The sequence below is a fragment of the Budorcas taxicolor genome, chromosome 14 (genome assembly GCF_023091745.1).
Source record: "Budorcas taxicolor isolate Tak-1 chromosome 14, Takin1.1, whole genome shotgun sequence".
Lineage (NCBI taxonomy): Eukaryota > Metazoa > Chordata > Mammalia > Artiodactyla > Bovidae > Budorcas > Budorcas taxicolor.
The window spans coordinates 76,478,167-76,550,255 of NC_068923.1; the positions used below are offsets into that span (position 1 = coordinate 76,478,167).

The following is a 72,089-nucleotide window of genomic DNA, read 5'->3' on the forward strand; positions in this document are numbered from 1 at the left end:
AATGCAAGTTCAAACAATGAGATAACACTACTCACCTATTAAAATGGCCAAAATCCAGAACAGTGACATCAAATGCTGACAAGGATGTAGAGCAGTAGGAACTGCCATTCACTGCTGGTGAGAATGCAGAATGATACAGTCATCGTGAAAGACAGTTTTGTGGTTTCCCACCAGGACTTCCCTGGCGGCTCAGACGGTAAAGTATCTGCCTATAGTGTGGGAGACCCGGGTTCAATCCCTGGGTCGGGAAGATCTCCTGGAGAAGGCAATGGCAACCCACTCCAGTATTCTTGCCTGGAAAATCCCATGGATGGAGGAGCCTGGTAGGCTGCAGTCCCTGGGGTCACAAAGAGTGGGACACGACTAAGCGACTTCACTTTCACTTTCACAACACTAAACATACTCTGACCATATGATCCAGCAGTGGCACTCCTTGGTGTTTGCTCAAAGGAGTTGAAGACTAATGTGCACACAAAAACCTGCATGTGGATGTTTATAGCAGCATTACTCATAATTGCCCAAACTTGGATGCAACCAAGATGTCCTATGGTAGGTGAATGGGTGTATCACAGTTTTGTGGTACATCCAGACAATGGCATATTACTCAATCCTTAAAACAACAACAGCAGCAAAACAACAAATCAAGGAGGAATCTTAAATGCAAATTACTAAGTGAAACAAGCCAATGTGAACAGCTGCTATTTTATGATTCCAACTATATGGCATTCTGGAAAAGAGAAAATTATGGAGTCAGTAAAATGACGAGTGGTTACCAAGGGTTAGGGGGAGAGACGAACAGGTGGACAAGAGAATTTTAGGGCAGTGAAATTACCTTGTATGACACTATAATGATGGATATATGTTATAATTTGTTGTTGTTGTTGTTTAGTTGCTAAGTCATATCTGACTCTTTTGTGACCCATGAATTGTAGCCTGCCAGTCTCCTCTCTCCTTGGGATTTCCCAGGTTAGAATACTGGAGTGGGTTGCTATTCTTCTCCAGGGGATATTCCCGACCCAGGGATTGCACCCAGATTGCGATTGCACCCAATTGCCAATTGCATTGGCAAGCAGATTCTTTACTGTCGAGCCAGCAGAGAAGCCCATATGTCATCACACATTTGTCCAAACCTGTAGAATGTACAATACTCAGAGTGAACCTAAAGGTAAATGTTGAACTTTGGGTGATAATGACTGTAAATGTATTTTAAGAAAATACCACTCAATTTTATTAATTTTAACAAATATCCCACTCTGTGGGAGATGTCAAAAATAGGGGAAGCTATGCATAAGTGGGTGCTAGAACTATATGAAGCTCTGTACCTTCCTCTCAATTTTGTTATGAATCTAAAATAAATCCTACAATACTGGAGACTGCAATGGAGACTTAAAGCTTAAGATAGTAAAATAGTGCCAAGTTACAATCTTTGCTATAATCTTTCCTATTTTCCCCATTAAAGTTACATGAAAAACTTTTTCAAAATTAAGAATCAATCATTTGCAAGAGGTATTTCCACTAACTACAGTACAGAGGGAACTAAATCAAGAAACTTTATCATGAATACTTTATCCTCAAGAAAGAAGAGCAAAATTGGTAGGAAGAAGTTAAGCCTTCACACTGTTATTCAATCAGAATCTCCAGATCCCAGGAGAAGGCACAGGAGAATTACAGAGAACCAGGGAGGCAGGGGTGGCTGGCTACAGAATGTGATGGATAGACCCCTGGCATAAGGAGCTGCAGATAAAGCATTGTGGGGAAGCACCCTGACAGCCCACAGTATTCAAGACTGCAGTTTTTTCATTTATCACAGCTGATTAAAGACAAACCCCAGATAGCCTCTGATTCTTGACAACATAAATTCCCTTCCTTGCAGATAACTGGACAATGGGTCAGGGGAAGATCTTGTCATGGCGGCTGCTCCACAAGTGATAAATGTAAATGTCTGCTGGATTCCAGCGTTTGGGTAGGTGAGTGTGTTCCTGTACTCTCCTACAACTTTAGATCTATCTATCTTTTCAAGAGGATGGCAAAGAGAAGCAGAGGACATTTCACCTGCTGGTTGGCCAACTCTAAGACTGGAAGGAGTTTGTCTTGTTGAACTGTAATAGGAAAAACAATCACCACCTCAACACAAGATTGAAAAAAACTCTATAGTGCAAGGAAATAGAGAGCTATCTGAAGACTCCAAAGAAGAGCATACAACTGAAGATGGGAAAATAAGACTTTATTATGGGAAAAGAAGAATTTAGAAAATGTCTCTCTGTACTTAATGGAAGGCAGGAGAGATAGTGTCTATTTATTGATCATCAGTAAATTAAAAATATAAGGCAACTAAAATTTCACTGTGGAATTAAAAATGCCATTGGAGGCAAAAAAGCAAAACTGACTCTGCTGATGGTCAAATAAGTAATTCGTAGGATGAATATGAGGTTTTGTTTTTCAGGGAACATTTCTCACTTCTCCATGGACAGCGCTCACAGCTCAGATTTCTCAAAACACAATCTGCTTACCTTTATGAGCCCTTACTTCGCTGTGCTTCTCTGTAATTGCATTTGGTGTTTGGGTCTGTCCCTTGACCGTGTGTTGCTTCAGGGAGGGAGTATGACTCATGCATTTCTATCCCTCCAAAGCAGCATAATCTCTGATCAGTGGGCCCTAGTTAAGGGTCTGGTGAAGGTATGAAATGAGAGCTCACCGAAGACCTCGGATTCTTATTGGTTTATATTTTCATTTTTTTAATCAGCATGTGAAAAACCCAGTCTATGATCAAAGTATCACAGAACACCGTTTAGAGATTGGGATGTCAGGATAGAGTTAAAAGGTATGGACTGAAAAACAAGTTTTTTTTTTTTTAAAGAAAAACAAGGTTAAAACAGTATTACAAAAGAATAAGGATGGCATCAAGTGAATAGTAAATTAAAAAGTAGTGAGACTATTAGAGTGACTAAGAATTGAGAAAATGGTACTTTCCTAAAGTCATTCTAGGAGTCAATAGATTAGTTGAGAATACATAAAATACCTCTTATCACAAGAGCAGAGGCCCTTACTCTCACTTCTTTTCCCTCTCTATGCCTTTTTTCTTTCACATTTCCTCTTAAAAAAAAAAAAAATCCTTACCATGCTTTGGATTTGCCAATGATATCTACAGACATTACAATGCGAGCCATTGTAACAGATAAAACCTAAATTTCAGTGGCTTAAAAAAGAAAAGGTATCCTTCGATAAAGTCCTATAGGATCAAGGCTGGCTTTTAAAGGTTTTCAGGGACTCAGACTGCTTTTATCTTATGGTTCCCCTCCTCTAAAGCCTTGGAATCCTCTCTATTTCAGCTGGCAAATAGTGATCCATTAATGGATTGAACAGAAGTTAAAACAAGGAGGTTTTTACGGACCAAAGCCACAAGAGGAGAACATGGCTTTGGATATGTCCTATTAGTGCTCAGTCACATGTATGTGTGCTAAGTCACCTTTAGTCATGTCCAATTCTTTGCGACCTTATAGGCTGTAGCCCCCCAGACTCCTCTGTCCAAAGGATTCTCCAGGCAAGAATACTGGAGTGGGTTACCATGCCCTCCTCCAGGGAATCTTCCCAACTCAGGGATCAAACCTCCACTGGCAGGTCTTCTGCACTGGCAGGCAGGTTCTTTACTGCTTGTGCCACCTGAGAAGCCATATATATTCATTTAATCTTCAATACCATTTAATGAGTTGTGTTTTTATTACCACTACTTTATTGACAGTAATATTAAGACTTTGCATATAAGAGTCTGCATATAACTTCTATGCAGAGTACATCATGAGAAACGCTGGGCTGGAAGAAGCACAAGCTGGAATCAAAATTGCCGGGAGGGAGAAATATCAATAACCTCAGATATGCAGATGACACCACCCTTATGGCAGAAAGGGAAGAGGAACTAAAAAGCCTCTTGATGAAAGTGAAAAAGGAGAGTGAAAAAGTTGGCTTAAAGCTCAACATTCAGAAAACGAAGATCATGGCATCTGGTCCCATCACTTCACGGGAAATAGATGGGGAAACAGTAGAAACAGTGTCAGACTTTTTGGGCTCCAAAATCACTGCAGATGGTGATTGCAGCCATGAAATTAAAAGATGCTTACTCCTTGGAAGAAAAGTTATGACCAACCTAGATAACATATTCAAAAGCAGAGGCATTACTTTGCCAACAAAGGTCCGTCTAGTCAAGGCTATGGTTTTTCCAGTAGTCATGCATGGATGTGAGAGTTGGACTGTGAAGAAAGCTGAAAGCCAGAGAATTGATGCTTTTGAACTGTGGTGTTGGAGAAGACTCTTGAGAGTCCCTTGGACTGCAAGGAGATCCAACCAGTCCATTCTGAAGGAGATCAGTCCTAGGTGTTCTTTGGAAGGAATGATGCTAAAGCTGAAACTCCAATATTTTGGCCACCTCATGAGAAGAGTTGACTCATTGGAAAAGACTCTGATGCTGGGAGGGATTGGGGGCAGGAGGAGAAGGGGACGACCGAGGATGAGATGGCTGGATGGCATCACCGACTCGATGGATGTGAGTTTGAGTGAACTCCAGGAGTTGGTGATGGACAGGGAGGCCTGGCGTGCTGCGATTCATGGGGACATGATTAAGCGACTGAACTGAACTGAACTGAATATCAAGACACAGAAAGTTAAGCAACTTGACTGAGCCAACAGGGTTGAGCACTGAAGAAAGTAAAACAAGTCAGACTACTAGTGAAAGTTTCTAGTAAATGTCCTAGCGTTCAAGTTCATAGGTTCTATTTGTTTTCAATTATCCTTGCCATATGTTATTCCTATTCCTCAAAGTATTTATCACTTGGGGCTTCCATGACATTCCCTATTCTTGCTTCCCTGCAACCTCATTACACTTTATTCCATGAACACATTGATCTGAGTTTGTAAAACCTAATAGTTACTGTCCTCTCACCAAAAAAGCAGGAGGCATAAATCTAATTTAGCTGTTTCCTAAGGTAAATCCACAACTTATTTATGCAGCAAAATCCCTAAACTTCCTCTAAAACAAAGGGCATATATTCTATCTATATATATACTTGAGATATTAAACAACCTCACTTTTTTTGATGGAGTGAGGTTTATGAGCAATCTGTTTCATCCCACGGATAGAACCCAGGTCATGGCAGTGAAAGCCTGGAATCCTAACCATTAGGCCACTAGGGAACTCCCATCAATTTCCTTTTAGGAAATATTTTTTAAACTTAGTATCTTCTGTCTTTCTGGTGCTGAAATCTGGTATAAAACTGGAGACAAGAATTTCTTTTAAAGAAAGTTTTTGAAATATTAGTCATTTTAAGTGAGTCACTCCCTAAAAGAATTTGCTTGGGAGTCAAAGAAAGGTGACTTTAATATCCCAGAAACAAAACTCTGATCAATTTGTTCATCCATTCTGTCCACTATTAATCTGTTCCGACGGGAAAATTAAAAACACTGAAATTGAACTGGTCAGTAGAAAATCCTCTTTCTCGTTTATATTTTACTGTCAGCTGGAACTTCAGGCCGAACGTTACTTGTAGAACACTCTTGTGGCACACTGAACCCATCATACAGAACAGACAAGGTGCTCCGAAGCACCAGGCGCTGAAAGAGTGAGGAAACATTTTACGTGACGGTTACTGATAAATTCAATCCTCTGGGGAACTTGAGGCTGAACTCCTGGAAGGCTCTTTTGTCAGCTGTGCTTAAAGCAGGGCCCTAGTATGTTCTCAGCGGAGAAGGCAATGGCACCCCACTCCAGTACTCTTGCCTGGAAAATCCCATGGACGGAGGAGCCTGGTAGGCTGCAGTCCATGGGGTCGCTAAGAGTCGGAAACGACTGAGCGACTTCACTTTCACTTTTCACTTTCACGCATTGGAGAAGGAAATGGCAACCCACTCCCGTGTTCTTGCCTGGAGAATCTCAGGAATGGGGGAGCCTGGTGGGCTACCGTCTCTGGGGTCTTACAGAGTCGGACATGACTGAAGTGACTTAGCAGCAGCAGCAGCAGTATGTGCTCAGGGGCTTTCCTTGTAGGTCAGTTGGTAAAGAATCTGCCTACAATGCAGAAGACCAGTCGGGAAGATCCCCCGGAGAAGGAAACGGCAACCCACTCCAGTATTCTTGCCTGGAGAATCCCCTGAACAGAGGAGCCTGGCAGGCTACGATTCATGCGTCACAAAAGAGTTGGACACGACTTAGCGACCAAACCACCACAGTAGGTGCTCAATGAAGTGATGTTGGAAAAGTAAACCAGGCCAAGATGGAGCTCACACATGGGTAGCAAGAAGAGTTCTGAGTTCTAGAAACTCTCAATGACTTTTGCAATTGGTTTGATAGGTCATCCAGGTACTAATCTTTTCTAAGTTCTAACAATTACCTAAAGGAAGACGGATCAAAGACATTTCACACAGTGAATGCATGTCTTTGAACTTCCTGAAGTTGACTGGGTGGAGGCCCTACCGTTTTAGGTTGGCACGTTAACGCGGCACCTGCAATTTCCGCCCTTCTCTTTCCTCTCTTCCTGGCTCCGGGTCCCTGTTCTTCGCCCCGCCCGCGGCCCACCGCCCGCTGGGTCAACCCGGGCCCTGGGAATAACGCGTCCCCCTGTCAGGAGGAAACAGGTAATCATCACGTTTTAAACCACGGAAGCATGAGGTCTCTAAGTGAAAGCTTTATTTTGGACAGAAAAAATTCAACCTACGAAAAATGAGGGAATACAGTCAAACCTCTTTGCCTCCTGTCATGTTACGGCCTCCAGGGTCCCCTCAAAGCCTCCACCTAAGGACGCCGTCTTTCCCTCTCAGAGGCTGAAGGCCTTTGAGAGCCTCTTCCCAGGCCTCACCTCCCGCCAGCTCCGCCTGCCACACCTCACTCCCACTTGGTGCCCACCCATTGTCCCCTCGCAGCTGTCACTGCGCACTGATGCCCCAGCCCCGATTGGAAAAACCAACTGGTGGCTCAGCCCACGTACTGGGACCGGACGCCTCCCTCTGTCCCGAGCCTTAAAAGGCCTCCGGCCGCAGTCCCTGAGGCAGCAGGTAAAGGGGCGGCAGCGGAAAGGAAAAAGGGAGGGGCCGCGCGCCCCGATCGCCCCGCCCGGCGTGTGTCGGGGGAAGCTGGGGGGCTAGCACGCCACATCGACCCCACCCCCAAGTCCAGATCATAATGCCCGCGCCGTGGAGCCGCTCTCGTAATCTAGCCCCGCGGATGGCCCCGGGGGGCAGTTACCGCCGCGAAGCACGGAGGGCGGGGCGGGCCGGGCCAGGCGGATGGGAGGGGGTGGGGGGGAGAGTGTGAAAGGTCCCGGATGTTGCCGAACGGGCGCCCCTTCTTGAGGGAGTAACTGGCGCAGGCGCAGAAGGGTCGCACGAACCCTAAGTGGGGGTGGGGAAAAATTGCCTCCCGGCTGGTTTTGGGGGAGCGAGCCGGAAAAGGGTTGCGGGAGATCCGTGGGGAAGGAGGGAAACGGTGGGGATACTGGTGACCAGAAGAAGAAAAGAAGGGCTTTCTGTACGGGCACCCTCAGGACAGTAGAGAAGTTGGAAACCGAGAGGGCTAGGGAGGAGAGTTGGGAGCGGAGGGGACGCGCGCGCTCCTCCACTCGCCCTCCAGCGCGGGCGGGCAGGACGGCCGCGCGCTGGGGAGCGGCGGTTGCTCTGGGCCCCCAGAGCTGTGGGCACCAATCAACGGTTGCCATAGCAGCGTTTGACGTCATCGTGCGTGTGGTGCCCCTGCTGCCGGGGCTGGTGATTGGAGGAAACCCCGTGTCTGCGGAGCGGCTGTAGCCTGTGAGCAGCGAGATCCAGGGACAGAGTCTCAGCCTCGCCGCTGCCGCCCAGAGACTGCTGAGCCCCATCCGTCCGTCGCCACCTACTCCGGACACAGGTAAGGGACTCGGCCTCCACCGCCGCCGCCACCTCGCGCCGTTTCTTCCTGTCCCAGGCGAAGCATCCGAAAGCGCGGGAGCAGTCCCCGCTCCGCATCCCCTCAAGCCCCGCTCGCCCGCGGTTGGGAGCGGCGCTGGGCTGAGGCGGAGTCTCCTCAGGCGGAGACGGGCGGCGGCTTCTCTTCCGCTGGGTTCTGGCGGGCGGCTCGCGGCCGCCTCCGGCTGCTTGCTTCCGGATCGACGCCTCGGCCCGGAGGGGCGCCCGGTCTGATCCGGTCCCCGGGGGTTGCGGGGGTGGGAAGGGCGCCCGCACGCCAGGTTTCCCCCAGGGACCCGCCCGGTCGCCGGTCTCCCGAGGGTGACCGAGGCAGCGCCGGCCGCGATCCGTTCTTTTTCGCGCCCCCCGCACCCCGCCCCACCCCCCCGCAGCCCCCTCCTCCGCGCCGCCCTGCTGCCCGCTTCCGCCCGAGAGAGAATGACTCGGCGGCCGCGGGCATTGCAGTGGCGCAGGTGAGCCGCCCCCTCCCCGCCGCCCCCCGTCCCCTCCCCCCGCCTCTCCCGCCCTCTCGGCGGCGCAGCCTCGGCGCCCCGCGCTGCGGAGGCACCCAGCCCTCCTCCCCCACCCGGGCGGCGGCGGCGCGGCGGCGGGAGGGTCGGCCCTGGCCACGGGGCTGCGAGCCAAGGCGGCCCGGAAGCGCCTGCCAGGTGGAGCGGGGCGAGGCCGTGCTTCGGTCGAGCCGGCCCCGGGGTGGGGCTCGCCTGAGACCTCGAGCCGAATTTCCCGGGTTCCGCGGGGGGGGGCGGGGAGAACTTGAATATTCCGGCGGAGTGGGGGGGATGGAGCTGGCTTTCTGTCTCCGCGTGGAGGAGGGGGGTTTCGGAGCCCAGGTAGGGGAGAGCGATGAGGGTAGGGAAGACGGGGGACCACGGGGCTCGCTCGTCCTCCCGGGGGTGCGGGGACCTGGTAGACCTGAGGGTTCCTGCGCGCGCGTGTGTCGACCGGGGTGGGTGAGCCAGCGCGTAACAGCCGGCGGCGGCCGGGCTCGCCTGGGTGTGGCTCGCCCCCTCCCCCACCGGCTGCAGCTGTCGGGCCCCCGGAGACTAAAGGAGCACCCGCGGCGGCCGGTGGCGGCCGGACGCCGACGGGACAGTGGGGTGTGTCCGCGGCCGGCCGCTCGTGGTTCCGCTTCTGCGGGCGGGCGGCCCCGGCGTCCGTGCCCCCGCGGCGGGCGGGCGGCTCCCCATTCCCCGCGCAGGCGGGGGCTCGCGTCTCCTCCCCGCGCCCCCGCCCCCACCCCACCCCGGGCCCCGGTGCGGGAATTAACACTGGGCTGTAGGTTGGGCTCCTTGACACAGATCCGCCATGACAAAGAGGGAGACGCGGGGACTCGCGCGGAGGCACCAGCCTGGGCGGAGCCAAGGAGGGGGGTTGCGGCTGGCGCGGACGGAAGGGTTTGCCCTTTAAAGTCACAGGCGGCCCGTTGTCGTTTCACCCACCTCGAAGTCTTCCGCCGGTGAAGGGTTAAATGGGTGCGGCGACTCCTGGGAGCGCTGCTTATTCTTTGAGAAAACTAGTCCACTTCCCCTCTTTACCGAGGGGTTTGGGAGAGGAACCTTTATACTGGTTGTAGATAATTTTCTTGAGAAGTAGCATTAGCCGGAGGGCATTTTTTAAATTCTAGGGGGGAGAATTGGTAATTGCAAGTAACGGCTAGGAAGGTTATGCGACAATAGATTTTGGGTTTGACATTGAAAACAGTATACTTGCTATTAAGGCTAGCTAGTTACTTGTTTAAATCAAAGGATTGGTTCCGATTTGGTTTTTTAAAAAGAAATGTTTTGTGGGATTTCCCTGGGAAGGTAAAGAAAGGGAGTCCGTTCCCATAGTGAGTGACAGTGACTCCTCTGTTCATCGTAAGTCATGTACCCTTTGGGACCACTGTAGGGGCTAGTATCTTCCTGTGCTGCTTTAGGATCTTTCAGAAGGATGTCTTAAGGAATAGAATAAGGGGGAAATTGAAAAGTCCAGAGCTTTAAAATGAGAAAGAATTAGGAAGTCTTGATAAGGGCAGCTTGAGTGATAATGTATTCAATTAATTTTTGACTACTGGAAACAAGCAGTAAGTCTGCATTTAAACTGAACAGTGACATCAGAAGCATTTAGCATTTGAACAGTGACTGGGAAGCATTTAGCATCTACATTTTAGTGCTCAAAGATGGTAAGAATTGAAGTTCCAGGACTCACGGTTGTTTTTTTTTTTTTTTTAAAGCCTATGTGCATGTAACAAGGTACAGATGAATGAAGCCTTATTAGGGTTAGTTATTGATCCTTGGTGGTGGTTTTACAGTCACAGTATTAAAATAAGCAATATGGTCATTTGTTCCAGGAAATTGGCATGCTGATCAACTGTTGCAAAGATCAGTGGACTTGGGGTGGAAGTGTTATTAGCTAAAATTTAAACACTTGACAAGAGCAGATACTAACAGTAATAGAACATGAATTACATTAAAACTGACAGGAGTCGTGATTCTGAAAATATGGTCGTATTCTTCATAGATGGTGTTTTCACTAAAGAAAAGCTGTTTGATTTTTGATTACACAGTGATATTTGAAACTAGAGTTGAGATTTTGACCAAGTAAGATAAGGATTGGTTTTTAAGGCAGCCTTTTTGGTCAAGTGTGCTTCAACTTTATGTGAAATTAAGGATCTTGTGAACAAAGATGAGATAATGTAATGTTAGTTTTGCTAAACTGATTTTAATGGCTTTAAATGTACACTATGCTCATTGAGTATGCCACTTTTTTTTTTCTTATTCTGAGCATCTTTTTGTGAAGTTCCATTGAATTCCACAGGTAGAGAATCTTCCATCGGTAATTAAGTTTGAAGTGTTAACATGTTTACAAAGGCTATGATTTTTAGTCTGTTTTACTGGAAAAAATATCTAAATGCTACTTTTTTTCCCCTGCAGAACATCCAGTCATGGATAAAAACGAGCTGGTACAGAAGGCCAAACTGGCCGAGCAGGCTGAGCGATATGATGACATGGCAGCCTGCATGAAGTCTGTAACTGAGCAAGGAGCTGAATTATCCAATGAGGAGAGGAATCTTCTCTCAGTTGCTTATAAAAATGTTGTAGGAGCCCGTAGGTCATCTTGGAGGGTCGTCTCCAGTATTGAGCAAAAGACGGAAGGTGCTGAGAAAAAACAGCAGATGGCTCGAGAATACAGAGAGAAAATAGAAACCGAGCTAAGAGATATCTGCAATGATGTACTGGTGAGAAACCGTTCAGTCTAGTGTCACTGTAATACAGAGTTTCGTAACAATTATCAGTTCCATTACTCTCATCTTTTTCTTTCTTTGGTTTCTCTTTTCCTTTTAAAAATGGGGTGTTCTAGATTTCCAAGTGTTTCAGAGTGTCATTACTGAAATGTTAGAACAATTGTGGTTAGATTTGTATAAAATGAATTCTGTAATGATTATCAGTCAGCTCAAATAGATTGGTAGTATATTTTGTTCTAATTGAAAAGGTAAAGTAATCGAATTATCATTTCAGTTGTGGTTAGAATATTTGTAGTAGTTCTAGAGCTGATTTTCTTAAAAGTATATAGATGCAGACATTTCACCTCTCTTGCTTTATGTGAGATGTAGCAGACATGGTAGACCTAGTAGCCTTCCCTGGGTTAGCCACTGAAATGTTAATATAACGAGTCAGCCGTGCAGAAAACTGGCTTGACAGTTGCTTTTGCCTTTCTGCATTTAAGTGTTGGAAGTCAACTTTGAACGTGACAACCACATTAAAAGATTATGAAAAACTCAAAGCTTGATTTTCCAGGTTCAGTCAAGAAGCACTTTAAGAATTCAGTGTCTACTCCGTTGAAGCACTGCTTCTCTAAATAGCTTAAAAGACTTGAACATTACATTTTGGTTAACTTTTAAATTTTCTTACAAATAGCGACTTTCTGTGCCAAAAGAGTTGAAATATAAGGATAAGTTGGTGGACAGTGCAGCCGTTTAGCATATAACAGCCTGTGTACACTAACACTTTCATATTTTAATGAACAGGGAGTTCGTGGAATAATGTTTAATGTGGGTTTAACTAAATGATTACTCTTACACTGCAGATGGGTACTCTTACATACACATGAGTCTCTGTTTGACAGGGCTCTGGTATATATAGAGAGGCTGAATCCCACTTTCTCTGAAAATCCAACTGCATTTCTTAGTATTTGAATCTTGTTCATGGAAGAAGTACTATAACAAGCAATACAAAATTATTTCTGATGGGGGTTTGGAGTTTTTGTTAAAATTATAATGGTATTATGATTCCTTTACAGTAGTCTAACGCTGATGGAATAGCTTCAGTTCCTAAATTATGAGTATTTTTCTCAAATGATAATTTACTTTAGACTGTCTTTTTAAAGAAGAATAACGTTTTCTATCTTAATGTGGGCTACAGTCTTCTCATGTGGTATCTATCTTGTGGGTAGTTTGTTTTTGATTGCTTACTTGAAATCTTTATATTGATAGCTATCATTCATTACTAAAATGAGAAGGGAGTTCCATGCTTTTATTGAGACTCAGTGACAAATGCTTATCTTATGCTTTGCTAATGTGATAGGAATATTTAAAATTTGGAAATACCGTGTTTCCCTATAACTAAAAAAATGCTATTGGACTTTTCCCCACCTTCCTTGCTCTGTTTACTGGTAAGAACCTGAGTGTGTTATTTAATTTTGTTCACTCTAATGTTTCTCCCCCCGTTATTATATCTGGTAGATTAAATAATTAAGAGTTATTTCCTTTAAGACAAAAGTCAGTTTTAGGAATAAAAGGGGATGTGGTAACATTCATCCTCTACTAACAGCTTATTTGCAATTCCAGGTAGGTATTTGTATGTTTTCCACACAAAAAGTATAAAAGCTCCCATCGTGAGACTTTTCCTGGGAAAAGACTGTAGCAGTTTCAGCTTTGCTTTCCTTATCAAGGAAAAACAATACTGCATTGGATCAGTGGGTGAGAATATCTGGATTAATCTCTGAATAGCTTTTCCTGTTGAAATGATTATTAAGGGAGTTTGATGCTGGTTGCTGATCACTGTGTTCTCCTTCAGAATAGCACACTGGCTTCGTACCAAATCTAAATGAAATTTCCAGTTTGAAAGTATAAATGAAATTTCCACTTTGAAAGTATAGATAAATGAAAGTTTAATTCCTTTATTATGTAAAAGGCTCAGAGAATTCTAAAGCTTTTGCTCCCAACCTTAGTCTTTTCAGAAGTGAAGCTCCATTAGTGATCTTTGCATGGCTCATCCCTGCTAATATATAGTAGATATTCAAATTATTTGTTAAGTAAATGAGCTTTTGGCTTCTTTTGAAAAAGAGGTGAAACTAGGTCAGCAGTACGGCTAATTTTCCAAAGCCTTTTCTGTTTCAGCTTGGGGAAACTTGGATATTTAGAGATACTGTGATTCTTTACAGGCAGGCTTCTTTTCCGGATCATCTTTCTTCACACAGGTCCTGTTGACTCGGGAAACATCTTGCATAAAATTCCTTTTTTCCTGTTAAGTAAAATGGAAGAATAAAATATAGCAGAACTGTTGCTTCTAGAGAAAAAATGATTTGACCTGATTTGCTTGATAATTAGTGAACGTGTGCCTAATTATATCTCAATATCTTATATAATAAAAATGTAACCAGTTGTAATTTTTGTTGCTCTAGTTTTCTTCTTTGACTTTTAATTTGAGAAAAATAAGCAGATAATTGCTTTTCAGAATTGATATTATTGGCTGATAGCATCATTAATGAACCAGACTTCATTGTTCTATACTGCCTAATATTTATTGTCTTCCTATTAGTAGGAACTAACCTCCATGGTTCAAAGTTTCTCTGAAGAGCTCTACTCTTATTTGGTTATGTGTACTTATCAAATGTTTGTTTAATTTATACTATTTACTCAGCAGTGAAAGAGCAGGGACCATGTTACTTTATACAGAAGTTTTAGAGCATTACTGAAGAACATGGTCACTGGCCTTATTCTTCACAACATGAACTTCTCTTTATGCGAAATTATGGTTCTTCTCTTCCTTGTGTTGTTAAATTTGAAATTACAGTATGTGAACTAATGCAGTCAGCCTTTTCTAGCAGATCTTAGACCAAATGTTCTTGTGTCAGTGGGGGAAGGGGTTGATACCTCTTCTGTCTAAAGTCACAAGGAGCCAAAAATTAGGTGGTTTTATCTTGAACCTGATGAAATGTAAAATGAAATGAGCATATGCATACTAGGTTGTACCTAATTCAAACTCAATAATATAGTGGCCTAAAAGAGCAGGTTTTGAGTCGTAACTAGTGTTACCTTTAAATGGCCGGGTGGCCTGAAGATACTCATCAAAGAAAACTGAGCTCAGTTAAATGGGAATAATACCTACTCCATAGGACTGCTGTGGAGAAGATCAGATAGAGCTCTTGGTGCCCTGATTATCTCAGTTTGGGGCTTCTCTGTAAAGCAGTGAGAGTGGTACAAACCTGCCTATAAGTTAATAGCGGTCTCTCTAACTTGGAAATCTAAGAATGAAATTTAAAGGATCCAAGAAACCTTAAAAATTCTCTTTCAAGGACAGAGACCCATACTGGCCAACAAGTTTTCAAAGGTTTCATTTTAAGAATTGAAAGCCACTGGAATAAGTTAAAGAATGGCTTCCTTATTAGGACATGAATTAGTAGAATTGTGAGTCTGTCATTTATAACAGTTGGCAACAGTATTTGTTGTGTGATTCAGTTAACTTGACTGAGTTCCATTTTGTTATGCTTCTCTACATTTTTAAGGTGGTGTTGCTGGGCACTGGTTTTTATCTCCATAGAACTGCCATTAAGCAGGAGCAAGCTGGGAAGTGCCTTGGGCTTTAAAAACTGCATTGGACAGTCTTTTGGTAATAAAATTCAGCAGTCTTTTTAAGAGTTTTCTTGATAACGGTTAACTATTGTACCTGGTGAGGTAGTTTGTAAATTGGGGAAGTCTGAGGTGTATGAAATGGAAAGGAAAGAAACAATGGAAAGATAGGTGTTTACTATTTGGTGGGAAGGGGAAGAATAACAGCTTGGTCAAGAGCAACAGGTTACTTATCCTTTTTCAGCCTAGCAATACTTTATATTTAATATAAGAATGAAGTCTTTCCTGCTGTTCTAGAAAGAGAAACAGATGACCTGGAGAAGTTTAGTGATTAGATGAGCTGTGAAGATAGTTAAAAGTGAGCTAAGAAATAGATTACAGAATTAAAAATTGAAATTCAAGCAGAAAAACCTAAGAAAAATCTTAGAAGTATAGGAGGAACATGTACACTTATGATGAACTCTTTGACTCTTCTGATCTGCCCAAGAAAGAGGAAGAAATTGTATTCAGCCCCAGGGACGCATTTGAATTAGAGAGGTAGGGAGGTAAAGGTACCCTAGAGTATCTTTAGAGTTTACCAAGAGTAATTTTGCTTTTCAGTTTTTCTTCTAAAAACACCCAATTTGGGGACTTCTCTGGTGGTCCAATGGTTAAGACTCCACACTTCAAATGCAGGAGTGAAGGTTCACGCTCTTGTTGGGGAAGTAAGATCCCACGTTTTGCAGGGTGTGGCCAAAAATTAAATGCCCATTTTTTTACTCATAAAAAAACCTTACGGTAACATCTCAGTGGTACAGTAGAAGATCCTAGTTAATTGGTTAATTGAAAAGTAGTTCAAATTGTGTTCCTACGTATTCTAAACATTTTCAGTTAAAACAAATGTGTGTGTTCATTTGCCCATTTCTAGTGTGGAGCTAAGACCTTTTTGAATGTACATAGACCTGCTGCTAAAAGAGACGCAACCTTTATAAAATGTAATTTGAGTTTACATAGTAGAGTAAGAACTCAGAAGCTAAAAGAAAGTAATCAGAATTTTTCTAATCTTTCAATTGTTTGGATAACCCAAGTGATTAACATGTGTGTGTGTCTCCTTTCAAAACATGCAGTGTAATTGCATTAGAAATGCTTCTTTTCATACTTAAATTTGATAACAAAAATAGCATAGCATTTTAAGTAATTATATCCAAGTATAATGGCGTAGCTTGGGGAACAAATACAGGACTCAATAATGGTATAACTGCTGATAGAAACTAAAGGGGGTTTCAGAGAGTAGCTGAAAAATGTATCTGAAGTATTTAGCCCAAAGATAAAACGACATGGGCATTATTGGTGTTTGCCTAGGAAGGAAACAGGCCTGGCCTAAAGCCAGTCTGTTAAGTGAGGTTTGGTTAATCCAGCAAATTAAGTGATGGTTCATTCTATCAGAGCATTAGGTAGAAACAGTTGCTTTATTCAAAAGCCTTTTGCAGTAATTTTGCAGGAGATGAGATTAGGAAGAGAGAGAGGGTGCTGGTTAGAGCATGAAGGGGTCAGTTATGTTATAAATTAATGAATTTGGGACTTAATGGCCTCGCAGAAACTTTACCCAAAGGAAATGATGCCGGATTTTGCCTCTTCGAAGACATGCAAAACAAAGTTGTGCTTTTATAAAGAAAATCAGAGCTAACTATGTCCTGCTAACATCAGAAGCAGATTTTCAGTACCCTCCATCATAGTTTATAATCATTTAAGTATCAGCTTTGGGTTTTTGGAATTGGGGCTTCAATCTGTGAAAGACTGGTTCCCCCCTGCCATGAATATAATTTGCTGTTGACTAGTCTCTCAGTTGTGTCCAACTGTTTTTCGACCCATGGACTGTACAGCCCGGCAGACTCCTTTGTTGGATTTCTCAGGCAAGAATACTGGAGTGGGTTGCTGTTTCCTCCTCAAGTGGATCTTCCCAACCCAAGGATTCAACCCGCATCTCCTGCATTGCAAGAGGAAGTCAAAATTATGGGTGTTCTGATGTCAGCTAAGCTCAGAAAAACTTAATGTAGTCCACTGAAATGCTAATAGGCCTTAGAATTTTTTTTTTTTTTAATTCCTGAGATAATCCCTATTGTGATTTCATCCTGATATCCGGCTCTCTTTATTACGGTTTTGCATTGAGCTCTTCAGGGAATTTTTTTTCTTTTTTTGGTATTTGTTTACTGGGTTGTCTCAGGTCTTAGTTGTGTCATGTAGGATCTGTGTTGCAGTTGCAGGATATGTCGTCGTGGCGTGTGGGCTCCTGTCCAGCAGTGGTGTGCGGGCTTCAGAGTGTGGAGCTTAGTTGTCAGTTGACACGTGGGCTCTTAGTTCCCTGACCAGGTATCGAACCAGCTTCCCTTGCATTGGGAGACAGATTCTTGAGCACTGAACCTCTGCTGTCAGCTTCAGTGTGCTGCAATCAGGAGCTCCTCCTCTTTTTGAAACTACCTATTCTTTCTAACCTCTTAATTTTTAGCACATTTTCTAGACTTTTAACAATGACATCTTAGACTCAACTTTGAGTTCTTTTTCTAACTGTAAGTTAATTGCTGTGTTGGCTGCATCATTGGTTCTCAACTGTTCACATTCATGTTGATACTCATTTGTATGGTCCATTTCCTGTGGGTAGTACCCAGGATTATTTGCCACTCCCATTCTACTAGTAGTAGTTCTATCCCTTACTCTCCCTAAGTTACAAACTTTACATTGCTAGTGGTGGTCATTCACTTGGACTTGTTACCTTTACTGTTCTTTTCCCAGTTCTGTGCTGCATACAGATAGCGCTTACTCTTATCTTTTTATAAAGCAAATGCTTTCCTTCTGTGCCTTTGGCTCTTGTTTGGTCTTCTTGTCCCTGATACAAGCCATTGCCAATTTCCATCTTATGGCCTGAGGGTTTCTTTACTCTGATTGGTACAAAAGTAATTGCGGTTTCAGACAGTGAATTTTAAATAACTATAACTAGGCTCATATACATCTTTATTAATCAAAATAGGAACCATTACAGTCAACACATTTTTGCCAACAGAGGAAAGTTTTTGTTTATTCCTGTAGCATAAAAATCTATGCTTCATTATTCGATGAACTCTTGGAAAGCATTTTCTGCCTCCTGCTGGTTGTGGAAATGTTTTGCCTGCAAAAAGTTGTCAAGATGCTTTGAAGAAATGATAGTTGGTGAGAGTTCAGGTGAATATGGTGGACGAGGCAAGATGTTGTAGTCATAGCCCAGCTTGTTCAACTTTTGAAGTGCTGGTTGTGTGACATGGAGTTGGTCGGGTGTTACTGTAGAGAAGAATTGGGCCCATTCTATTGATCAGTGCCGGCTGCAGGCGTGGCAGTTTTTGATGCATCTCATCGATTTCCTGAGCAGACTTCTCAGATACAACGGTTTTGCCGAAATTCAGAGAGCTATAGTGTATGACACCAGCAGCAGACCACCAAACAGTGACCATGACCTTTTTTGGTGCGAATTTGTTTTTGGGAGGTGCTTTGGAGCTTTTTCTTGGTCTAGCCACTGATCTAGTCGTGACTGGTTGTCATAAAATCCACTTTTTGTTGCACGTCACAATCAGATTGGAAAATGATTCATTTAGAATAAGAGAAGAAAACACTTCAAAACAACGATTTTTTGATTTTCAGTCAGCTCAGGAGGCACCCACTTACTGAGCTTTTTCACCTTTCCAATTCGCTTCAGATATCGAATGACTGTAGAATGGTGGATGTTGAGTTCTTTAGCAACTTCCTGTGTAGTTGTAAGGGGATCAGCTTCAAACGGCTGGCCATTACCCTCCTCGTCTTCAAGGCTCTCACCTCCTTTGTAAAATTTCTTGAGCCACCAGTGCACTGTACCTTTGTTAGCAGTTTCTGGGCCAAATTCGTTGTTGTGAGTTGTCTCTGCTTCTTTACCACCCATTTTGAACTTGAATTTAAAAATCGCTGTAATTTGCTTTTTGTCTAACATTTCTGCAGTCTAAAATAAATAGCAATAGTAATGTCATTAGCAAAGAAACAAAGCAAGAAAGGCACATGAAAATAATGTATAACATAACCACATTTACTTTAAGAATGTATTTCAATACCAAAGTTCCAACAACTCAAAGCTGCAACTACTTTTGCAGCAATCTAATAACTTTCTTTAATCGTGATGTCTGAGTTGTTTTTGAGTTTAGGATTGGCTCTATTCCCTTATTCCCCTTAAAAACAGGACTGTTGACATTCGTATTTAATTTGTAAAACACACTATAGGAATATGATATGCTTAATATTTAGATGGCACAAGTTTGAATTTGGCTTGGGAAAAACGGCATGCTTAGCCAACTGACATTCTTATCAGTTACCATTGTACTAAGTACATTTCTTTGCAGCAGGTTGTTCTCCATTTTATTCTCTAGTGAGCATTTCCCTATAATAATGAAAAACTTGTATCTGTAAAAATTGCTATGCAATTGCAGTTTGTCATTGATGACAGTTTTACATTTTCTGTTAACGTATAACATAAGTAGTAGTGTGCTATAAAATAGTTTTATATCTTGGCAGATTTCACTAATTATATTCTGTTGACATTCTTTTGCTATAGTATGGGTCTTGGGGACAGCAGAGCATGGATGAATATAGGTGACTTGTTAGCAGTGTGGCCCTGTTGATGACACACATTCACATTTGTTTTTATTGGAATAGATTAGTAAAAGAGTTCAGCATATAATCTTTTTCTTAGTTTCTCACAATGGAATTTGTGAGCTTTCTTCTGTTCTCCTCCAAATAAAAATATGGTTATAACAGATGACAAAGAACATAAAGATAATCCAAATGTTAATTTATAGAGTGAAGTAACTCAAGCTAAGACTTTGTCCAGTAGGTTGACTTGTATGCATGTTCGTTCTTTTAAAACCAGGAGTCCCAGGAATGCCCAATTTTTGTAGTACAGGGATTGACTTGAATTGCTTAATGAGTTGGACAACATTAGAGAAGTTAGACATGTTTTTAGTGGAAGTTAACTTCTGTCTTGCAAACAAGTTGGGGGATCTGGGAGTTCTTTCAAATTAACAGTATTACCAAGGAACCCAGTGGTGAGTTGAATGTTTCTCATCCAGGTGATTAAATATAAATGTGTTTCTGAGATAGACCCGCTTCTCTTGAATCAACATTCAAGACTTGTGAATTGTCAGATCATAATTATTTTTTCTTCTTAAAACATACATTAAAACATACATTCTTGCCCAGAATTTCAAAGGAACACTTGAACCACATTCAACCCGGGGGCACTTGGTAAAAATCTTACTCAAAACACATTACCTTCAAAATGTTATTCTGGGAAATGGACAGTTGAGGACATTGATTTATGTAGGTGAGTTGTAGTATACTTAGAACAAGCAAGTTCTCAAGTCAGTAATTTGATGAGTATTTTTCTGCTAGATGTTTATGACATCAGAAGAATCATGCTCTTGTAATGACCTTTTCTTTCAGTTTCCTCTTTGATCGTTTCCACCATTAAGTCCATTATCATCAGACTTAATTGGATCATAGGGATAAGACTTGAAGAATAATCTTGTGTAACATTTCTAAAAATGTAAACTGCTGCTTTACTTTAAAAGGGTGACATAACCTAGCACAGTCTACGTAGACTTTGGTGGTTTGAATTTTCTTTGATTCATATTTTTATGACCTTGGGCAAGTGTTTCATCTCTGTGATTCTTGTTTCCACATATTCAAAATGGAAATGATAATAGTAGCATCTACCTGTAGAGTATTTTATGTAGAGTTAGTACACCCCTGTGTTGATATTAAATAGCAAATATACTGCTTACCTTCTTTGGTATCACTTCTGTGCTGCTTTGATATCACTGCATTGAGGGTTAGTTTATTGGATATTAAATTTAGGAGAATGTTGAAAAGTTTAATATTTATTACCTGCTATTTTATAAGCTGTGTGCTATAAAGAAAAACATAATAAATATAAAAAGTTTCTACTCAACACTATCCAATAGTGGGATGTTGCTGTATAACACAGGGAGCCCAGCCTGCACTCTGATGACCTAGGGGGTGGGATGGGGGAGGGGAGGGAGGCCCACTAGGGAGGGGGAGATATATGTATGGTTATGGCTGATTGACATTGCCCTACAGCAGAAACCAACTAATGTTGTAAAAAGTAAAATTAAAAAATAATACTAACGGGGAAAAAAGCCTCTGTTCATAGAAATCTCAGCAACCTAGAGGGGAAAGTGCTATGTTGGTCAAATTCAGAAGAACTGGTCTTCAGCCTTCTATTTAAAAAGTGGCTGATAAAATCTGGTCCACTAGGGAGCTGTACATAATATACAACGTGCATGTGCAAGTTTTTAAAACACTATAAAAAATGAGTTTGTTTTTTTTTAAACAAAACATCCTTCATGATGGAAATACTGGGAAATGGAGCTTTGATGGGTGAGAAACTTCAGCCCAGGTCAACAGTAATGCCAGCTCTGAAAAGGGCTCTGGGGAAGGGGAGAAGGAAAACCCCCTAGTGTCAGTTTTAGCAGTTACCAGTCAATACTCGGTAAGTTCTTTTTGGTATGTTTCACCATCTTAATTTTTAGGAGGTACATTTTGAATCTTGGCTTTATCAAATTTCTTGTTAATATGCTAAAACTTATATGGTGCAGATTTACCAGTTCTTACTAATGGAAAATGCATTCAGTTAAGTGGCTGGTCAGAGTCCTGTATGATTCCATCCTTGAAGTTAAGCAACTCTGCCCATTTATAGCAGTGTGACCTTATTCATAAAACACCTAAAATATTACTTTGTGCCAGCATTGCACAGAAAGTCAAAAAGTGTACAAATACCAACGAAATCAGTTCATGTATGCGCGTGTGTGTGTGTTAGTTGCTTCATTATATCTGACTCTTCGTGACTCCATGGTCTGTCCATGGAATTCTCCAGGCAAGATTACTGGAGTGTTGCCATTGTCTTCTTCTCCAAGGGAATCTTTCTGACTCAGAGATCAGACCAGGTATTCTGCATTGCGGGCCCATCTTTACCAGCTGAACTACCAGGGGAGCCCCAAGTCAGTTCTTGACACCACCTAATTCTCTAGCAGTTTTGGTGGAGCACTTTTGGAAGCAACTGATGAAGTTGTAATTGAAAAGAAAGCAATCCAGCCACAAGAGGGAGTAAGAGAATAATTTCCAAATTGATCGGCCTTTTATCTCAACGAAAATAGCCACTTTCTTTTTACAATAGCCACTTTCTTTTCACTCTCTTTCCTCAAAGTGAAAGTTTTGGGAAATTCTCTGTGCACAAGGGAATTGTGCAATACCAGAATTTCGACCTTCTGCATTGTGCTGTTGAAATAAATTTCATATTGAGGATATTTAAAATGACATTTGTGGGGCTTCTGAGTTTTTAAATTGGATAATAAATTGGGAGGTGAATTTTATTGAATCAGTGGATTTTAGGCTTAAAGGAGCATATGCCCTACCTGGTTTTTTCATTTTCACAGATCAAGATGCTGAAGCACAGCAAGATTTTGTCTAGTTGCTTGAGTTTTATGGGTGTTGGTTAATCTAGGAGAGATCCATTTGCATTTAATTTGCAAAGAGTGACCACTTTTTGTTTCATTGGAATTTCATGTATTTGAAATGTTTGATAAGTTGGATATTAGAGAAGTTAGAGGTGTGTTTTTAGTGAAGGTTAAATCCCATCTTGCAAGCTGGGAAGAATAACATTTTCATTAAAAGTGATGGCTTTAGTTTTAGACTGCATTTTTAGAGTTTTATACTTGAAAATAACAGGAATCACACTTGAACGCCTTGTGCTTCAAGTTCTTGGCACCTTTTAACCATCAACATTTTTTATGCTTGATTGGTATAAATGTGTGATATCTATATCCTGACCTCTTTATCTTTGTTGTGTTCGTGGAAAAGGGCTATGATTATACAATCTAAAAGAGAGGAATGGGTTGTAGAGGCTTGGTCTTTCCAGTGTACACATACCTAGTGAGGTCAAGTCAAAGGAGGTGCTTCCCCAGCTGTTTTCAAATTGTAGTCCATAAATGTCTCATTAGAAGTTGATTATTTTGCTTTGATATTCTGGGACTATTTAGTATTTGCTTAGTGATTTTTTTTTAAGGTATATTTACGTTAATGGAAATTAAAGTGTGACCAGTTGGTGGAATATAGTCTGAAACGAAGTGGGAACCTCGTCTCCACCCCTCATATTTTTATTTACAACTACATCACTCGTTTTCGTATTATCTCCTAAACACAAGTTTTACCAGCCCGATAAGGAAATTTGAAAAACGCAGATGAGCATGAAAAATGGTATAAGGTTGGAGTGCAGCACTCAATGATAATCTTCCAGAAAAAGAATCCAATTTCCTCTTTAAAACTTTTATATAATAATTGTAATATTAAATAACCAAAAGGGAAAGTATCCTCTTTTACCATATGGTAATTAAATGGTCTTTTCTAGCCTTTTATTTTTTGACTTTTTATTTTGAAATAATTTAAAATGTTCCCATGTATCCTTTACCTGGTTCTCTCAATGGTCAAAATCAATAAATTAATAAAATAATGGATAAAATAAACTTATGTAACCCATAGCACTTACAAAGTGTACCACCATAATTGCCTAATTCTGGTCCAGAATTCAGTCCAGGATCACAGTTTGTCTTGTCTCCTTACTCTAGTTTAATCTGGATCAGTTTTCCAGTCTTTGCCTTTTTACGTATTTGCCACTTTTTTCAAGAGTTCTGGCCAGTTTCTGTTTTTGGTAAACTATTCCTTGGTTTGGATTCATCTGGTGATTTTCTCATGAGTAAATTCAGATTGTGCATTTTCGGGGAAAATTCCTGGAAATGACACTGTGCCTTCCTTGGTGTATCATATTAGGATACACATGCTGTTGTTCTGTTACCAAACCATTATTTTTAGGACATTATATTTTCAAATTTAAACAGCAGTGAGACTTCTAAAAACTCCCTATAGTATAAAGGTACCCATTAAATTTTTTTTACAATAGATGTGCCCCGTAAATACGATTTTTTCTAATCAGTGAAAAGTGAAAGTGAAGTTGCTCAGTTGTGTCCGACTCTTTGGGATCCCATGGACTATAGCCTGTCAGGCTCCCCTGTCCATGGGATTCTCCAGGCAAGAATACTGGAGTGGGTTGCCATTTCCTTCTCCAGGAGGTCTTCCCAACCCAGGGATTGAACCTGGGTCTCCTGCATTGTAGGCAGATCCTTTTGATAGCCCCTCAATTGTGTCCAACTCTTTGTGACCCCATGGACTGTGGCCCACCAGGCTCCTCTGTCCATGGGATTCTCCAGGCAAGAATACTGGAGTGGGTTGCCATTACCTTCTCCAGGGGATCTTCCTGACCCAGGGATCAAACTTGGGTCTCCTGCATTGCAGGCAGATTCTTTATCATCTGAGCCACATAGAACTAAATATAGTTTGCCAAAGTGCTAATGTCATTTTATAATGAATGGATTACTTTTTTGAAAGGGGAAGATATCCCAGCTTTATAACTTGTAATTTTCTTTTGAAATTTATTTTCATTAGTTGGCTTCATGTATTCTAATTGACAGGCTTCCCTTGTGGCTCAGCTGGTAAATCCTTCTGCAATGCAGGAGACCTGGGTTCAATCCCTGAGTTGGGAAGCTCCCCTGGAGAAGGGAAAGACTACCCACTCCAGTATTCTGACCTGGAGAATTCCATGGACTGTATAGTCCACGGGGTCACAAAGAGTCAGACATGACTGAGCGACTTTCACTTCACTTCATTTCATTCTAATTGACAAGCCAAATCATAGCCTATAGCCCAGTGATATGAGTTCTTCATGGCAGGTGGTCATTCTTCAGAGCTGTAGTAAACACTTCAAAAAATTAGTAAATACCCATTATAGTCTATATAATGTCTGAGTCTCACTTAATAAGAAGAATGGTGGGTTAGAAAGTGTTCAGCGCATTAGAGACGCTTTCCTGGGATGAAATTTGGAAAGGTTTTGAGAAGAATGCTGTTATAAAATACAGTAGCTTGAATGAGGGGGTGTATTATGGTTTTCTATCTGAAACTCCTCTATTTGCTCTTGGTGGCAGAGTTTTACTACCGAAATCTAGGTGTTCTGACTTCCAAACAGATTTACTTCACCTTACTGCCTCAGACTATTCTCCCACCCTATCTCTGGTGAATTTTTGTTGTTTTGTCTTCCTTAGTTGCCCCTTCTAGAGTCATTACATAGAACCTAGAGCTTATCCAAGGATCCTGAAAGCATATTGGGATGTACCTAGCTTGCCCTTTGGCTGCTATTTCTGAATATATGTGCGTAGAACAGCAACCAGACACCTGTCATTTTTGAACAATTAGGTCTTTAATGGAGAAGGAAATGGCAGCCCACTTCAGTACTCTTGCCTGGAAAATTCCATGGACTGAGGAGACTGATAGGCTACAGTCCGTGGGGTTGTAAAGAGTCGACCATGACTGAGCGACTTTACTTTATTGACTTTAGGTCTTTAAAGAAACAGAATGTTTTTCCTCTTGGAGCAAAATATTCATTATCTAACCTTCAATATCACTTCAGTAATTGCCATCACATTTTACCTAAACTGTTTAGAAGTTTGCGAAGATGATGAGCTCTCGATAGTCAAGATTGTTCTAAGTTTCCTCTGTTATATTTAAATGAAGCTGTTAAAATAGCACGTTAATTTGGCCTTGGGATTTGATGTTTGAGTGCTTAATATGTGCAAAACATGTCTTTAAGGAGCCTGTAAGCAGGTTGAGAGTACATACATGAAAAGTTGAAGGTGCAAAATCATAATTAAATTTTACTTTATATTGTTCTGAATAACATGTTGCAGAACATAGGATATAAAGTTAAAAAATTAAACTCTCTCTACATCATCTCAGTTATTCAGAGGTAATCTCTAACAGTTTTTTTTTTTTGTATCCTGGGAACTTATAGTGCCTGTGCAAACAGTTCTGTCCTTGAAGAATATGTACAAGTAGGATCATATAGAAACTGTTCTGTAAGTTGTATCCACACACACAACACTTTGATTATATTTTATGCTTCATTCCATATTGGCACACAACTTCTTTGTAATGTCAGTATAGTGTTTTATGAGTGTAACATAATTTAGTTAGTCCATTGTTGATACTGGCAGAAATTAGTGTATTGCTGAGAATTAGCTTGAGGGAGAACATACATTTAGAGCTTGGTATATTGAAAGGTGGATGGTTCAGATTGCTTTAAGTCAGTCAGCAGTTCTTAAAAAGGGATCTTTGGACCCTGGGCGTCTGTTGGGAGAGATTCATGAAGTTGTACCTATTTTCCAGTATCTCTTTTACAGATGAGAAACCTGAGGCCCAGAGAAATTCCAGAACTTTGTCAAGTTGACATGGCTAGTAAGCAGTGTTTCCGTAGTTTGTGCCCTTTACACGTTTGCTGTAAAAAGAATAAGTACTAATAGAAAATGTTTCCTTTATCTTTTGTACTTTGATGTAATTTAATCCTGTGTTTTGAAAGGGTTTTTTTGTGCATTATTTCACCACTCTTACTAGATAAACGAACTTTTGATGACTGAACCCAAATTAGAGTACTAAAATTGAGAGTGAAGTGAAGTGAAGTTGCTCAGTCTTGTCTGACTCTTTTGAGACCTGACCCCATGGACTGTAGCCTACCAGGTTCCACCATCCATGGGATTTTCCAGGTAAGAATACTGGAGTGGGTTGCCATTTCCTTCTCCAGGACATCTTCCCTCCCCAGGGATTGAACCCAGGTCTCCTGCATTGTAGGCAGACGCTTTACCGTCTGAGCCACCAGGGAGCACACTAAAGCAGATTTTTGAATGTCAAGATCCCCAGGCTTTAAATTTATGTCTGAGTAGAGTGTGCCTCCCCACTCCAGTACTCTTGCCTGGAAAATCCCATGGACAGAGGAGCCTCGTAGGCTGCAGTCCATGGGGTCACTAAGAGTCAGACACGACGGAGCGAGTTCCCTTTCACTTTTCACTTTCATGCATTGGAGAAGGAAATGGCAACCCACTCCAGTGTTCTTGCCTGGAGAATCCCAGGGACGGCGGAGCCTGGCGGACTGCCGTCTATGGGGTCGCACAGAGTCGGACACGACTGAAGCGACTTAGCAGCAGCAGCAGCAGCAGCATCAGAGTGTGCCTACTGTGTCAGGTGCTGTGACTGGTGCTTTCCTATTTATATTAATACTCAGACCTCATAGCTGCCTTTTGAAGTAGATTTTCATTTTAATCAATTTGTATGTTTTTATTAAAGGATAAATCATTATATAAAATTAAATTTTGTTTAATTCTTTTATAGATGAGAAAATTAAGGTTCTGAGAGATTAACTTGCCTGAGATCTCAAAATTAATGATGAGACAGGGATCTAAGTTTGCCTGATTTTAGTTTATATTGTTTCTATTACCCCAAACTGTTGCTCCAAGAAATGCTTGGATGCCCAGAAATTAGGGCCTTGCCACCACCAGGTCAGCAGCAGTTTTGGTGTTTTAGAGTGTTCTCTAGTCTTAATTGTTCCTAAAGAGTTGATGTTTTACTCTTAATTTCAGTCTGTAGTCAGATTGAAGGACAGAGAGAGAGAGAGGTATATCATTAGAATAGAGGTGGATTTTCACTTTACAAACCTTTTATTAGAAATATTTGACCATGGTTAGGATTAAATGTTTATTGTAGTGGTGGCAGGTTGAGCCTTAAGAAGTGCAATCAGAACTAGATAACCTGTCAGTTTATAAGGTTCCTTAGTATTAATACACTCCCAAAGTCAAAGCATTGACCTTCTTTAGATCAAGACGTGTTAGAAACTATTGTTTATATATTCTGCCTTGGGTAGTTTAACTTGGGGGCAGAAATCATGACTTCACCCCATATATCTTAAGTGTTTTTACAACCTAGGAAGTTAATTGTACTTGATACTGTAAAGGAAAAAAAAATCTTTTAACTCTAAAATCTTAAACCCTTTTGTCTGTTGATGAGATTAAGGTTCAGCAACCTCTCCAGAATTACATCATGTATTTAGCTTGGATTATGAACCATTTAGAGAGACATTTCAGATGTAGGTTTTATGCTTCCAATCCCGTTATTGAGATGACTACTGCATAAAGACAGAACATGCATTAACTCTAATTTAGCAAATTGATTTTAGGTATTTTTTAAATGACCATGATTATCTTTACAAGACAGTAGCTATCGTCAAAAACAGATTTTTTTTAAGTGCTTGAGAAACTACTGTAAATCTAAATCAGATTCTGTTTCAGCGAGGTCCCTGTGTGTTTTCATGGCAGCCCCTGTCCAGTGTGTGAGTGCACAACGTGAAAGTTTGCGTTTGACACGAAAATCCTTACCTGTTATAAATTAGATTAGAAAGTCAGGGTACTATGTTATATGGAGAATTTCACAAGTGAAAGGTACATTACTAGTCAGCCTAACCTTCATTTTAGAAATAGAAATTGTGGCACCTTGTTTGCGTCTTTCCTTGTGTAATGCTGTGTCTCCTTTTAAATTTAGATTGTCACAGTGTCCCAGCTGTCATCACCTTCATTGTACCTGGTATACATGAATGAAACATAGGAGGTTGTATTGTATACCTAGCACAGGGTATTCTGGTTTACGTATGTTTTGAAAATAGCTATTAGTTCTTTACTCTTTGTTTTCTGTTCTCCAATTTTTCTTGTCACTCCTGCTTTCTAAGAAGTGCAGCTTCCTTTTTTTCCCTTCTGTTTTTATTCCCATCATGGTCTTGTCCCTTCCATCATGCTTTTCTCCTCTGGCTTTTAAATCTGGAAAATTGAATGTTTATTTCTCTTTGTTCAGTCTGATAAATTAACATACTTAAATCACCTTTAGTTAACTTAATTCAGTGAATTCGGTATCTTCCATATCTCAGAGTTGAATGAAACCACATCTGATTTATGAATCTCTGAAAAATAGTGATTTGCTCCTTTAAAATTTCTGTAAGAGTAGAACTTGCCATCTAATGAGATGACCTATTCCAAATTTGTTTCATAAGTTTTCTCATACTGAGCAGAAATCTGCCTCTGCCTAAATTTAGTCTTGTCTTTTGGAGCCATTCATGTTAAATTTTTTTTCAGCTTTCATGACTGTTTCTAGTTTCATCAACATTCTTGCTTGCTTTCCTAGATACCCTCCAGTTTGTCAAAGCCTGTCTAGATATTTTGGGGTGGGGCGTTTGACATCTTAGTTCCCCCACCAAGGCTCAAATCCTTGTCCCCTGCAGTGGAAGAGTGGAGTCTTAACCACTGGACTGGCAGTGAAATCTCTATTTTTAAAGGAACAACATACTCTAGATTTGGTCTCATCAGCACAGTGTAGAGCTAAAACATCATCCTTAACTTTGGTTTCTAATTACTATCTCTGAATCATGTTCTGCTTCTTAGTAGGCAGAGGAAATGTAGGACAGTGTAGAGCGGGTCATACTGCCTCGTTGGAGTTGCACCTTTGCAGCTTAGCTGTAGTTTGAGCACGTACACTGCTGGGCCCTGTTTGTTGTCTTCTATGATACGGGGCTAATTGTAGTTTGTCCCTCAGAGGTGAGGTTATGGAAGGATCAATTAATCCATGTAAAGTGCTTAATTTAAGTGTTAAAATGCCATTTATTACTGAAGTAATATTTCTATTTTCTCAATTGTGTCTTGCTGCATGACAAACCGATACAAACTAAAACAGTAATTTAATTCTTTTTCATGACTCTGTGGCTTGTCTGGATTCTTTTGGACAGTTTTTCACATGGTGTTGGCTGTAGTCATTCATTGCTGTCTTCCGCTGGGTCTGAAGTACGCGTGTGGCTTCACTAAACATGTCTCATGACTGGAGCTGACTTGACGTTGCTCTCTAGCAGGATAGTTTTTTTGTTTTGTTTTAACGCTGGCTTAGGGTTCAAAGAGAGCAATAGGGGAAACTGCTAGTCCTCATAAGGGTTAGGTCTGGAACTGGAATAGGAGTCATCTTTATCACATTCTGTTTGGTTAAAGCTAATCAACAAAGTTAACCCTGACTCAGGAGCATGGTGAAGGCCATCTCTGGAGTCAGTCTACCACAGTTCTGTTCTTTCACAGTTAGCCTTTGGAACCAAATTTAATCTTTAATCCAGTCTTTCTTGCTTTTTTAGTTTAAATCTTAATGGTTTTTACTTTTATGTCATCAAAAGATTTTAAGTTTGTCATGTATCCCTGTCTCACCTTTTATTTTTAACTGCTTTACTGAGATATAAGTGACAGAAAGAACTCTATGTATTTATTTAATGGGTACAGAGTGATGAGTTTGCTTTTTCAACTTTTTGTAGTCACCATTTTATCAGAAACATTCACCACTGTGTTGGCACTCGGTCCTTTTGGTTTATCAGTAGGCCAGTAAGCAGCCTGGGTTTTGCCTTTTGTTACTTGTAGGTTCCAGTTCAGTTCAGTCGCTCAGTCGAGTCCGACTCTTTGTGACCCCATGGACTGAAGCACGCCAGGCCTCCCTGTCCATCACCAGCTCCCGGAGTTCACTCAAACCCACGTCCATGGAGTTGGTGATGCCATCCAACCATCTCCTCTGTCGTCCCCTTCTGCCTTCGGTCTTTCCCAGCATCAGGGTCTTTTCAAATGAGTCAGCTCTTCGCATCAGGTGGCCAAAGTATTGGAGTTTCAGCTTCAACATCAGTCCTTCCAATAAACACTCAGGACTGATCTCCTTTAGGATGGACTGGTTGGAGCTCCTTGCAGTCCAAGGGACTCTCAGGAGTCTTCTCCAACACCATAGTTCAAAAGCGTCAATTCTTTGGCACTCAGCTTTCTTGATAGTCCAACTCTCACATCCATACATGACCACTAGAAAAACCATAGCCTTGACTAGACAGACCTTTGTTGACAAAGTAATGTCTCTGCTTTTGAATATGCTATCTGTTGGTCATAACTTTCCTTCCAAGGAGCAAGTGTCTTTTAATTTCACGGCTGCAGTAACCATCTGCAGTGATTTTGGAGCCCCCAAAAATAAAGTCTGTCCCTGTTTCCACTGTTTCTCAATCTGTTTGCCATGAAGTGATGGGACTGGATGCCATGATTAGTTTTCTGAATGTTGAGCTTCAAGCCAACTTTTTCACTCTCTTTCACTTTCATCAAGAGGCTCTTTAATTCTTCCCTTTCTGCCATCAGGGTGGTGTCATCTGCATATCTGAGGTTATTGGTATTTCTCCAGGCAATCTTGATTCCAGCTTGTGCTTCCTCTAGCCCAGCATTTCTCATGATGTACTCTGCATATAAGTTAAATAAACAGAGTGACAATATACAGCCTTGACGTATTCCTTTTCCTATTTGGAACCAGTCTGTTGTTCCATGTCCAGTTCTAACTATTGCTTCCTGACCTGCATAAAGATTTCTCAAGAGGCAGGTCAGATGGTCTGGTATTCCCATCTCTTGAAGAATTTTCCACAGTTTATTATGATCCACACAGTCAAAAGACTTTGGCATAGTCAATAAAGCAGAAATAGATGTTTTTCTGGAACTCTTGCTTTTTTGATGATCCAGCGGATGTTGGCAATTTGATCTCTGGTTCCTCTGGCTTGGAGAATTTTGAGCATTACTTTATTAGTGTGTGAGATGAGTGCATCCAGTTAATGGCTTTAAAAAGTAGATTATTTTAATCAGATGTTTTGGATAAATTCAGTGTTCACCTTGGAGGAAGAGGTACTTAATTGCTAATTGAAAAATTCTCAGTGTGAGTTACCCTAATGTAAAATGATAGTTTTAGAGAGAGAGAAGCTACCACTCATAAAAGATGGGTTACAAATTCTCAAGACATTTATTGACACCTTGCCTAAGTAACTTCTCCAAGTTTGTATTCTTACTTTAAATGATTTTCCCTTAACTAACTGCATGTTTGCGTCCTTTATCTTTACAAATACACAGTGGATTAGATGAAAGTCATTGAAAAGTGGAAGGACATGACCAGGCTGTGTTAATCCTTAGTTTCTATAGTGCCTTCCCTGCTTGACATTTTATCCTTGTTCTGTCTTGCTCACTGTTTTCAGTGCCTCACACAATGATATTTAAGTTTTGGAGAATAAGTCAATGTTAAAAAAATGTTGAAGCAGTAAAATATGAATTAGAAATACCTAGAGAACTGATTTCATGGTTAGGCTTTTACTTGTCACTTCTTTCATTTGGAGATATTCTTCGTATAATCATAAATTTACATAAATGAGCCAAAGAGCAGTTCACAATTGAGTAATACGTGGAGACTTCTTTAAATTTATATATATATATATATATATATTTTTTTTTTTTCTCATGCTGTTTAATTTAAAGTTATTTGTGAATTCTGGTTAATCGCAATACACGTTTTCTTTAGTTAGACTTCATAGCATAACCTTTAGCCTAGCCAGTCAGAAGTGGAATTGGCCCTTCCAGCTGTGGAGTGCCATAGTCTAAACCTAGACTGACTCCAAAGCCATTGTGCTGTACGGTCTCCCATAGTTGAATGAATACATTTTGTATTAAGATATAAAACTTGAAGAGGCCTGGGCGTTTAATTTTAAAAACCACTATATTAAATGGAACGCTCTTATGCTGTTGAGGCAGATCCTCAAAGACCAGCCCTAAAGTTCAGAGTGTTCATGCCTTAAAAGAGAATGATGGCGTCTAAGGGACAAGACGGCAGAAGTTTGAATTCTGCCAAGTCTTCGGTTGTGGGCATCCTCCGTCAGAGAAGGCAGTGGTGCTCCAACCCCAGAGGGTCCCTGTATTTTGAGGCTGGTTGAGGTTTCACACTGTGTGTGTGTGTGCGCGTGTGCGTGTGTCCATGGACTGTAGTCCACGAGGCTTCTCTATCCTTGAGAGTTTCCAGAGAAGAATCCTGGAGTAGGTTGCTATTTCCTACTCCAGAGGATCTTCTCCACCCAAGGATCAAACCCGCGTCTCCTGCATTTATTGGCAGGTGCATTCTTTACCGTTAGCACCACCTAGGAAGCCTTAAAACTGAATGAAGGAATGAATGACAGAACACTTTTGCAGCTGAGAGGTGTCGTGTAATAAGAATTTTGTTACCTAACCAAAGTGCTCTTCTGATTTCAGGCCAGCTAATAATCACAGGAAACATTATTTCAGGTTGAATTCTGTCACCTCCAACCTTTTCCTGTAATGCATTGCAACCTGGTCCTACTGCCAACTTGGAGCTACCCAGTTCATTTGAGTATATGTAGTTTTAAGTTGTAGGAAGGGGAGAGAAGCTAGATTAAAGCTTACTCACCCACTCACCATTTGGAACATGATAATGGGATAAACATAAAAAGTTACAGTTACTATTTAAAAGCATTTTTCAAACTGTTTGGCATATAAGGAAGTGCTGTATAGACTAAACTATTGGGCAACTATAAGAATAGAAACCAAGAATTAAATACCGTTATTCCTTGTAAAGATTGAGACTTGTTTGGGGCTAAGCCCAGTTGAAAATTGACTTTGATTTGTAGAGTATATTTAGTAGGAAGTGGAGAATTTTAAAAAAACAGTAAACATTTTGCCTAATTCTACTACTGGAATATTATCTTTCTCCTCCTTAAAAAATCACTAGTTTATTGTGCCTTAATCCCCCTAATACAGTGAAGTCAAGGTTTTCTGAAATCATTTGTAGAGTGTAATTATTAGCATGTATGGATTTAATTAGATTGTTATAGTTTTGAACAGAATTATGTAGGGTGAAGTTTTACTTGTTTGAGGTGATCGGTAAACATTTATCTTGTTAGCTGAGAATCACTTCAATGAACTAAAGGTTTACTCTTCAGATCTTTAATTCTCATATTCCTACCAGTGTCTTAATTTAGATAGGAAAAATAGAACTTTTACTTTGAACAGCTTTTTACCTTAGAAGGTATTACTTTAATTGTAGTTTTATAAATAAAGTTTTGTTCTGCTTCTTCTGTCATGGACTCTGGTAGTGTCTATTATATTAACAGTTTCTGCCTATGTCATATACCTTCATAGTCTCAAAAGGTTAATTTCTGTCTTCTTTCCATTTTAGTGTCATGACTGCCTTGAAACTGAAAAGTTTGCCAGTTTGTTAAATATATATTAATAAAACATAATAACACATGATAATAAAGTTTTGTCAACTTTCATGCTTTCACATTCATTGAAACATGCAGTCTTTATCAGCATGTAAATTAATAAGCATTATGAGGGAAAGGCCAGTATTCAAGTTAGCCTTAAATAGTAAGCTGAACACTAATTTCAAGTTTCGAGTATTGCTGTCCAAATTGCTTCTGCTTCTAAACCACAAATTTATGACCCTACTACTTTCAAAAGTAGTATTATTGGCAATGAGTGGGTATTAAAATTTTATCACTTAAGTTTGTGGTGTGTATTTTGGAAATGCAGATTCTCTGAATTTTATAAATATTTTAGTCGTCTTATGACTGTTTCTTTTCTCCCCAAGTCTCTTTTGGAAAAGTTCTTGATCCCCAACGCTTCACAAGCAGAGAGCAAAGTCTTCTATTTGAAAATGAAAGGAGACTACTATCGCTACTTGGCTGAGGTTGCAGCTGGCGATGACAAGAAAGGTATGCTGCCTTGGCCTGTTGCTGGGCGCTACAAAGTCACAGAGGCCAGAGGTGGTCTCTTCTGTTCTGTTGTTTGAAGAGCAGCAAATGGACTCTGCTCACTCTTCCTTGCTCTTTCTCCCTTTTCCTCTCTGTTTCTCTCTCTTCCCCCAGTCCCTGTCCCTTCCCTTCTTTTTTTCCTTTTTCCTGAGACTGTACAGTTGACTCTTGAAGAACAAAGATTGAGCTGCACGGATCCATTTACACAGGGATTTTTTTTTCCTGTAAATATTATACATTATACAAGGTTGGACATGAAGGGCCAGCTATAAAATTATACTCAGATTTTCAGCTGCATCAACAGTTGGTGTCCATCCCTGAGCCCCGTGTTGTTCAAGGGTCAGCTGTATACCTACTGCCTAGTAATTGGTTTCGTAAAATGTATGATTGCTCACAAGTCAATTTTATGTATAGGAATGTTTCCTCACAATTTTAAGACATAGTAATTACAACATAACTGTAGAGCAGTACAGACTAATTAAAAATTATACTGAGATGGTTACAGAGTTATTTTGTCTTGACATTGATCAGTGACTAGGGTAGGTTTCTAGCAGAAGCTTATTTTTTTAAATTTAAGGGCCAGTTTTAAAGTTGCTGCAGCTTAGTATTTCAGAATTTATTACTGGATGAGTAAAGATTTGGTTCGAGGGATGAAAACAAAGTACTTTTCATTGATACATTTTGGTGCCTTTTATTATCCAGGGATTGTGGATCAGTCACAGCAAGCATACCAAGAAGCTTTTGAAATCAGCAAAAAGGAAATGCAACCAACACATCCTATCAGACTGGGTCTGGCCCTTAACTTCTCTGTGTTCTATTATGAGATTCTGAACTCCCCTGAGAAAGCCTGCTCTCTTGCAAAGACAGTATGTATTTTTTACCTGTTACGTGGAAATTCAGTAGTCATCATTATTTGAGCACTGAATTGTGTTTTTTTTTTGGTCACAGGCATTTGATGAAGCCATTGCTGAACTTGATACATTAAGTGAAGAGTCATACAAAGACAGCACGCTAATAATGCAGTTACTGAGAGATAACTTGACAGTAAGTACCTAACAGCACTGTGAATGGTTAATTAATAATGAAGAAATTATAGGTGCATTTCTGTTTTATTGTACTTCAGATATTGTGGTTTTTACAAATTGAAGGCTTGTTGAAACTCTATTGAGCAGGGTTTTCTGCTCATCTCATGTTTCTGGGTCACATTTTGGTAATTTTCAGTGATTCAAACCCTCCAACAAAGGTTTCAGTGGCTAAAGGTTCAATTGATGATGAACTTTTGTTTAGCAACAAAGTATTTTTTAATAAGGTATGTACATGGGTTTTTTTAAACACATAATACATGCTTAATAGACTGCAGTATGGTGTCAATATAACTTTTATATGTACTGGAAACAAATTTATGTGACTCACTTAACTTTGATTTCTGCTTTGCTGCGGTGATCTAAAATTGAACTCTTAATATCTCTGAAGTATGCTTATATATGTTTTACAGACTACGACAGGAATATTTCTAATCCTTTTTTTTTGTTTTTAATGTAAGATACTATCTGCTTTAAAAACTGAAGAAAACCAACAGAAGCTGAAATATTAGACCAAGGACTAAAAATGTGCCCTTTTACTAGTTACATATTTATTAAAATTCATGTTTTTAAAATAATTTTGTAATTCATGGTTTTGGACTTTCAGTTATATAGGCCATTTTATTTTTCATTTCAATGCAAATAATTCTGTTCTTTCCATTTTAGTCACAGGAGAGTTTTGCTTTTAGTTTCAAAAGTATGCTTAAGTTATCTTTGAAGTCTGTTAAAAATGGTAACCCTAAAGTTGCCTCTGTATTCATGTAGGGCTTCTCTGGTGTGGATCAAAGCTAAGAATCCGCCTGCCAGTGCAGGAGACTTACAGGTTCGATCCCTGGAGAAGGAAATAGCAACCCACTCCATTATTCTTGCATGGGAAATAACATGGACAGAGGAGCCTGGCAGGCTGCAGTCAATGGGACTGTAAAAGAGTTGGACATGACTTAGCAACTAAACAGCAACAGTATTTATGTAGCTAGGGATAGGGCATTAATAACTTCAGTTATAAAATTTCAGATACCCTGCATAGTCTTCACATCTATTTTGTCTAGTCTCTTAGGGAAAAAAAAAAAGAATTACTGTGGCAGGTCATGATTACCCGTTTTGGTATACTGTAGACCAAGGTCCCCAATGCCTGGTCCATAAACTGGTACTGGTCTGTGGCCTGTTAAGAACTGGGCTGCACTGCAGGAGGTGAATGGTGGGTGGGCAAGTGAGTGAAGCTTCATCTGTTTTTACAGCCCCATCACTTGCATTACTGCCTTAGCTCCACTTCCTGTCAGATCAGCAGTGACTTAAATTCTCATTCAGTTCAGTTCAGTCGCTCAGTCATGTCCGACTCTTTGCAACCCCATGAACCGCAACACGCCAGGCCTCCCTGTCCATCACCAACTCCTGGAGTTTACCCAAACCCATGTCCATGGAGTTGGTGATGCCATCCAACCATCTTATCCTCTGTTGCCCCCTCTCTTGCCTTCAGTCTTTCCCAGCATCAGGGTCTTTTCAACTGAGTCAGCTCTTCACATCAGGTGGCCAAAATATTGAAATTTCAGCTTCAACATCAGTCCTTCCAATGAACACCCAGGACTGACTTCCTTTAGGAAGGCCTGGTTGGATCTCCTTGCAGTCCAAGGGACTCTCGAGAGTCTTCTTCAATACCACAGTTCAAAAACATCATTCTTCTGCACCCAGCTTTCTTTATAGTCCACCTCTCACATCCATACATGACTACTGGAAAAGTCCAACTCTCACACCCATACATGACTACTGGAAAAACCATAGCCTTGACTAGATGAACCTTTGTTGACAAAGTAATGTCTCTGATTTTTAATATGCTGTCTAGATTCTCATAGGAGCACAATACATGTAAAATACTTAAATCTTCCCCAAAACATCTCTTGCCCCTGGTCCATGGAAAAATTGTCTTCCACTAAATTGATCCTTGGTGCCAAAGAGGTTGAGGCCTGCTGCTCTAGACTGAAAAACATTAAAACCACAATGCCAGTATCACACTGAGAAAGTACAGTTAATTCCTTAATAGTGAATTTCTTGCATTCAGTTATCGCTTGTTTTTTTGTATTGTCTTTGTTGTATATTGTCTTTTTTTCTCCCCCCAATAGTTTTTTTAAACTTGCATTGAGATCCAAATAATCTACATATTGCAGGTGGTTGATACGTCAGGGTTTTCACGTTCACATAGATATTAAATTTGAAGTTACGAGGCTTGAGTGAAAAAGAGTGTTAAGTATCTGTCACGTGCCAGATAAAGAGCTAGGAGTGAAGATTATAGTTTAGTGCTACTGGTTTTTTATTAGCTTTAGGTCCGTTTCTTCTGGGGACTGTACATCATTGTATACATTTCACTTTTCTCAGCTTTATTTTATCTAGTCCATTGCCAATTTTCTGAACCAGTTTATATATTCTAGTGTTGAATGTTCTCAGCATTTTTTTGAACAATATTGTATAGTTGTTAGTTATTAAACACTGAAAGTTATTTTAGAAAGTGTAATTGAGGGCTTCCTATACACTTGGAAGGTTATTATTTTCAAGAGGGTATGGTATAGTCCATTTTAAAGAGCGAATAATTTTATGTACATTAAATGAAGTACTGCAGTTTGTTAGCTGATTTTTCATATTTTTCTGGTTTGAAATGATGAGATACTCCTAAAAGGTAGAATTTGAGACCCAATCACTACTGAATTGTATTGTCAGCACTTTTTGAGAGGGCCTGATGTGAAATATGTACTTGCAGCTGAATTTTGGTATCTGTATAGCTTGAAGAGCATGCTTGAAGAGGAGCTGAGTGAGAAGAAAACCAAGGTTCAGATTCTGATTTTATCACTATTATGTGCCTTCTCTGAGCCCTGGTCGTATCGCCTGTTACCATTATAGGGTTGATCGTCCACTCACTTACACGTCAAGCAAAGAAATTTTTTGTAGAAACTAATATTTGAGTCTGAATCCAGTTGACATACACTGTCAACACATAACCCTGGGAAGAGAAACACATTTTATCCAATTTTTCATGTTTATGTGAAAAATACGAAGATCCTTGAAAGTTAGAAGTGGAAAGATAATGTTGAAGGATAATTTTATTTTGTCTTACAAGACTCCCAGTTTAATAAAAGCAGTACAGACTTCTAGAGATCATTCAGCTAACTGTATGATTGTTCCAAGAGTCTCCTTTCCAGGCCAGAAATGTATTTGATTAGTAAAACTAATGGGTAATTTAGGGGATAGAAAAACATTAATAAGGTTCCCCTTCTTTCGTTTTCCAGTGTGAAGCAGTATAGAATTTCAAGGTCATCTTGAAATAGTCCTTCTCTAATTACCTCTAAAAATCATTTTAGGGTGGTAAGACTTAGAAAAACTGTTGATATTTGAAGCAGCTGAGATAATTTTAAAAATCATCTTTTTAACCTGATGAAGAGCTGTAATATTAATCTAAAAACCAATAGGCTTCATAGTCCTACCACTTTGAGACAGTTCAATTTTTACCTCTTGTAAGATTTGGTTCTGACCATACTGTTTTGTGTTTATATTTTGAATCAGACAGATTCACAAAAGGTGTGTTTTCCTAAACTAAAAATGTTAGTAAAGTTAAATTGTATTTTAGTCCAGACTTGCTCCTGACTCTTGAATGTCACAGAATGTGGCACTCTCTTTAGAGTGGAAGTCTAAAGCTACGAGGTGGAAGTAGTCAAGTCAGCCTTGAGCGCCTTGAGCGCGGGCGGGGGTGAGGGGTATGGTTTAGTTGCACTGAACGTGTCGCACACTGCAGCGTTTGAAGACAGGCTATAATCGGATAGCCGTTGTTGTTTAGAATTGGCATTTCTATGATTTCATCTACTTTTTCTTTACCTTCTATGACAGCCAAGAATTTCCTTAATCTGATATTGTTATTTAAAGATAACTCTGGTATGTATTTACTGTGCTGAGAGAATGATTAGGTGGGAAATGTGTTATATTCAGGTGTGTTTTTTAATTTATTAAAGTATAGGTCATTTACAATGTTGTGTTAATTTCTGCTGTATAGCAAAGTGATTCAATTACACATATATACATTCTTTTTCGTATTAACTTTCTATTATGATTTGATCACAGGATATTGGATAGTTTCCTGGAGGTGTTTTATATCCTGAGGCTGTTTTCAGTGCTGCTATTTTTTAAGCCTTCCAGTAATTGTGCTTACATTCTGGTACCTTGGCGTATATAATAAAAAATTTTCAAGCTGAAATATACTAAAAATTCTTTCTTTCTATTTTAACTAGTTGTGGACATCGGATACCCAAGGAGACGAAGCTGAAGCAGGAGAAGGAGGGGAAAATTAACCTGCCTTCCACCTTTTGTCTGCCTCATTCTAAAATTTACACAGTAGACCATTTGTCATCCATGCTGTCCCACAAATAGTTTTTTGTTTACGATTTATGACAGGTTTATGTTACTTCTATTTGAATTTCTATATTTCCCATGTGGTTTTTATGTTTAATATTAGGGGAGTAGAGCCAGTTAACATTTAGGGAGTTATCTGTTTTCATCTTGAGGTGGCCAATATGGGGATGTGGAATTTTTATACAAGTTATAAATGTTTGGCATAGTACTTTTGGTACATTGTGGCTTCATGAGGGCCAGTGTTAAAACTGCTTCCATGTCTAAGCAAAGAAAATTGCCTGCATATTGGTATGTCCTGGTGGGGAATAAAAGGGATAATTGGTTCCAATCACAGGTGTAGTTGTGGGTACTTTTTAGGTTTGGAGCATTTACAAAGCTGTAGTAGAAATGGATATCCCATGGATATTGCATGTTAAACCATGTGTTATCTGTGGAATACTCAGACTCAGTGTGCACACCGTTGACTGCAGCTACAGAAGTGTTCCTTTAGTTGTGACCCAATTTACTCTGGATAAGGACAGAAACGGTTCACATTCCATTATTTGTAAAATTACCTGCTGTTTGCTTTCATTATTTTTGCTACACTCATTTTATTTGTATTTAAATGTTTTAGGCAACCTAAGAACAAATGTACAAGTAAAGATGCAGTAAAAATGAATTGCTTGATATTCATTACTTCATGTGTATCAAGCACAGCAGTAAAACAAAAACCCATGTATTTAACTTTTTTTAGTTGTTTTTTTTTTTTTGCTTTTGTGATTTTTTTTTTTTTGATACTTGCCTAACATGCATGTGCTGTAAAAAATAGTTAACAGGGAAATAACTTGAGATGATGGCTAGCTTTGTTTAATGTCTTATGAGATTTTCATGAACAATCCAAGCATAATTGTTAAGAACACGTGTATTAAGTTCATGTAAGTGGAATAAAAGTTTTATGAATGGACTTTTCAACTACTTTCTCTACAGCTTTTCATGTAAATTAGTCTTTTGGTTCTGAAACTTCTCTAAAGAAAATTGTACATTTTTGGAAATTCATTCCTTATTCCCTCTTGGCAGCTAATGGGCTTTTACCAAGTTTGAATACAAAGTTTATCATAACAGTAAAATACTACTAAGATAACTACTACTGTTCCCAACCATGTCCTATACTCCCCCCTCCCCCTGAAAATTTTTTTCAGAGACGGGGAGTTGATTGAAAAAAGTAATGTTATTCCATTTAAAATTTTGGTATATGGCATTTTCTAACTTAGGAAGCCACAGTGTTCTTGGCCCATCATGACATTGGGTAGCATTAACTGTAAGTTTTGTGCTTCCAAATCACTTTTGTTTTTAAGAATTTCTTGGTATTCTTATAGCCTGCCTTCAGTTTTGATCCTTTCTTCTTTCTATTTGTCAGGTGCACAGGATTACCTTTTTTAGCCTCTGTCTTGTCACCAGCCATTCCTACTTGGTGGCCATGTACTTGGGGAAAAGGCCGCATGATCTTTCTGGCTCCACTCAATGTCTAAGGACACCCTGCTTCCTCTGCTTGCATCCCACAGACTCTTTCCCTCTTCCTATTCACTGCAGTGAATCTCTCCTGAGTTGATGAGATTGTGTTACCTCCCTATACACCCTACCTATCCTGAATGGTCTGTCATTGTCTTTGCCTTTAAATTCCTCCCCTTCCTCTCTTTAAATAATGATGGGGCTAAGTAATACCCAAAGCTCACCCTACCAACTATTTCCTCAGTACCTTGCAGAAAACACCAAACAAAAATGACCATTTTAAAAGAGGTGTATTTTTTTTTTCCTTCTAGAATGTAAGCTCCTCAAGAGCAGGGACAATGTTTTCTGTATGTTCTATTGTGCCTAGTACACTGTAAATGCTCAATAAATACTGATGATGGGAGGCAGTGAGTCTTGATGATAAGGGTGAGAAACTGAAATCCCAAATACTGTTTTGTTGTTTGTTTTATTATGACCTCAGATTAAATTGGGAATTAGCCCTCTGGGACAACTGTCCCAAATATTACATTCAAATAAAAGTGCAATGGAGGCCTTGGGGTCTTTCTTTCAAGGAGTAAAAGATCTCTTATGCATTTGGGACAACATGATAATGCATCTTCACTCACAGCTCTTTTCTTTTTCTGTTAATTTCTGCTGACCACCAGGCCAAGGACATGAAATCATCTTTTTGTAGCTACAGGGAATGAAGCTAGACTGAGGAGATGGATCTTATTCACATAAATTATAAATGAAATCTAAAGCTTGTCTCATTTGCCTACTTATGTTCCTCAGTCATCTGCTAAGCTAGTTTGATTCTGAAATTGTGATAAAATTTCATTAATATTAGCTTTTACTATGTTTCTGCATAGTAGTGCCCAGTAGATAAAGGAAGATTTCAACCTGAGACTTTTTTTTGCCTTGAGATCCGAATAATAAATTTTTTATAACATTTCTTAAATTGCCCCCAGTTCAGGCTTCATGTCTGTTTCTGTCAACATTCCCAGGAATGTGGAGACCTCAACAATGTTTTGTGTTTGGTGTCTGTGTAGTATTGGAGTTGTTAAATGTATATATCCACTTGAGAGCTGTGCCTCGTGAGTGGGCAGCAGTGTGATCAGTTAAAGTCTGAATTTTGCTGCCACTTTGGCCTGTGGTCCTAGCTTTTCCAGTTGGGGTGGGGGTCAAAGAGGATTAAAAGAAGGTAATGTCAAGGGGTTTAGTAACTATAGGAGTTTTCTTGTCTTCTCTAAAAATAGTCACCAATCTTGCCATGGCCCAGAGCATATTTTTAAAACTAGTTAAAGCCAGTTTGTAATCTGCAGTCAAATTATTTATTTGTGATCAGGTCTTAACTTTATTGGGCCTCCTTGGTGGCTCAGATGGTAAAGCGTCTGCCTGCAATGTGGGAGACCCGGGTTCGGTCCCTGGGTTGGGAAGATCCTCTGGAGAAGGAAATGGCAGCCCGCTCCAGTACTCTTCCTGGAGAGTTCCATGGACTGAGAAGACTGGTAGGCTACAGTCCATGGGGTTGCAAAGAGTTGGACACGACTGAGTGACTTGACTTTATTGATCGATGGTGAGAGGTTTAAAAGTCTTTAGTTGACTAAGTGCAGGTCTAAGAATTTGAGACTTCTAGTGGTGGTAGTGTCATTCTAAGTGGTTTATGTTGCCAGTAGGGGAGGGTGGCATTTTATGGATGCAGGAACATTGTAGTCTATTCCCTTAGAGGAGAGCCTGAAGTATGTGAGAACTTTAAATGGCCTTATGTGCTCAGAGAGAGACACATTCCTGTAGAAAAACAGGTCAAGAAATAAGCCAGTTTATTTTGTCACATACCATATAGGAAGTTATAGTGGAATCAAAATACTTGCAGTCTTAAAATGGTGGCTTAGACTAGGCACCTGGGAAATGGCTGGACTTGGATCCTTTCCTGAATGTGAAATTGCATCTATAAAGTACTTTTCTGTTACCTTGATGGGACTGACAGCAATCGCAGTCCTGTAAAAATACAAGAGACCTAAACATAAGATCTGCTTACTGGGTCTTCATAGGTCTTCTGTTTTTTTTTATGTTTCGGAAACTACAACATGCCTCTAAGGAAACCGATACTTTTGGTATCAAGGAATGGTATTTAAGGACCCATTACAGTGGTAGGTCTACTTTAAAGGCCTGAAAACTTAAAGTTGCTTGTGTACATCCAAGTCTGGTTATACTGCTCACCTGGTCCTCTGAAGTCTATGTCTGACTGTCAACCCCCAAGTATATCAAGGACATCTGCTGCTGACCTGTGCACCCATAGTATGTAAGAATATCCAACCATTGTGCTGGTCAAGCAAGTATGTGTGTCTTGGATGCAGAAACCAAGATATATTGAATGGATATACTTAGGCACAGCTATTATCAATCCTAGGTGATGCCACGGAGAAGGCAGTGGCACCCCACTCTAGTACTCTTGCCTGGAGAATCCCTGGGATGGGGGAGCCTGGTGGGCTGCCGTCTATGGGGTCACACAGAGTTGGACATGACTGAAGCGACTTAGCAGCAGCAGCAGGTGATGCCAGGGATTCAGTTGAGTATTTCATGTAAGTACTCATAAGTACCATAAATTTCTGAAAACCCAAACTTACTAAAAAGTAATTAGTAAAATTATTTCCAATTCAAGAACTTTAAAACCTATCAATATTTCAGTACTTATATTTTTTAATATTAGAGGTTGGTTAGGGCCAGCCACTGTTCTGAGTGTTTAAGGTGGACTTTATTTAGAGATTTTATGTCGGAGTCAGACTTGGAAAATGGATGGGACCTGATGGAGGTTACAGTCTGCACAAAGGCATCAAGACAGAACTTGAAAGACTTCCCTGCACTCAGGTGAGAAGCCCTGTGAGATTGTAGGAAGAAACAGGCTCTGCCTTCTTAACACCTGTGGCTTTTCACTTGTAATGCTTTTGATCACATCAGGGGAGCTTGTCTAAAATGCTTTCTACCAGCAGCCAGTCTCAGGGATGCTAATTTTCAGCTGTAACAACTTGGTGTCCACATTGCTGAAGTCTAGGTGGAGAGGGAATATGTAATGTTTGGGTATTTGAGAAAACAAGGGTGTGTAAAACATTTCAACAACTGCCGCTCCCCCCCCGCCCCCCAAAAGCTTCAGTCTGCAAAACAAAGTCTGCTTAGCAGATCATGTCACAACAGGTTTTTGACCTTACTGATTCTGAATTAGTTTGGGAGCAGTTAGGTTAAAACTTCTGTCAAGAGGAGAGAGGTAACACATAATTTTTATGTTTTGTTTTAATGAACGCAAGTTCTACTGGTTTTGTTAACTCTTAACATGCACAAAAATCAAATCCAGGGAGTACCCTGGCGGTCCAGTGCTCAGGACTTCACACTTGGACTGCAGAGGCTGCAGGTTCAATTGCTTGTTGGGTAAGATCGCGCAAGCCAGGCAGCAAAAATCAAACCAGAAGGATGAAAGATTTAAACGCAAACTTTGGAATGGTCATAAAATGTTTAAGTGAGTAACTTGCTGACCTTGAAGTTTGTAAGGAAAAGTCTGGTAAAGATGGACCCAGAAAACTAGAAACATTAAAGCCCAGTCAATATATGAACTTTAATATAAATTCAACTGTATAGGAATTCTTACACCTGGAAGTGGAAGGAAACAACTGAGGAAAGACTGGCCAAAAAGCGAGTATAGATAGGTAAAGAATTATAATAAAAATAGGAAAATGGGCAGATTCAGAACAGGCATTTTTATACAAGAAAAATATCTGATCATTAAATACATGAGGCTTAACAGAGAAATGCAAACCAAGACCACAATTTATCTACCATTTTACTCCATTTGACTAATAACAGTTTGAAAGTGGCCATACCAGACATTGGAGATGGTGTGGATGGAAATGTCACATACAGTATTGATTGGAGTTTAAATCACATCCCTTGGGACAACAATTTGGCATTATCTTGTAAGGTTAAACATTAATATCCCTACAGCCAAGCAATTCTCTCTCTTGAACACATCTCTTAAAAATACTTGCATGTGTGCCCTAAGAAATTGAAATAGAGTATTCAGAGCTAAACTATTGGAAAAAAAACCTGGAGACGATCCAAACGTTCATTGAAAGGAAATGGATAAATATTTTCCCGATGAGATAGTCTTCATTCATGAAAGTAAGTCAACTATGGTCCTGTCAATAACATGGTTGAATTTTAATAACATTGAGAAAACAGCCTCAGTAAACTACATAGTGAATGTGAAGTCGCTCAGTCATGCCTGACTCTTAGCGACCCCATGGACTGCAGCCTACCAGGCTCCTCCATCCTTGGGATTTTCCAGGCAAGAGCACTGGAGTGGGTTGCCATTGCCTTCTCCGAGTAAACTACATAATACAGTACAATATAAAGTTCAAAACAGCAGATCTTTTGCCTAGGCAAACAAGTGATAAAACTTTCTGTACCAAGGACTCGTATGACGAGTACAAAATGTAGAAGAGGTTAACTATGGAGAGGGATGGGCTAGGATGGGAAGACAAGGTGAACACGTCACTGGTTGTCTGCTTGGGAGCAGGGCAGTGGGTTCATAAACACTCAAGAGATCCATTCAAGAAGAGCGGTGAAACAAGGATTATGATTAACCCAGTTCTGGGCATTGAAAGTCAAAGGAAAGGAACTAAATGGAAACAAAGTACAGAGGGCCAATAAACTAGTCAAAAGCTTGCTTGAATGGTAAAATGATTGGCAGTTTTAAAAATACGGAAAACAGCAAGATTCGTGAAGCTGTCAATACTTAAAAATCGCCACCCCGTGCATTACACCCTAAAACTCCCATCCTTTCCATTTAATTGTGCAGGAGCAGGAAGCAAGAACCAGAGCTTTGGCCGGAAGAACAACTGAGCCGGTAAAAAAGTATGTTAGGAAACACTGAAACAAGTGAGAAATGAAGGGTCTCTCAACATGAAAGAGGAACATGTTCAGGAACTTTTGATAGCACATTCTGGGTCTATCCTGAAGAATTTTTGGGGTCTGAAGAATTTTGTCATACCAGCCAAACCACTTCAGCGAATTCAGCCTGAGTTTCCTCACTCCTTAATATTTAGAGGAAACATGTTGCATTCAGGCCTAAGTCACTGAGGCATCTCCTTTCGTACCTTATGTGTAGCCAATTCTTAAATTTTCCAATATTTTTTCATCTCGTGGTTTCTTCAGGAGTTCTTAATCGGTGTCTGTAGGGAAAGTCTATTGAGTTTAAAGTACAAAATCTACTTTTTTATGATCTGTACACAGAAGTACTTAGGTCAAATAGAAATACAGCTGTTGGTCCTTTGTTTTCTTTCCCAAGATTTGCAAGATAGATATCCAGGTAATCATTTTTAGAGACTTTAGTCCGCACTTGATCTTGATCAAAGTTGAAGAGCCAGAAAAATTGAAAAAGACAGTTTCTTCAGAGAAAGCTTTAAAGTGCTAGGCCTGTCCCTCCACCACCACCTGCCTGCTTGGGGGAAGGAAGGAGGGGGCATTTCAAAAACTTCTGGAATCTACTGTGTGATGCTCTGTGAAGCTAGGTTCACTGGGAATTCTCGAGTCGAGACAATGTCTAGCTGGTGATGCTGATAGCAGATGGGGAGCAGTAATGGCATTTGAAATGGTTTGCTCTCAGGATTTCTGAAGACAGAACGTGGACATGCTTCCAGGAGGCCAGGATCAAGACCAGGAACTTGGTCTAAAAGTGTTGCCTGGCTGAAGGGCAGAGCAGCAGCAGCTGATGGTGAGAGAGCTCAAGATTTAATCTGTGACTGGTCTCCAAAGAATCAACGGATGGCTAGGAAAGTTGGCTTTTAATATGTCATGGTCAGGGGAGGGCAATGCTCATTCTTTGGTTCTTGTCCTGTGAGAGCTGCCGCCTCCTAATGCAACCCCGTTGGAGCCAGCGCAGCTGGCCGCCGAAGGAGGAGTGGGCCAGGTGAGGATATGGAAAACGAAGCTACCCACCCATCCCTCCATCAGTGCACCGTGAAGGAAAGAAACTAACAGGATGTGCAATTAGAGCTTCATCTCCACTTTTAAAACAGTCTCAGCTCAGTGAAAAATGACAAGGGTGAGACTGCAAAAGAGTGGAAGGGTTAGCACTTTAAGAGCTTGAGTGAAAGAGCCATCTGAAAGAAACTGGAAAAAACGGTTTTTGATATGACTAAGAGGGTGAAAGAGAATAGAAACCAAAATGAAGAAAATAAGGAAGACACTGAAAAAAACTGACTAGGTAATTGAATAATAATTGAATAATCTGGCAGGTAATCTAAAAAAACTCAGCTCAGTAAACTGAGAAAACATGTTCCTACTTGATTATTTTTTCTTTCAAGGAACAAGCAAAAACACCAGTGAGGAATTTTACTTTTCCCAGAAAATAAAATCTTTCTGTCTAATGACACAAAACAGCAACTACTTTTTCCTGAGAATAAAGCCTTATAATCAGTCTTTTATTAAGAAAAAACATATATTAATATAGTCCGTGTATCTTACTTTTAAAACTTTGATTAATATAGTGTGTGTATCTTACTTTTAAAACAGTTAGCAAAATTTGAGAGTGTCCTCTCATCAAAGAAATAGGATCAACGTTGTGGAACTTTAGGTGATTTAGAGTTAAAAACCTTTTTTGATTGCATATTCTTAAGAGTAGCAAACATGAAATAGTCTTCTGTAAAATTTTCGAATTAGAGAAAAGTTGTAAAAATAATAAGAATTTTTATGTACCTTTCGTCTAGGCTTTCCAAATGTCAATATATTGCCATATTTTTCTCCCTAAGTAATTTTTCTGAATCATTTGAGAGTAAATTTGAGCGCTGATGCCTCTTTACCAGTGTATGCTTGAGTGTTTATTTGAAAAGAGAAAAGACAGTCGCAGGAATTCCCTGGCAGTCCAATGGTTAGGACTCTACGCTTTCACTGCAGGGGGCGCCTGGATTCAATCCCTGGTCAGGGGTCTTAAGATCCTGAAAGCCACTACACAGCCAAAACAAAAGAAAATAAGATAATCTTATATAAAACTATATAATTATCAAAACCAGAAAATTTACACCTGTGATACTATAATCTACAGACCTTATTCAAATCTGCCTGTTCTGCTAATGACCTTCGTGGCAGAAGAAAGGAACTTCTTTTCTGGGTCTAAGATCCAATCCAGGATCTTAGTTACATCTCTTTAGTTTCCTTTAACCTGAAACAGTTTCTTGGTTTTTGTTTTCACGGCATGTTTTCAGAGTACAGACCAATTGATTTGTATGTCTCTCTTCTAGATTGTGTACTTTATTTTTCCCTGATGTTTTCTCATTAGTTCCAGGTTGTGCCCTTTTTTCAAAGAGTTGCATTGAAATGACCTGGGGTCCTTAGGGTATCGTAACAGGAGGCATGTGATATCCCCACCCCATTACTGATGCTGTTAAAGAAAAAAAAATCTCTCTTAAGAAAGTAGAGGGCACATTATTTACTCAACATTCTCATTGTTTTAAAATTATATAAATAAATTGCCCAAATACCACACTCTCCTTCTTGACGGGAGACCCCAAAATTATCCTGACCTCTAGCAGGAATTCAACAATGAAAAAACCATCCTCAGCTAGAATCTGCACATACAAGAGGACACCAGGAAAAGTGTACCCTCCCTACTCAGGGCAAGCATTCTGGAGACACCCCAGCCAAGTTACACCCAATAGGGACAGTGAATTAAGCTGCAAGAGGGCAACAACTATGTTCTATTGATCATTCTGTTCTTCACTCAGCATAGAACATGGCGCAAAATAGATCTTTAGCAAACAATTGTAGATAAGCCTTAACCTTCTGGCATCTGTGCTAACAAACAAAAAGATTTTTCCCTTTTTGACTCTCAAAAACCTACCTGACTTCCCAGTTGGCGCCAGTGTTAAAGAACTCACCTGCCAATGCAGGAGATGTGGGTTCTGGTCTGGAAGATCTCCTGGAGGAGGGCATGGCAACCCAAGCCAGTATGCTTGCTGGAGAACCCCATGGACAGAAGCCTGATGGTCTACAGTCCATGGGGTCACAAAAATGTTGGACACTACTGAAGCAATTTTGTACACATACATAGTAAGCAACAATGACTTACTAGAAATAGGTGTTCAAATATATTGTGTTAGAAGAATGAATCTCACTTGTAATTTGCTCCCAAGACCGTATTTCCAGAATGAAGTCTGTTTTATATTTAACAGCTATTTTTTTAATATAAAAAATAGCCTCAAGGGACAATGATAATAGTAGTATCACTTTGAGTTATTGGCAAATTTGGAAAGCTTAGGGTGTATTTTAAAGATGTACCTGGCTCCTAGGGTTCTAGTCCATGGTAGGCTTTATTATCTATAATAATAAAGGGCCTGTCCTGTGCCCTGTGGATTGGTGGGGTCCGCTCTTGTTCACACAAGGACCTCCACGAGGATCTGTCTGGCTCTTAATAGCCTGCAGTCAGAGTGTTATATCCGCCTTCCCTCACCAGAAACTGGCCCGATGTTAAACCCTTAAGCTCCAGGGAGGAAAAGGCCCAGTGTTCTGCAGCATTAAGGGACAAAGACGGCAGAGTTTATTTCAGGCATCTTGTGCTATGACTTTTCCTACAGGACCCCGAGACATGAGCTGAAAAGCACGAAGGATGCCTATTCACCCAGGTTTTTATGCAGTGTAATAGAGAACTCCTAAAATCAGAATTATTCTTTAAGACAAATTATCAGTACATTCCTCATGGTGGGATTTCAGGCAACAAGGGAGGAGCTATTTTTGTGCCCTCCCTAGCATCTCACGACTCATAATGCTGCCCTTGTATGTAAGGCGCCTACCCTGCTGTGACTTGATGTGACACGTGGAACTGGCCCGAATGGAGAAGTCCAGATGTGACAGTCGTGGGCCAGGAGGAAAGGGAGCCTTTGCTTCACAAGCTCCTGGCCATTCTGCTCTGTGGAAATGTCAGAAGAAAGGACTGCGCAGCGCCAGAGAAAGGGGTGATTCTCCTATCTTTCCTAGTTCATTAAACTCTCCAGTCTCAAGCCTGGGAAAAAACACTTAGTCCAACAACCATCTGATGAAAGAATCATGTATTTATTTATTCATTGCTTTATCCACTGATGAACTGTTTGATAGATTCATGCATGAATTCAGCATCTAGTGAGTAGCTGCTCTGGACCAGATAATGTGCCGGTCACTGGAGAAGCTGAAATAAAAGGCGTACGACCCACGTGTGGTCAGTAATTCAAGCACAACTGTTATTAATATAAGGTGATTTAAACAGGGGAGCACTTGGACAGGTCCTAAGCCTCCACCTGGAACATTTCTCCTAGTAGACTTTGCCTGGAACCTCAAAGGCCTGTATCTCCCAGCCTTCGGAGGCTGTCCATTGATTCACAGGAAGTTCCCATCTTCAGACAGTCCCTATACCTACAGACAGAAACTGACCTCCCTGAGCCCCTGTCCCACAGCCCCTCACTCTGGGCACCAGCAGGCGAGGCATCTCCCTGTTATTTAGTTGTTGGATCCTCACAGGATACACATGTTGTTGGACTGGAGGAAGGCATATCCGTTTGGCTTCCCCTCATTGATTTATGCAAGAACATCTACAGACAAATTCCCTGGTCTTAAGGCTCCAGAGAATTTCTCCTACAGAAATCGACAGTTAACAGCTCCTGAAGTGAGCCATCAACCTGGAGTTTCTCTTTCTTCTTTGTTACATCCTGGCTCCTAATTTTCTTCACAGGCTCTTGGAATCCTCAGAAGGGAATTAACTTACTTCATCTTCTGTTGCGTAAGATTGACTATAGAATCTCATGAAGCAAGAGATCCTACCCACCGGCCCAAAGGGAGAATCCTCTTCTGGGTTGAGTGGGCAGCTCCATATCCATTTCCCAGCCTCCCAGCCTCTTGTCAAGAGATGACAAGAGGAAGACTCAGAAGTACCCAGAAGCTTCCAAGAGTGAGTGGCTGACTTCCCCAGAGGGTGCTCCCAAGGAGGAGTTCAGAGAATGATGGCACTTCAGTGACAAAGGGACTTCAGAGAACTTCAACCCCTCCATGTTACAAACGAGGAAACCGAGAAACCCAGGTGGCGCCAGTGGTAAAGAACCCACCTGCCAATGCAGGAGACACAGGAGACATGGGTTCGATCTCAGGGTTGGGAAGATCCCCTGGAGGAGGAAACGGCAACCCACTCCACTGTTCTTGCCTGGAGAATCCCCATGGACAGAGGAGCCTGGCAGGCTACAGTCCATAGGGTTGCAAAGAGTCAGACACAACTGAAGTGACTTAGCACGCATGCATGAGAGAAACCCAAAAGAGAGATGATTTTCTTCAGGTGGACCCAGCTGGTGGGTGGACAGGATGAGTATTTCCTGAGCACTGGGGCACACTCTCCTCAGGTACAGCTCTACTCTGCCCTGGGGCCTCTGGTTGTCTTTGTAGAGACAACCGCCTTCCAGCTCACATGTGGACCCTGGATGTCTGGAGCTGACTTTATTTGTTGGTCATATTCCTTTACTTCTACGTTTAGAGTCAAAACCTGCACTGTCCAATGCAAGATCCACTTGCCACACGTGACTATTAGGAACTTGAATGTGTCTGGTCCAGGCTGAGATGGGCCAGATTTCTGAGGGTTAGTATGAAAAAAGAATGTAAAATAAACTTGATAATGTTTTTATGTTGATTATAGGTAAAAATGATAATATTTGGCACATACAGAATTAAAAGACATATGTTTTTAAAATTAATTTTTACTTTTTAATGTGACTACAAGAAAATTTAAAATAACATATGTGGCTTGCGTGCTATTCATGATGGCCTAAAAAGTAAAAATCACTTATTTTTTTAAAAAAACTTTTCAAAAAGTTAAGAAAAAACTCTTAAATGTAAAATGAACATGTGTCAAGGATTTTTAAAAACTCATTGATTAATTAGGGAACCAATAAGATGTTATGACCAGTACAAAGAACATATGAAAAGCCAAGATGTTAGGAATTAACAATGACTGAGTAATGAAATGTTAGGACACAATTGCTGGGTTAGATATAAAACCAGTGAAATCTTAAGGGTTATTTGTTCCACTCAACAGAAATTATTTGCATCTCTACTGGAAAAAAGTTTATAAATTAACAAGTAACTTCATTACATCTAGAACTTTTAATCAATAGGAAACAATGAGATGCACTAAGTACATTCTGCTGGACCAGTCCTCCCAACAGAAATAAAATACAAACCACAGGCATAATTTAAAATTTCTGGTTAGCCATATTTAAAAAGGAGCTGGTTAACTTTAGTAATGAATTTTATTTAACCCAATATATCTGAAGTATTATTACTTCAACATGGAATCAACATGAAAAATTTTAATAAGCTATGTTGCAATTTTTTTCCATGCTAAGTCTATGAAGTCCAGTGGAGAGTTTCCACTTAACAGCACATCTCAATCCAGAGGCCACCATTCAAAAGCTCACAGGCAGAGTGGCTAGTGGCTATTGCATTGGGCAGGGCAATTATAGACACTCTCGGGTGCTCTTTTACCTGCTATGATGTGAAAAGGATGTGCCATTTCCATCTTCTCTGTCTTATTTCCAAATGGTGCTTTTTACACAGCGTATCCAGACCTCCATATGAAATAGGTGGGGAAGTTTGTGGGAAATCTGAGGATGTCTGGGATGGAAAAGTTTGTGCAGTGAATCTGAGCGTGGACTATAGATGATTGAATACGATGATATATATCATATATAGCTCAGTGTCTAGCACATAGGAGATGCCCCATAAGAACCAGTAGCCCCTCTAGCGAGAGAAGGAGTCATTCAGATGAGTCACCTGTACACAAAGCATGGTAGAGACTCACCCCAGCCAGGGCTTAAGTACTGCTGGCTGAGAAACGCTTTTCAGGAACTTCCCCCGTTTTTAGTGCTCACTCACCCAGAATTCTCTGCAGCCTCCATGGGGCTCAAACACGTTCAGTTCAGTTCAGTTGCTCAGTCTTGTCCAACTCTCTGTGACCCAAGGACTGCAGCACGCCAGACCTCCCTGTCCATCACCAACTCCCGGAGTTTACTCAAACTCATGTCCATTGAGTCGGTGATGCCATCCAACCACATTAGCTTCCTCCTTCTTATCCCCAGAAAGGCTGAAAAGGGAAAATGCAGCTTCAAAACTCTTGCAGGCAAGTCAAGTCCCCTCAGACCTAAGCAGCAAACAGAAGGAACAGCTGTGCTGTGCACTCCACAGGTGGCCTGGAGGTGAAAACCAGTCCGGACCCAGCCCTCAGAGCCGACTCTTATTCCTCAGGCTAAGAACCGTTCACTTGGTAAAGGAGGAAGTGAGGGCAGGGGAACCTGATAAGAGGGCCACAACCTTCAGTAAAAATGCAGGTGCGTGAAAAGCTTTTATAATAGTTAAAGACGTGTGATATTCAGCCTTGAATGCTGGATTCAAGCGTCGGATTCAAGCACCAGTCCAGCTGTTGACAGCCACTGCCTGTTCTAATAGGCTGGCAGCCAGGCCTTTCCAGTTAAGATGTTATTATTCAAATAGTACCTCTAGATGGAGGCGCCCTTCACTGAACCTCTCAAGATGCTTCATGATGCCAAAAGGAACTTATACTTCATGATGCCAAAAGGTCCTTCACTCATACTACTTCCTTGCCCTCTCTCTTCCTTGCCATCTCCCTTCTCCTCTCTTCTCCACTAGATTCAGCGTCAACAAACAAGCCTGCTACTCCCCTGTAGCTTGCCTGGCCCTTAGAAGAGAGACTTCCCAATACTATGCACTCTGTTGATTGGACCAGAGATGGTCAGCTGAGCCCCAAACAGTTGACCAGTGGTTGGCTAGTGAGTCGGGTGTCCTGGATTGGACAACTGAGCTAGATCAATCATTCTAGAATTCAAATGAATTCTGTACCTTGTGGTCAGGTAGTGACAAAGCAAATAAAAACAAAGAAAATCAGAAATGGTACTAGAAGTGTATCTAGATTCTGGGCTTGGAGCCTAAGGCAGCAGTTTTGGGGCTCATTTACAGGCTGATGAGCCCACAGAGAAGCTGATCTACAGAGAAAAAGGAAGAGATGTACAGAGGGAGTCAGAAATGAGAGAGAGTGAGGGATGGAGGAGGGGAGGGAGGAGTAGGAGAGACATAATGAAAAAGAGGTGGGTTCTTTCTGGTGGTTCAGAGGGTGGTTTCCATGTGGTTCCTGCCAGTGCAGGAGACACGGGTTTGATCCCTGATCTGGGAAGATCCCACATGCTGTGCAGCAACTCAGCCCACGCGTCTACTGAGCCTGTGCTCTAGAGCCCAAGGGCTGCCGCTACTGAGCCGTGCACCCTAGAGCCTCTGCTGTGCAGTGAGAGAGGGCGCCGCAGCAAGAAGCCTGAGCACAGCACCCAGAGCAGCCCCCACTCGCCGTAACTAGAGAAGAAGGCCTGCGCGGCAATGAGGACCCAGCACAGCCAAAACCAGTTTTAAAACTTTTTTTTTTTTTGAAAAGAGACAGACCATGTGTCTCCTCTGTTCTTTCCAGTGTTCTGTTTCAGATCGATGACCCTGGACTACATAACTCATTTCCTGGCTTAGGTTCCAGGAGATCCCTCAATCCCTCAATCCCTCATTTGAAGAGATTTCTATTCCTTGAGGACTTCCCTAGTGGCTCAGACGGTTAAATGTCTGCCTACAATGTGGGAGACCCGGGTTCATCTCCTGGAGAAGGAAATGGCAACCCACTCCAGTATTCCTGCCTGGAGAATCCCATGCATGGAGGAGCGTGATAGGCTACAGTCCATGGGGTTGCAAAGAGTCGGACACGACTGAGTGACTTCACTTTCTATTCCTTGAAGTCAAATCAGCTTTGGCTAGAATATTGTTCTTTGAGATTCAGATTGAGTGCCACCTCATACAAGGACCACTCCCCCCAACCACCACCACCCAGCACCCTTCCCAACTTTCACTGTCCTTGGCTGTTTCCTCTCTAGGTCCAAGGCTTCTCCAAGTCAGGGGCTTATCCTATGTTTCTTTGTATTCTCAGCACCCAGCACTGAGCTCACTAAATATCTGTTGCCCCATAGATGATTGAGAGAATTAAGCATATCTTAATGTTTCCCATCTCCAGTAAAAAATTCTTACCTTTGCATGGCTTTTGTAGCTTATAGAACCCGTTCATTCCCAGGCTTCTAGCTCATAGATGACCTGGTCAACCTGACTATTTGTATTCTTCTAGAATGACACAGACTTAATTAGAGCTGACTGCTGGAGAGGGCTTCCGAGGCCCCTCTCACGTGGGCAACGGACCAGTTCAGTGACCTGCCTGACGTCACACAGTTGGTGACATGACTGAGACTGGAAGTTGGGTCTCCTGACCTCGAATGGGGGTATTTCCTGTACTTGTAATCTGAATCCTTGCACTTATCTCCACCTTCATGAAATTTAGGCTGTGACGATCTCCCTGAAATGCTAAGATGATCCTTGAAGAAGGCTTTTTCAGTCCCACCTCTGAGCATTCTCACCTTGCTCCGAGGACTGCCTGCTTAGCAAATCTAGGGCAAGGCTTTAAAAGGACATCATCAGCTCTCTAGGAACTGGGGCGTCTCTGCCCTCTCAAAGAAGCACTTGGCTCCCCGGTTGCTCTCCCCAGCTATAACCCTGCACAAAACCATAGTAATCCGGCCTCTGAGCTCCACGCTGTCTCCATTCCCCAGAATCCCTCCTCAGCTCATCCATTTCATTACCAAAGCAGTCCCCATGATCCCCTTGTCTTTGTACCACTGAGAATGCTGAATAAAGCATCCAAGCTCCAGAAGCAAGCTTCATCCTTCCTTGCTTCTATTAGCCACTCCTCCCCACCTCCCAGCAATAACACGTGGGATGTCTAGTTCTCAAAATGTTACCCTTTAGTCAGTATGCACTTGATAAAAGAACAATTCTCTACAGCATTTCAAGTGAAATCTCCAAATTTTAGGTGCATCACAGTAGTGGCTTTTCCCCTGCATATAAGACATTTACAATACTAGGAATATATATACTAAACCAGGAGTCTGAGTACATCACAATAACTAATGCAATTAAAAGCATTTTAGCATTTTGGAAACACTATTGAGTTTGTCAAAGAAAATGACTTATTCTCTTATTCTACACTGTCTTCTATGACAGGCCAGTATGTGTCATTTCTGACAAATGAAAAATATTCTTTGAAGCTCTCTACAAGGGGAAAAATAATCCCCAAATTATGAGAAACACTTCTTTATGCTCCACAAAAACAACCACCTCTTATTTTTTTATTGATGTGAATTCATGTTACACAATGTTAATCATTTCAGAGTGAACAATTCAGTGTCACTTGGCACATTCACAAAGTTGTGTAAATATCACCTCTGTCTAGTTCCAAGCCATTTTCATCCCTCCAAAAGGAAATAGAATGTCCATTGAACACCTGCTCCCTTCCGCCCCTGGCAACCACCAATCTGCTTTCTGTCTCCATGGGTTTACCAATTCTGGACACTTCATATATTGAATCACAATACCTTCCATTATAGATCCCCTGTCATCTCACAGAAGAGACCTGAGAGGTTAAGGGACTGTCCCAGGGCCAGGGAGCACCAACCACCAAGCCCCTGGGCCCACTGCCTGCTATAGCGCTTCTGAAGCTCACTCTCTTCTTGGCTCCTGCCTTTGTCTGTTCAGAGACTGGGTAGCTTATAAACAACAGGGATTTATTTATCAGGGTCTGGACTGAGACCAGGTGCAGGCATGTCAGGTGAGGCCCCTTTTCCAGGATCAGGCTCCCGTGTCCTCACGTGGCAGAAGGGGCCACAGAGCTGTGTGGGGTCTTTTCTGGGTCAGTATCATTCAGGAGGGCTCCAGCCTCATACCCTAAGCACCTCCCAAAGCCCCGCCTCCTGATACCACCACCTTAGGGGTTAGGAGTGAACAAATGAGTGTAGGGATGCACAAATATTCAAACTGTAGTAATGCCTCTTCCCGGTCACCTGACCTCAGGTCATGCTCTAGCTAGATCGCAGATCTCACAGGTCCATTCCTGCCTCCTCCTTCAGCACCTAAACAACAGTTCACAGCTTTCACCCTGACCCTACCTTCTGCTCCTTCCTACCTTGAGGTGTGCCCTCCAGCACAACTTAACTGCTTCTGGTGACAGGATATTCCAGCTCCCATCATTGCTTGGTGCCTTTGCACATGCTGTTTTTTTGATGGGAATGCCCTCCTTGTTTTTCTCCTTGGCAAACACTAATTTCTCCTTGGTTTCCTGGTGGCTCAGATGGTAAAGAATCTGCCTACGATCCAGGAGATGAGGGTTTGATCCTTGGGTCTGGAAGATCCTCTGGAGAAGGGAATGGCAACCCACTTCAGTATTATTGCCTGAAAAAATCCCATGGAGAGAGGAGCCTGGCGGGCTACAGTCCATGGGGTCACACGACTCAATGACTAACAACACAACAAAATGCCTATCTCAGTACCCAAATCTCAGGCCCTCTGCGAAGGCTCCCTGATGCCCCCACGTAAAATTAGGAGCTGGTTCCTGTGGGCCCCGGGGTGCCTGCTGGTCCTCTGCTGTCGCCTTTGCCATCCAATCTGAGCATCGCCAAGACTCAGCCCAGGTGTGTGCATGTATGCTCAGACATGTCCAACTCTTTGCAACCCCAGGGACTGTAGCCGCCAGACTCCTCTGTTCATGGAGTTTTCCAGGCAAGAATACTGGAGTGGGTTGTGGTTTAGATCTTCCTGACCTGGCCCTTAGCCTGCAGTACGAGCCCCAGGGCAGCTGCACCCTCACCCCAGCCCCTCAGTCCAGCTCTCCAGACAGTGTTCCAGATAGGCAGCAGGTCATGGGGTCCCAGGCCAGATGAGACGGTTCTGAAAGGCACGCTGTGCAGGAGTTTGAGCACCTTACCCACCCCAGAGAGTATGCTGGGCCCTAAAGTTTCACCAACAGACCACAGAGACTTTATCTGCCCTGTGTAGCTTCCAGGAAAAATAGATATCACATGTATCACATGTACTTCCTGCCTGATCCCCGCCTGTCTACCTTGAATCGCAGAGCTGAAGAACTTGGAAATACTTAGTTCAGTGCACGTCCATTCCAGGTGAGAGACGAAAGTGCCAGAGAGCTAAGTGATTTGCTCAAAGCCACTCCAGTGGTAGGTGGGGGCTGGGCTGGTACACAGATTCTTTCAGAGCTAGTTCTGTGCTTGCTCTGGTGGCTACCCTAGAGATTGAGAAAATCCAGGGTTTTCTATTTTTTCTCTTAGCTTCTGAGACAACAAGAGCTTTGTAGCAAAAACACTTTCTTGATGTTGATTATCGCGCTAACTGATGCTCTGTGTGATTCAGCAGTTTAGCTGGGCTAGCGGATCAGAAGGGATCTGGGCTGGGTAGAAGCTGGCGAGACTAGCAACAGTGACCCAGGGCGCTCTACTGTTCAAAAATGCTGGCTTTCAGGGTTGGGGTGCTAACCTGAGAGTCCTCTGGAGCCAGCTGGGTGCCAATAGGCATGGAGCTCTGGAGTGAGCTGGGATGCCTCTGGGGTGGGCCAAGGAAGCAAACAGAATACAGAGTCTGCTATCTGAAAAAGGACAGGAATCAGGGCCGAGATCTGGTGTAAACGGCTCTGTTACAGGTTGAGCTGTGTCCCTCAAGAAGGTGTTGAAGTTATAAGCCCCCACACCTGTGAATGGAGCCTTATTTGGTAATAGAGTCTTTTTTTTTTTTTTTTGCTGCTTCTTTTTTTCCAGTTTTATTGAGATATAATTGACATATAACATTGTGTAAATTTAAGGTGTACAGCAAACATAGACAGTATATTAAAAAGCAGAGACATCACTTTGCTGACAAAGGTCCATATAGTCAAAGCTATGGTTTTTCCAGTGGTCATGTACAGATGTGAGAGTTGGACTATAAAGAGGACTGAGCACCAAAGAATTGATGCTTTTGAACTGTGGTGTTGGAGAAGACTCTTGAGAGTCCCTTGGACTGCAAGGAGATCCAACCAGTTCATCCTAGAGGAAGTCAGTCCTGAATATTCATTGGAAGGACTGATGCTGAAGTGGAAGTTCCAATACTTTGGCCACCTGATGTGAAGAGCTGATTCATTGGAAAAGACCCTGATGCTGGGAAAGACTGAAGGCAGGAGAAGGGGATGACAGAGGGTGAGATGGCTGGATGGCATCACTGATTCAGTGGACATGAGTGTGAGCAAGCTCCGGAAGTTGGTGATGGACAGGGAAGTCTGGTGTGCCACAGTCCATGGGGTTGCAGAGAGTTGGGCACGACTGAGCGGCTGAACAACAGACAACAACAAGGAGTACAACATGTTGATTTGATACGCTTCTATATTTCACACTGAGGTAATAGGATATTTTCGACCCTTATTTGGACAATTATTTTGAAATAGAATCACCGAATGGATTATCAAGTTGTGGTCATTAGAGGACACCCAATATGACTGGTGTCCTTACAAAAAGAGGCAATCTGGATGTGGAGACAGACCCACGGAGAATACCAGATGAAATAAAGGTAGACATTGGGATGGAACAGGAAATGCCCAAGAGATGCCAAAGAGTGCCAGCAAACCACCCCCAGCAAGGAGAGCATCATGGAACAGAGCCTCCCTCAGAATCCGCAGACAGAGCCACCTTCCTGACACCTCGATCACAGACTACTAGCCTCGAGAACTGAGGCAATAGACCTCTGTGGTTTAAGTCACCCAGATTGTGGTACAGCTGACCCTAGAACAACACAGGTTTGAACGAGGTGGGACCCCTTATGCGTGGATTTGTTTGAAGAGCAAATATAGTATGAAACTATCCCAGTTGGTTGATCCTTGGATACAAAATGCCATGTATAGGAGGTTGACTGTAGGATTTCGGATCCTGGAACCAATCTCCTCTGGGAACTGAAGCTCAACTATATTTGTTACATCAACACTAGCAACCTAGTACAGGCTCCAACTGCAAGTGGACAAGAGGGAGCAGATTAGAGTGGGGGTTGGACACTGCTTGAGAAATACCCAGAGTCCCAGAGAAGCCCTTGGCAGTGCACACATAAAGAACATTGTGAGGGAGGGGGGTGGAGGGATAAACTGGGAGATTGGGATTGACCCGTACACACAACTATATATAAAATAAATAACTAATAAGGACCTACTGTATAGCACAGGGAACACTACTAAACATTCTATATAGACCAATATGGGAAAATAACCTAAAAAAAGAGTGGCTATAGGTATATGCATAACTGATTCACTTCACTGTACTGCAGAAACTAACACAATATCGTAAATCAAATATTCTCCAATTTAAAACAAATCAGTGGGCAAGGTCATGATTCTAGACAAGTTCTCCTGCTGCTTCCAGACCTGGTCAGGGAGAGTCCCAGACCTTTTGAAAACCTGGATCTCTTCACCATCTCTGCCCACAGGGGCCTTGAGTATCTCTGAAAATCAGAGATGTCTCCGCTTTGTTAGATTCAGAATCAATTCACATTGCTGTCAGCTTGTCTTCCAGCTGTCAACTCCAGCCAGAGCATCATATATTTCCCATCAATAATTCAATTATATCAGCGATGGAGGCTCCAGGGTGTCCCCAAGGAGCCAGCGAGCACCATTCATTATTAAGACCCAGCCCGGATGCCTTCTCCCTGACTCCTTCTCCCTTCCTCTCTCAGCCGTTCCTTTTCATCTTCTTTTTCTGCTCCTTTCTCTGAGGCTGCTCCCCATCATCTGGTGTGGATACCTTTCAGATTTTGAACAGTTTCCCACGTCTATATGCGGTCATGCAACACAAACAGGGATGCAAAAATCTAAGAGGAAAGATGTAGTTAAGAATTCTTCCAATTCTTCATCCCACTTAAAAAAGGTTTTTGATTGAGTGTAGGAACATTTATCAGAGAAGGCAATGGCACCCCACTCCAGTACTCTTGCCTGGGAAATCCCATGGGTGGGGAGCCTCGTAGGCTACAGTCCATGGGGTCGCTAAGAGTCAGACACTATTGAGCGACTTCACTTTCACTTTTCACTTTCATGCATTGGAGAAGGAAATGGCAACCCACTCCAGTGTTCCTGCCTGGAGAATCCCAGGGATAGAGGAACCTGGTGGGCTTCTGTCTATGGGGTCGCACAGAGTCAGACACAATTGACGCGACTTAGCAGCAGCAGCAGCAGGAACATTTATAAGCATTTGCTCATTTGTTGCTCTTCCCCTCACCCAAGATCCTGGTAAATTGTTCAAACAGGGCATCTTGGCAGGGAAGCTGGGAAAAAGGACCACGGGGTTCCTTCTGATGGCTCCTTCGCACCCACTGATTGCCTGGGAGCCACTGGTTTGGGGAGTGGTGGAGGAGAAGAGCGAGTCAGGTGAGTGGGCTGTGTAGCAGCCAGGGGAGAGAAGCAGAGTCAGGAGAAAGGGACCAGCTGAGGACTAGCTGTTTCCCGCCTGGCTCCTTGAGCAGGACAGAGCCTTTGTTAGGGGGTGAGGACAAGCAGTGAAGCGACTGGCTTCATCAGAGACGGTGAGGTTCTGGGATCATCTCACACCAGAGATTAGTGGCTGAGACAAACCCCGGGACAGCGTTGGTGACAAGGCCAGTCAGCAGTGGCAATGGCGAGACAGCGCTCAGTGGCAATGAGCAAAAATGAGTGGGATTTGGAACCCAAGAGGAGTAACACCACACAGTCCCTGGCAACTGTTGCCAGCAGACAGTCTGGCTTAAGGGCACACGTGGATCCCTGTGGAGAAGGCATGCAGCCCACTCCAGTATCCTTGCCTGGAGAATCCCCGTGGACAGAAGAACTTAGGAGGCTACAGTCCATGGGGCTGCAAAGAGTTGGACACAACTAAGTGACTAACACACACACAACTGAGCTCCTAGAAGTAACCAGGAGAGTGAAGCAGAGTGAGGGTCAGGGCAAGGCCTGTGGGCTTTCAGTCAGGCAGCTGGTGGCTCAGGGCCTCTGCATTTTGGAGATGGATGTTAATCTGACCTCTTTGGAATTCACAGTCTGTGAAAGCTTGCAACAGGCAACTTAGAGCCTAAATATAGGGTGATCAAAATACAATTGTTGGTCACGTTCAAATATTTATCATTCAGTGTTTGAGTGATCTGAGACTAGGAAACAAAATGACCCAAACTTTAATGGCTTAAAGCAACCATGTTTATTTTGCTCATGATTTTGCAGGTCAGGAATTTGAGGGAAGGTTCACTATCTCTGTTCTACACAATGTTGTCTGGGACAGCTGGAGGACCCAGGCCTGAGAGAGCCTCTCACTCTTGTGTCCAGCCCATTCAGTACCCCTCGGTCTCTCTCTCCCCATGTAATGTCTCGTCTTCCAGGTCCTGTGCACACAGCTTGACCTTACATCATGGGTGTCTCAGGGTAGCAGCATTTCTTACAGGGAGACTGGTTTCCAAGAGGCAGAATGTAGAGCATGCCAAGCCAATTAAGGGCCACAAGAAGAACTGGCACCAGGTCATTTCTACTGTGTGGCCTTGATCAAAACAGGCACGGAGTCTTTCCAGGCAAAAGGAGAGGAGAAATAGACTCCACCACATGATCAAGTACAGCAAGTTCTCATCGGAGAAGAGTGTGTGGAATAATCTGGCTATCTTTGGAAAATTCAACATCCCACAATAACTATGTTACGTGTGAACATATAATTAAAATTAATTTGAGAAAAATCATGGTTATCTCTATAATCAATATGCATACTTTGTGTCACATGGTATGCATCAATTCAACAGTCTTATTCACCCCAGACACCTTGGAGCATGTCACCATCAGTGGTGGAAGGGACAGATGGGATGCATTCTTTCATTTTCTAGAGGCTATGAGGAAGAGGGTCACAACTATGACGTTCCTGATTGTCACCACTAGGGGCAAGGGAGCTCCGTGGGTTCTATTTCAGTTCAGTTCAGTTCAGTCGCTCAGTCGTGTCTGACTCTTTGCAACCCCATGAATCGCAGCACGCCAGGCCTCCCTGTCCATCACCAACTCCCAGAGTTCACTCAGAGTCGCCTCCATCGAGTCAGTGATGCCATCCAGCCATCTCATCCTCAGTCGTCCCCTTCTCCTCCTGCCCCCAATCCCTCCCAGCATCAAAGTCTTCTCCAATGAGTCAACTTTTTGCATGAAGTGGCCAAAGTATTGGAGTTGCAGCTTCAGCATCAGTCCTTCCAATGAACACCCAGGACTGATCTCCTTTAGGATGGACTGGTTGGATCTCCCTCCAGTCCAAGGGACTCTCAAGAGTCTTTTCCAATACCACAGTTCAAAAGCATCAATTCTCTGGCACTCAGCTTTCTTCACAGACCAACTCTCGCATCCATACATGACCACTGGAAAAACCATAGCCTTGACTAGACGGACCTTTGTTGGCAAAGTAATATCTCTGCTTTTCAATATACTATCTAAGTTGGTCATAACTTTCCTTCCAAGGAGTAAGCATCTTTTAATTTCATGGCTGAAATCACCATCTGCAGTGATTTTGGAGCCCCCCAAAATAAAGTCTGACACTGTTTCCACTGTTTCCCCATCTATTTCTCATGAAGTGATGGGACCAGATGCCATGATCTTAGTTTTCTGAATGTTGAGCTTTAAGCCAACTTTTTCACTCTCCTCTTTCACTTTCATCAAGAGGCTTTTTAGTTCCTCTTCACTTTCTCTTTACTAGGCCACAAATATCATTTGTGAGGGCTCCACCCTTACTACATAATGACCTCCGAAGCCCCTACCTCCTAATACCATCACCTTGGGGGTTAGGACTTCAACATATGAATTTTGAGTGGACACAAACATTCAGACCATAACACATGCTCATTCTTAAAGAGTCAAGATCCATAAGTCAAAATTTTGCGGAGTGCAAAAATTTTGTCTGTGTGAAATGAGTAAACATAATGGCTTCGGAAAACTCATGAAGTCTATCAAAGACTCCCACCCCTTCCAATTGCAACCCCCAAAGCAAAACAATAACCCCTCAAAAAACACTGTTCTCTAATGGGTAATGCTAATAGTCACTCATACAAGGCTCTTTCCTAGTGTTTAGGGTCTTAGCACTGGCTGTCACCTGACTTTGATTTTCCCTAGGAAGGCTGTCAGTGGGATGAAGGCAGAGTCCCATCACAGGAAGCTCTTAGGGTCCTGGAGAGGTTGTTTTCTACTCATGCTCCCCTTGGAGAGACTTTAAACTACTCATTATTTTCCAGGCCTGCATGACCTAATGGGGAGATAGCTGTGTACAATTTTAAAATGTCTTCAGTGTTCTCAGGAAAGGCTACTTAATAATTAGCCAACTACTTATTTTCCCTTTAATCTCTGGAATTACCTTTTTATACCAGAGGCAGAAGGAGGGCTGGTAGCCAAACAAGCCCAACAGGTGGAAGAAATATTAGGATGGGAAGAAAAACTTAGCCTGTCAAAATGAGGAAGAGAGACAGGGTCAACATAGGGAGCTAAAAGCTGCCCCAGTCTGCAGAGGGAGGGGCCAGATGGAAGCATCAGGGAGCAGAGATGTTAAGAAGGAATCTGACCCTTTTAGCAAAAAGTTCTCCAGAAAATGTATACTTTCCTATCTTAGTATGTGAACAGTACTGAAAATAATGGAATCACTAATGGTTGACTCATCCTTAGAAAACCTACACCAGCCTGCAATTATACTCTCATTTGTGAACTCATTGGAATAACGGCTTCCACCTCCACTGGTCTGAATACTGCATGAGACAAAATCTGGGTTAGGTTTGCTCACCATGGTAACCCCAGAGGCTAGCAAGATGCTCGGCACATGAAGCTTTTGGAATAGCACCTGGTAAGTACCAGTGAGTATAAAAATGTTGGCTATCATAATCATTATTGCTCATATAAGCTAGAAAAATGGTTTTGGATAAATCTCTGATCTGTTTGCAATGCTTTGCTCTTTTTAAAAGAATTTAGCCTAAACTAACCAACAGTTTCTGAAAGTCATGCTGTTTTTTTTTTAAACTTTTTATTTTGTTCTGGGGTAGAGCTGATTAACACTGTTGTGATAGTTTCAGGTGCACAGCAAAGGGACTCAGCCACACATACACATACACTACATCCCTTTTCCCCCAAACTCCCCTTCCATCCAAGCTGCTACTAACATTGAGCAGAGTTCCATGTGCTATACACTACATATTTATCCATTTTAAATATAGCAATGTCCATCCCAAACTCCCTAATTATCCCTTCCCCTATCCTTCCCCTATCCTTCCCCCTCTCCCTGCCAATCATAAACTCGTTCTCTAAGTCTGTGAGTCTCTTTCTGTTTTGTAAGTTCATTTGTACCCTTTCTTTTTAGATTTCACATATAAAGGATGTCATACAATATGTCACCTTCTCTGTGAAAGTCTTGAGGCTTTAAATGCAGGGAATTTATGATGCATAATTGCTGGCAGTTTCAAGCTTACCCTCACTCTTCCTACATCTGTAACCAACTCTTTTTTCTGACATTGACCCTGCCTGCTGACCAATAGCATCTGCAGGCTCAACCCAGACACAGAGGTAACAGCCTCCCGTGGACTTCTCAACCAGCCATGTGTGGGTCCTCCAACTGCATACTTGGCTCCCCGGGTTCCCTGAAAGCATTGACTTGTCTGCCCATGCCAGATCAGCTTTGGGTAGGTAGCTGGTCTCCAGATCTGACCCCCAGTTAGCCACTGGGAACTCTGTGAAGTCTGGCTGGCCCTGTGGCTCTCTTAAATCAACAGAGACCACGGTGGAAGTGGCAAATGATCTCTTCTGGCCCTAGGATTCGAGAGGGCCTGGAGACTTTCACTTCGGCACTTGTGGGACTCCCCCCAGTCACACGTAAGAAGTCCTGCAGGACAGACCACATGGGACAGCCTGGAGAGGGAGAAACCCTGAGGCTGTATGAGAGGGAGGGGCCCTCCATCACAGCATCCCTCTAGTCCGGCCTCCCAGTCACCCTCATCGAAACCCAGATGAGAGAGGGAGATGTGAGTGGCACCATCTTGGATATTCCTGCCCCAGCCAACATCTGACTCTAGAGGCAAGAGATCCTGAGTAAGACCAGAAAGAAACTGACCAGCTGAGCCCCACAATCCACAGAAACAGGAAGAACAGGAAAATCATTGTTATAAAACTCTTTTTATTTTGACCTGCAGATAAGATATGAAAATAGTATCCAAAAATCCCATATACCATTCACCCAAACTGCTCAAATGTTGACATTCCATCTCCCTACCCTCCAACACTCTCAACTGTTTGAAAGTAAAGCACGGAAACTCCATGTGCTTGCTCTTAGTCGCTCAGTCATGTCTGACTCTTTGCGACTGCATGGACTGTAGCCCACCAGGCCCCTTCACCCCCGGGGATTCCCCAGGCAAGGATCCTGGAGTAGGTTGCCATTTCCTTCTCCAAGGTAACTCCTCATCCCTGTGTAATTCACTGTACATCTCTCTGAAAACAAGAAAATTCCTCTTTCATAAACAAGTTTAATTATTAAAACTGGAACTTGGTATTTTATAATGTGATCATGTAATCTACAGACCTTGCTCAAATTTTGCCAATCGTACAAAGAAATGTCATTTACAGTAAAAGAAAATCCTGGGTCACATATTGTATTCACTTGTCATGTTTCTATTATCTCCTTTAACTTGTACCGGTTTCTCTGGCTTTCTTTGCCTTCCATGGTACTGACACTTTTGAAGAGTACTGGCCAGTTAGCCTGCAGGCTGTCTTTCAATATGGGTTTCTGCTATTTTCTCATGATTAGATTTAGCTTATACATTTTTGACAGGAAATACTCTGGAAGTATTCAGTTCAGTGCTTCAACCAGAAGATAGTCATTGTTGATTTGCCTCATTACCAGTGATGTTGAATTTGAACTTGGTTGTGATGGTTTCTGACAATTTTCTCAAAGTTACAGTTTTTTTCTTTGTTATTAACAGGTGTCTTACATAGAGATTCTTCGAGACCATGTGACTATCCTGTTTCTCATGACACTTTAATCCACTAGCTTTAGTATCCATCGATGAGTCAGTTGATGAATCAGTTACTACCATTGTGATTGCCAAATGATGATTTTCTATCTTCATCATTTCCTCTGCATTTGATGTATTACATTGTAAGAGAGCTCTTCTCTCCCATTTATTTATTTTTATCAGTTTTTACCGATTTATTTGTATTTGGTTTAGTGGGTTATAATTTGTTCCTGTCATGATTTATTCCAATGCTTAAGTTGTCCAAGATTTGGCCTTTAGGGGGCTCTTTGACTGGTTCTATATCCTTTCAAATTTTCCATCATTCTTTGAGTACTTTTACACTTTTTTGGCATAAGATATTCCATGCTCACTTTGTCCAATCCCTGCTCCAGCCTTGAAATCAACGGGTTTCCTACAGACCCCTCTTGCTTTTCAGTGGGAAAGATTTAGAAACCAAGATCTGGGTGCCAGGCATGCTCTCTGCTACTGGAGTATCACTGATTTTTGTCCTTCTTGGTGGAAAGAAGTAAGAAATATATAAATATACATATGTGTGTATGTGTGTGAAAGTGAAAGTTGCTCAGTTGTGTCCGACTCTTTGTGACTGTGGACTGCAGCCTTCCAGGTTTCTCTGTCCATGGGATTCTCCAGGCAAGAATGCTGGAAAGAGTAGCAATTCCCTTCTCCAAGGGATCTTCCTGACCCAGGGATCAAACCCAGGTCTCCTGCTTTGCAGGCGGATTCTTTACCATCTGAGCCACTAAGGAAGCCCATAAATGCATATACATATGCACACATACACAATATATATATATATATCTTCACATTTTATATATCTATATTATATTAAAAACCATTAGAAACCATGAGCTCATGCTGATACCTCTCATCCTTGCATTTTCTATGTTTATAATTTCATTCTCCAGCAATGAAAATCCTGGATCCTATTATCCGTGACACACTGACTTATCTCCATAACCCTAGAATATATAAAAAGTCATTTCAAAATTGTTAAACCACACCTCCTCCCGACTTTGCTTGGGAACCCCTCCCAATCCTCTGTTAATCTTCCCAGGATCTCAGCTGTGGGTCCTTGACAATTATTTTGATCCCTGGTTGAGGAACTAAGATCCCATATGACGTGATGCATGGCCCAAAAAATAGAAATAATAAAATGTGTTGAAGAATGATGCTGGCCTTGCTGCCAGCCCTGCAGGTGGGACATCGGTGACTTCTCAAATTAAGGAGTTTGAAGAAAACTCCTTATTGCTGACTTGCTCGGGTGCGTGGAGCACTGTGACCACCACAGCAACAGCTGCACCGGGTGGTGAGTGGGCTTCAGAAGGATTGATCACAGACTCGGCAACCATTCCTCAGCATTTCAGACATTATTTAGGGAAGGAGATGCTTATAATAAGAACAGAGTTTCCATCATAATCAGGATGAAGGCTGAGTCATTTTATTTGAATTTTCAAAGTGATGCGGTACTCCAGACTGGCTAGGCAGGGCATAACTCCTTATATAACGCCATGTCAGGTGAGAAATGGGGCCTGCCCATCCAAATTGGTCTCCGCAGCTAATTTCACAAGTGTCTCAAGGGCAGAGCATGATGAGTGGGCATAATGAATTTCAATATTACAGAGAGATTTCCAGGGAGTTACATTACAAATTAATAAGCTGAGACTGAATTTGGAGGTAATGATTATTAAAGTGCCTGCCTGGTCTATCTTCTGTGGCAGAGCTTTTTAACCTGAGGTTTCGGGGTGCATTTCAGGGGATCCATGTTCCCCTAGATTTATGGTATTTTTATTTAGAGTCATGCTAGTGCATTTCAAAACTGTTTTATCTACTTTGGGCTGCCTCAGGTCTTCGCTGGGGCACGTGGTTTCTTCACTGTGGCACTTGGGCTTCTCCCTCCCTGCTTGTGGCTCGAGGGTTCAGTGGTTCAGTGGTTGTGGTAGTTGCCCTGCGACACATGGGATCCTAGTTCCCCGACCAGGGATCGAACCCATGTCCCCTTCATTGGAAGGTGGATTCTTAACCACTGGACCACCAAGGAAGTCCCTTTTTTAATGCGTCTGTCTACAATGCGGGAGACCTGGGTTCGATCCCTGGGTTGGGAAGATCCCCTGGAGAAGGAAATGGCAATCCACTCCAGGACTATTGCCTGGAAAATCCCATGGACAGAGGAGCCTGGTAGGCTACAGTCCATGGGGTCGCAAACAGTCGGACACGACCAAGCGACTTCACTTCATTTTTATATAGGGTTGTGCTTATGCATTTTTATGAGGAAAGAGTCTACAGTTTTCTTTAGATTCTCAGGTAGGCCCTTGACCCTCAGTGGTTAAGATTCTTGATCTCTTTCCACATCTCTGAGCCTGGGCTTCCCGAGACAGGCCCTGTAGGAGCCCTCCAGCTGAAGGATGTCCTCCCATTGTGTGTTCAGATTTTAACATTCTTCCCTCTCCTCTACCCCAAATTGTGATGGGAAGCAGGACACTACCTGGCTGGAAAGTGCCGTAACTATCTGCTCCCTCAGTAGAAGTCTCTTTCCTCCTCACAAGGGGATATTTGAATGCAAGTGAGGGTGTACGAGGAGCTAAATGCCCTAATTTATTTCAAAGAGGAAATTCGCCCCAAAGAAATTATTTCCAACATTCCTCACACTCAATTGAATCAATGCTCAGCTAAACAGTGAGATGTCCTTTGGAAGAACAATGAAAAATAAGTTTGAATTATGTAGTATTTGTGACCTGATGAGCCTATGAGCCCCAGGGCAGACTTTCTGGGAGCCAGTCTTGGCTCTACTGCATCCCAGCAGTACAGTCTTGGAAGATTACTTTACCTCCCTGGGCCTCAGTTTCCTTACCTGTAAAATGGGGGTGATAATAATAGCACTGATTTTGTAGGGTTGTTTGTGAAGGTTTAACGAGTTTATAGTTTCTAAATCCTCAGAACAGTGTTCAACATGCAATAAAGAGCCCATAGATGGCTATTGTTCTTATCTTCACCATCAGTTTGAGCACTGATGCCTCCCGACGCTCTCAATAGTCAAATTTATCAGCTTAGAGTCAGTTGGTCGCATGTGTAGACCCAAATTTTGCATCTATTTTGCTTTCAATTGCTGTGTTAGAGTTTCATTAAATGGTCCATAGGTTTGATGAATCATTTCAGGAAGCATTTATGGCAGGGAGTGGATGGGCTTGCTTCTTCAGGAAACCCAGCTTCAGTCCTGAAACTGAGGATATAGCATTTCTGTGTGTGTGTGCTCAGTTATGGCAGATCTTTGTGTCCCTATGAACTGTAGCCTGCCAGGCTCCTCTGTCCATGGAATTTTCCAGACAAGAAACACTGTAGTGGGTTGCCATTTCCTTCTCCAGGGGATCATCCTAACCCAGGGATTGAACCTCTGTCTCTTGTGTCTCCTGCATTGGCAGAGGGATTCTTTACCACTTGCACCACCTGGGAAGCCCTACAGCATTTCTGCCTGCCTGCAAAAATCCAGATCACATGATGGTAAAAAACAGTAATTATCCCAGTGACCACTTCCTGAGGGCCTTCTATTTTGTAAGGACTCTACAGATATTATTACACTTATTTTTCATCATAATTCTATAAGATCAGCCTGATATACCATTTCACAGATGACAAAATTGAGACTCAGAAAGGTTGACTGCTTTTCTCAAGGTCACACAGTGGAGGGATACACACATGGACTGACTTCAAAGCCCACACTCTCCCTTCTAGATTTGGCTTCCTCCTGTTTTCACAATTATTAATTGAGATGAGAATCATTTCATGATGCCTCCCAATGCTCTTTTATTAGCAATGCAGCTTGTTTCAAGGGGGTCTGTCTGGGAAAAGGTCCAGCAGATGTGACCCATCAATTTCTTCGTCCAGGTACCTCTCAAATTCAGTATGTGTAAGGCTAGCCTTACTTCCCCACACTCCTTGTTCTATGCCTGTCCTTCCCAATTCCTCCACTTTCTGTAGCCTCGGTCCTACTGACTAGCTCACTCTCTTCCTTATCCCACTGGCAGGAAAGCAAGGAACCTCTCAGCTCCTTCGCCCCCAGCCTCCACTTCTGATCAGTCACCAAACCCTATTGCTTCAATCCTTAAAATGCTTCTCCAGTCTCATCACTTTTTCTTAATTTGGGCCTTGTCATTTTGTGGCCTGATTATTTCAACACTTTCCCAAGCCCTGAGTTTCTCCCCCTTATGATCCATTTCCATGTAGTCCACAACATTTCTAAAGCCAAACGTGATCTTTTTCATTCCTCTCAGTCTCTCCAGTTGCCCACAGGATAAAGTCCAAACCCCTTATTGTGGCTTCCAGGGCCACAGGTGAGAATTTCTGGGGTATCCACCCAGTCCATGAGTCACAGGTCCCCTTTCTCTGGGAATCGTTCCTTCTCCCATCCAGGGCTGGGCTCAGTTCAGTTGAGTTCAGTCATTCGGTTGTGTCCGACTCTTTGCGACCCCATGAATGGCAGCACGCCAGGCCTCCCTGTCCAGCACCAACTCCTGGAGTTCACTCAGACTCACATCCATCGAGTCAGTGATGCCATCCAGCCATCTCATCCTTGGTTGTCCCCTTCTCCTCCTACCCCCAATCCCTCCCAGCATCAAAGTCTTTTCCAATGAGTCAACTCTTCACATGAGGTGGCCAAAAGTATTGGAGCTTCAGCTTTAGCATCATTCCTTCCAAAGAAATCCCAGGGCTGATCTCCTTCAGAATGGACCGGTTGGATCTCCTTGCAGTCCAAGGGACTCTCAAGAGTCTTCTC

The 72,089-nt window shown here is 41.9% G+C and overlaps 1 protein-coding gene across 1 annotated transcript; it reads left to right on the top strand.

Annotated features, from left to right (window-relative positions):
• Positions 1–7,761: 7,761 nt before the first annotated feature.
• On the top strand, positions 7,762–41,901 carry YWHAZ (tyrosine 3-monooxygenase/tryptophan 5-monooxygenase activation protein zeta). Its single transcript, XM_052651469.1, has 6 exons — positions 7,762–7,885; positions 10,857–11,161; positions 34,211–34,334; positions 35,076–35,239; positions 35,322–35,417; positions 39,724–41,901. The coding sequence occupies exons 2-6, from the start codon at positions 10,868–10,870 to the stop codon at positions 39,781–39,783; spliced, it is 738 nt and encodes a 245-aa protein (XP_052507429.1). The 5' UTR covers positions 7,762–7,885; positions 10,857–10,867; the 3' UTR covers positions 39,784–41,901.
• The last annotated feature ends 30,188 nt before the right edge of the window (positions 41,902–72,089 follow it).

Bases quoted from the DNA above. Each gene is read 5' to 3' on its own strand.
- YWHAZ (XM_052651469.1), top strand. From the start codon at position 10,868: ATGGATAAAAACGAGCTGGTACAGAAGGCCAAACTGGCCGAGCAGGCT. The intron at 11,162-34,210 runs GTGAGAAACCGT...TTTCTCCCCAAG, and splicing joins ATATCTGCAATGATGTACTG to TCTCTTTTGGAAAAGTTCTT. The intron at 34,335-35,075 runs GTATGCTGCCTT...TTTATTATCCAG, and splicing joins AGCTGGCGATGACAAGAAAG to GGATTGTGGATCAGTCACAG.